This window comes from Myotis yumanensis, unplaced genomic scaffold (genome assembly GCF_028538775.1).
Source record: "Myotis yumanensis isolate MYYU_CA2020_CCGP unplaced genomic scaffold, mMyoYum1.0.hap1 SCAF_2, whole genome shotgun sequence".
Classification (NCBI taxonomy): domain Eukaryota; kingdom Metazoa; phylum Chordata; class Mammalia; order Chiroptera; family Vespertilionidae; genus Myotis; species Myotis yumanensis.
In genome coordinates, this window is record NW_027223753.1 from 68865560 (window position 1) to 68937648 (window position 72089).

Genomic DNA, 72089 nt, shown 5'->3' on the forward strand with positions numbered 1-72089 from the left:
GTTGGAGACCAGGTACCACATAATATGGCAAGAAAATCAGGAAACAGAATGGAAATCAGGAGAATTAATGGAAAGTTTGAATATGGAGTGTTTGGACTCCCAGGCTGATTGCCCAGTCCAGAACAGCGAGTTTACTCCTTGCCTCTACTTCCCACAAACCACTTCATAATGAATGTCTTCATTGCTATGGACATCCAAAACCAGCTAGTATGTCCCATGGGCATTCAGGTTTGTCTCAACTCCCCAAATGTGTGATTGCCTAAGCGCACCACACTTTGAGTAGCTTATTGCTTCCCATAAACATTACTAACATTATCTTCTTTAATCATCATGGCAACTAAGTGTCATATTCCTGTTCCACAGAGAGATTGTGACAGGCCTGGTGTTGCCCAGGTGGCCAATGGCAGAACTGAGACTTACACTCAAGTCTTCAAGGTCTGTTCTAGTTCCAAAACAACACTTCTGCCCTTGTTCTGAGATTTAAGTAGGCAAATCTCCTGCTTCCCTAATAGATTGTTAATACCTCGAGAATGAGAGCCATATATTATGCTTTAAGAATCCAATGATTGGTACAAATTCAATGCCTTGCACACCATAGGCACTTTAAAGGTGTTAGCTCATTTGATTGGGGTAATAATAACAGGGAATATTTATTGTGCCAGGTCTTTATCGGATTATCTCACTTAATCATGACAGGAAGTATATGAATTGGTACAATTGTCATTCTTATTTAAAAATTAATAACCAAGCTTGAAAAATAACGGGACATGCACAGGGTCCTACAGCCTGTCAGGGTGGAACTGTGTCTGAAACCAGAACTGTCAGAGTCCAGAGCTCAGAACTTTCTTGTCTCATCTCTTCTCCATATGAAATCACTAAGAACAACTCTCAGTATGAAGGTTTCTCAATCCAGATTTATGATCATCATTCTTTAGATTTCACTAAGACGCAGTTGAGAGGGAAGGCAGGAGAAAGTGTTACTAATCTGGTGGATGGTATTCACCACAGTGGGCTCAGAGGACTATCTGAACCAAGACCCACCCAAATTAACAAACCCATGGGTCAACTTTGTCTGGAAGTCCATTCCTGCTTCCTAAGAACAGCTCAAATTCAAGAAAAGCTAATGTATTTTTCAAGTGGAACTTTAAATCTCTTGAAAAGAAAGGAAATAATAGTCTGCAAACAACATTCCTACCTTGGCCACCAAGGTTTAGAAAATAACACACACACACACACACACACACACACACACACACACTTTTTGTCATGTGGCAGTGGCTGTGAAGTAAATATATCCCAGTGCACTGATCTTACATCTTGTCACATTAATGTTTCAGAGCACTCAATATAAATATTAAAACTAATAGCTTCACTCTTCAGCTATTACTCCTCCATCCCCTGAAATCATCATAAAACTTTCAAAGCCTTTTAGAACATTTACACACTTGAATCTGATGGTGGGGAAAGGAGATTCACACAACGCAGGCCATAAGCTTAAATAATAGTGGAGAGCTGTTTATAGAATACGCTTTATTTATTCATCATTTCAAGTAAAGTTTCCGTTTTGAAGGAGGGGGGAAATCAAAGTATACCTGTCAAGGGAGAAGGCTGAAGTATTGCTTATCTATACTGAGGACTGGCAAAAAACGAAGTCCATGAGAATCTCAGTCCAAGGTCAATCAATGCTAAGACTGTGGGTACGTAAACAGCTAATGGATTGTAAAGACACATACCAGTGTTATGAATTTTTAAAGAGCAGCTCTTCAGCACAGAACCCCATAAATCAATGATGACTTATTGGCTGGATCAATTATGCAAACTTTTAAAGCATTTAATGACAGGTAATGAACGGGCCTCTGGAGGACACCAGTCAACAATAGTGTTTTTGTGGTTGTAGTTACATCTGCTTAAGTGAATCGGGGAGAGGTCATCATTTCCAAGAAGTAATTAAACGTTAAATCTAGGAGTCTGCCTGAAGTGAAAGAAAAGAATTACTTTAGTCTTCATACAGATCTGAAATAGCTAGGGAAATGGGTTGCCCCCAATGTAGTCATAAGCAGTCCAGGTTGGTTTTAGACTGGAGGTGCTGTTCTTAGAGAGCTTCTATTTCTAAGCATTCGTTTGGAGGTTTTCTGGCAAAGCAATCTGAGCAGAAAGGAGAAAGATAATGTTTAAAGGAGGAAAAATTATAGCAATTATAGCATGGGTGATGCCATAGATAGGTTCTTATAATTATTTATTTTGAAATCAACTTTTAAAAATCCATTGGAAGAACAGACGGACAAGCAGAGATGGGATAATAGTGTGGGATTCCTCTTCATCTAGAAGCAAAGGAGAGAAAGCTACATGTGATTAATCCCATGGAAAGTCTCACATCATCACTCGTGGCATTACAGTGCTTTAATCACAAATTAAAACAGTGACCCGGTGAAAGACGAAGGACTTTGGGGGAAATAGTCCTTTAGAGTTTAAACATTGATTTTCCTTATTGTATAACTTCAGATAAGTCTTTAGCTTATGAGAAAGACAAAAGTTAAACATGTCATTCAATCCTAAGCATGGTTCTTTAAATCTAAGCCACCGACATTGATGCTGAATTTCTGTGTTAACATAGTTAAAGAATCACTCAGATCAGATAAAGCCTTTTGACTGAATCTGAAAATAAAAAAAATCCTGACATTCCTACATACCTTTTACTCATTTTATTGCTCAGCAGGAGGATCATAAAAATGAAAAGAATGAAGTAAGTTGGTTGTAAAGTGCCCGAGTTTAAGTAACTCTGGCCTGGGATTGTTTTCTTTTCCTGTGTCCTTAGAATTGTTGCTGGGTTTTCAAAAATGCTTTCAGTTAAGTGGGAAGAAAGGATATATCTTAAACACATTACTGATTTTTGGATATTTCATTTTCTCAAGAGGCTAACTACCAGACCCACGTAAGGAGTTTGAATACTTTGTGTGTGTTTGGTAGAGATAGACTTCCCTGGTAATGAAGATCACAGGAGAATTTGGCTCAATTTCTACCCCAAAACTGTGATATGTATTTGCTGTCATATTCATGGCTAAGTAAAATGAGTCGAATACTCTCATATCTGGAAATATGTACATCCTACTTTGTGTTGATAAAGAAACAAGAGCTCAGGGTTGAGATGTAAAGAGATTTGTGAGTTCAAGTTCTGGATATAACATTTACTGGCTGTACAACTTTTGGCAAGTTTCCTAACCTCTCTTATCTAAATACTAGACGCCTGGTGCATGAAATCTGTGCATGGGTAGGGTCCTTAGGCCTGGCCAGTGATCAGGGCCAATCAGGGCCTTCTGGCTGCTGGCTGGGGCCTTCCTTCATTCCATGCCGCCCCCTGGTGGTCAGCACATGTCATAGCGATCGATCGAACTCCCAGTCTCCTGGTCGAACTCCCAAGGGGACACTTTGAATATTAGCCTTTTATATATCTAGATATAAAAGCCAAGCAACCAGAACAACAGAATGACCGGAATGGCCAATCACTATGATGTGCACTGCAGTGGCTAACTGGCCCAATTGGCCCCCATTGTGGTGGGCAGCCAGACCTCACCTATGCACAAATTAGTGCACCAGGCATCTAGTTTTATATAATTATCTGTAAAATGGGTAGCATAATTTCTATCTTGACAAAAACCCCTAGCATGTAGGTACTCATTAATGGCAGTGGTTATATTTTGCCAGATCTGAAATATCTCTGCGAGCAATAATTATAGAATAACATCAGGGCAAAGGTTGTTGTTAAATTCAAGGAAATAAACATCTTTCCATCAAAGAAAGTTGCCTTTTGGAATAATAATAGCTGTTAACACCAAGGTATTTATTATGCATTAGGTGCTTTACCTGCACTAGCTCATCCAAGTCTGTCAACCCTTTGACACAGCACTATTATTACTATTTTACAGATGAGGTCATTGTATCTCAGAGAAATTAAACTTGCCCAAAGTCACTCAGGCATAAAATGATATTCAAAAGTAGATGAAACTGTGTTGGCCAGAGTCTACTGTGTCACAATGCTGAACTTGTAATCAGCTTTAGCGAAAACAAGGGGCTGAAAATACTATACCGAAATTTTTCTTATTGATATGCATGGCTCTTGTAGAAATAAAAAGGGACAAGTTTCACTATAGTGGATTTCTCCCACTTGTCTGGGAAAGCAAATAAGGCTAGAAAGAGTAGTAATGAGGTTGACATTTACCCTAGGTTTAAAGAAACAGGAGGCAAGGGTGGGCTGCTCAGTGCGCAGTCTAGTGTCCATGACTTATGGAGCTATTCTATCAGACAGCAGTCGCGTTGTGAGTAATAAGTGCTCTGTTTCTCTGACCCAGGAGTCTTGTGTCTCTGTCAGTTTATTTATATAAAACTATGGCAGGCTAACTTGTTAGCTCCCAAGTAGGGTCAAATTTCAGGCCCTTCAAAGTTTCAGACTGAACACTGTGGAGGAGTGGTCATAACTGTCATACCTCCACAAGGAAGAAAACATCAGAAGTGTCGCCTAGTACATAAGTTCTCAGGATTTTCCAACAGAGTGAGGCGTGGAGAGTGGGATGGGTGGAGACAAAACTTTCAGAATATCTTATGTTTTGGTGTATATTCTCATAAACATAAGAACTGGAGAGGTAGATACAAATAAAAACCCAGTCAAATGTTACTTCACATATATCAAAATGGCCAATGTGAAAATATTGTACATACTAAGTGATGACAGAAGGTAGGGCAGTTGGGACTATACACTACTGGTGGGACTGTGAATTGGGGCAATTTACACTTCAGAGAGTAACTTGGTAATACTAATAAAGTTGAAGATACCAACTCAGTGTTCTATAAATGCTACTCCTAGGTGTATACGCCAGAGAAACTTGCACAAGTCAGATGTATAAGAGTATTTACTGTAGCACTGTTTTTAACAGTGAAAATTAGAAAAAAATCTTAATATTCATAAAGAAGAGAATGAATAAATAGATTAAGGTAAATTCATAGTATCCAGTTGCTTAAGTGAGTAATATTAATATGAATCCATCTCAAACACATAATCCTATCTAATAATAATCAAAGATTGAAATTGACCGTACCTTCGCTACACCTCCCATTGGCTAATCAGCAAGATATGCAAATTAACCGCCAACAAAGATGGTGGTTAATTTGCATACGTAGGCGCCCAGTGGAGATCGGAGCCTGTAATCAGAGCTGAGAGGTCCCCTGCCCAGGCCTAAAACCTCGGTCAGAAGTGTTAGGTCTGGGCAGCAGTGAAGCCAGCAATGGTGGGGAGCAGGGTGGAGCCATGATGGCGGGGAGCAGGGGGTCCCCTTCCCAGGCCTACATCTCCATCAGAAGCATTAGGTCTTGGCAGGGGTGGAGCCGGTGATGGCAGGGAGCAGGGAGGGAGCCGGTGATGGCGGGGAGCAGGGGCAGAGCCAGCAAGCATGTGGAGCAGGGGCAGAGCTGGCGATGACACAGAGCTGGAGGTCCCCTGCCCTGGCCTAAGGACTCGGTCACACGCATTAGGCCTGGTCAGGGGCAGAGCCAATAATCGCTGGGAGCTGGCGGTCCCCTGCCCAGGCCTAATGACTCAGCCAGAGGCATTAGGCCTGTGCAGGGGCCGAGCAGGCAATTTGTGTGAACTACAGAGGAAATACCTTTTATGACTGCTCATTGGCTAAGCTCCCTGTATGCCACTGGTAATATTCTTAGTAACTTGGGTAATAGGAATCCAATAAGGTGATCTAGGGTTTTTACCACACTCCTGGAGAAAAAAAAGGAAAGTCCGCTGCTGGAGGGCTAAGAAATGTCATATCCTGCCCTAGCTGGTTTGGCTCAGTGGATAATGCCAGGGCCTGCCCACCGCAGGGTCTAGGTTCAATTCTGACTGAGGGCATGTACCTAGGTTGCAGGCTCCTCCCTGGCCCGGGCCCAGGTCAGGGCTCATGCAGGAGGCAACCAGTCAAAGTGTTCCTCTCACTTTGATGTTTCTCTCTGTCTTTCCCTTTCTCTTCTACATTCTCTAAAAATCAATGGAAACATATCCTCAGGTGAGGGTAAAAAAAGAAAGAAAGAAAGAAATGTCATATCCTATGAAAGACACATCTTGAAAATGCCTAAAGAAAGTTGTCATTTTTTCATGGTGAAGGGACTGGAGTCCCTGTTGATGAAAACACCTTGGTGGCTGCGGTGACTGGCAGTGGCTGCAACAGCGGGCTGATGGGGCTGGTGCCTTCCCCTGATCAGCCCGGTCGTCTCCCACAAAGGGAGGCCAGACTGTGGCTTAGGCCCGCTCCCCAAGGGGAGCAGGGAGCGGGTCTAAGCCGTCAGTAGGACATCCCTTGAGTGCTCCCAGTATTATGTGATAGGAGGCAGGCTGGGCTGAGGGACCCCCCCCCCCCCCCGCCCTCAGTGCACAAATTTTTGTGCACCGGGCCTCTAGTAAACTAATAAAAGTAAATTGGTGACACATACTTAGAGTATGATGTCATTTGCATAAAGTTGTAGAACACAGAAACAGCAGTATATATTTTGGGGATACATTCACATATCAGAAGGGTATAAACACATGCACAGATGAGCATTTGATGGTATGGGGAAGAAAAGAAATGAAATAAGAAAGGGTACACAGAGGTTCCTAAATTGTAGTTGTGATGTGTTATTTTATTTTAAGCCTAGTGGCAAGTGCTGAAGAATTTGTTACATTTCCTTCTTTATCTTTTGTGTCTGAAATATTTCATAAAAATAACTTTTAAAGATTATTTATCATTTATATTGAAAAAGGACAGATAAGTTTTTGGGGAACATACCAGAATAACTTAATTAATGGTACAGTGATTCCTACTTTAGAAGATTTAGAATTTTTGTAATGTCAAAATGGATTGATTTGATCATCCATCAGTTGGACAATGCATTTCTGAAATCATCAGTCATTTTTATAGTATTAAATGCAATTCTAGAAAGTTTCTCCCTAGGATCTGTTTCTTTTTTGAGTCATTTGTGAAGTTGTTCATTTTTCAGACATTACATTATTAATTTATAATAGTATATTAACAATGTAATTAATAATCAATTAACAAAACATACATTGATTAATAATTACTTAATGTACATGCTCTACAAAGAGAGGAGTGTCTAGACCAGTGATTCTCAACCTTGGCTGCACATTAGAATCACCTGGGAATCTTTTTAAAATCCTAATTTCTGGGCCTCATTCTCTGGAAATTCTGTTTCTTTGTTATGGGGCGAGGCCACATTAGTAACAAAGAAACAGAATTTCCAGAGGATGAGGCCCAGAAATCAGGATTTTAAAAAGATTCTCAGGTGATTCTAATGTGCAACCAAGGTTGAGAACCACTGGTCTAGACCAGTGGTCGGCAAACTCATTAGTCAACAGAGCCAAATATCAACAGTACAATGATTGACATTTCTTTTGAGAGCCAAATTTTTTAAACTTAAACTATATAGGTAGGTACATTGTTATTAACTTGATTAGGGACCTCCTAAGGCTTAGGAAGAGCCACACTCAAGGGGCCAAAGAGCCGAATGTGTCTCGCGAGCTGCAGTTTGCTGACCATGGGGTCTAGACTCTAGCCAGGGGTGGGCAAACTTTTTGACTTGAGGGCCACAATGGGTTCTTAAAATGGACCGGAGGGCCAGAACAAAAGCATGGATGGAGTGTTTGTGTGAACTAATATAAATTCAAAGTAAACATCATTACATAAAAGGGTACGGTCTTTTTTTTTTTTTTTTAGTTTTATTCATTTCAAACGGGCCGGATCCGGCCCATGGGTCGTAGTTTGCCCACGGCTGCTAGACCCTTCCAGGTCTCAAGCTTCTTTGATAGAACAGCACCAATTCAGAAGAACACCTGCTACTTAAAATTGAAGTGGCTAAGCCACCAACTTGCTGGAACTAATCTGACTTCCAAAACACTGATCACTTATAGGAAGACAGTCATTAGTGTTACTAGACAAACTAAGCACACCAATTAATACCTGGCAGACAATACAATTTACAAAATAAAATTAAAATGTCTGCCAAGACTCCTTTCTGACAATATTCACAGATTGGTAGAGTTGAGAAGTGCTCTATAAATCAACCCCCTTTCCTTCTATTTTACAATAGAGGAAAGGGAGGCTCAGAAAAAGTTGTGTTACCTGCCTAAAGCCACGAGAAGGAAGACTAAAACTAGAGTCTTTGGACAAGTGGTTCTTCTTCTACCATATTCAATTCTGAGGCTAATAATATAGTAATCTATATGGACTTTTTCCACAGAAAATTTAGCAAAAAATATTTTATTTGAATGTAAAGAACTTTTGAATAGTATTTTAAACACTGTTAAAGATTTTGACAAATATCTTGGTCTTAAAGGTTTTTGAAATAAAAGTGACAACAAATTCTCAGTTGTATGATCTAGTTAGGCCTATTTGGCTGTTTAATTTTGCTCTTCAACTTCAGAAATTCAAGACTTAATATTATTCTAATTTAAAGGGACACTGAGTGACTTTGCTAGAGAGAAAGAGTTCATATTAGAGTTCTTATTAGATGTAAAGAAAATCAGGTTTCTCCTGACCAGCCCGAACCTTTGCTATGTCTCCACTGTGTGAGGGGTTTGCGACTGATTCAACCAAGGCCTTCTTTAACTAACATAAACACAGATGACTGATACTGGATGGGATGGTCTCTGAGTCATGAATGGAATGGATTTTGTTAGGCGTTTTATGTTTTGTACACTTAAATTCAATAAACATTCATTGAAGGTCCCACCATGTGCCAAATGCAGAGCTAAAAGTGCCAGGAATGTGTTTCAAAAATTGCCAGGCAACTGGAAAACACACAACGGGTACTCAGAAGATTCAGGAAGAACCCTTTATTTGCAGATGCAGTAGTGTGGTGACTCAGGGGAGTCAGTCTCCAAAGTCTGAGTGTTGAATGTGGAGGAAGCTTTCCCATTTATCCCCTTTGTTTCTTTGTCTCCCAAGTATGGACCAGGCTTCTGGACTTTTCTCGGGCTTTGCAGCCCCCATGGGTTGGGATGGGGGTAGTGTGATTACACCCAAAGGCCTGGCCTGGCTGGTGCCAGCACTGCCAATCCCCTCTGGGGTTGTGTATGGTTCATGGTTTATGGCCTCTGTAAAATGGAAGTATTTCAGGAAACAGGTTCTGCAGGGCTGGACAAGCATCACAGATAAGAATGGGGCTTAATTATATACTAGCAAGAATGTGTGTCAGAATACTGGTTACTGGCACAGATGCAGAGTGCTAGCCCCCAGTTGTCTTATATTCCCCCTTAATCTGCTTTAAAATAAGATAGACAATCATCACCATCACAGAGCTTCAGTCTAGTGAAACAGACAGACATTAAGAAGATAATCTCAAATGTGATGAATATCATTAAAGGAGAACTAGATGCAGAGGAACCCCTAGGCAAAGTCACTGGGGCTTTCACCTTAGCCTGGGGAAGGCTATTCCTGTCTCATGGGATAAAGTAACATTGTAAGTCCATTGCTCCTTGGGAAATAACTATTCATTCACTTTATAGGTAAGTACTTAGGAAAACATATTTCATTGCCTTATTTCTTTGTATCCATCCATAGGAAGACTATACATCACTAACGGATAGTTAAAATTTGTGAAACGGTTAATTTTGTGCACTGAATTATAAAATCCGTTACCCATTTAGTGTATTTTATTAGGATGGGGACTAAGGCATTACATACCTTCATTTTACTTGTCATGATGATCAATCCGAAACCTAGTCAAAATACTCATGTAAAATAGGTATTATGGATGGTTTAGTCATATCATGGCTTGTGCTTTGCCCAAGTTTCCCCAAAGAGCAGGCCATGTGACGCAGGCTTCCGTGAGGGTAGTTTCTTCTGAGAAGTACCGTAGTGCCAGAGACAAAAGTGGGGAACCCAGGAGAGTGAAGCAGGGAAGGAAGACCAGTCTGGGGTATGTTATTCAGCTGCTACTACGTAGGAATCTAGAGCTCCTTCCTCTTGGGGGCAGCCTCTGAAACCTTGTGAGTGTGCCTTCCCATGCTCAGCGAGCTGCGTTCATTCACAGGTTCCCTGCACATCACTTACTGGTCAAGACTTGCCTGGGAGTATCAACTTCCTCAGCATGCCCCGAACAGCTGAGCTGCTGCAGCAAGTGTCCACATCTCTGGTGGCAGAGAAGTCCAGGACAGAAAGCAAGATTACATGTAACATCTGAGACAAGTTGCTGTCAGACAAGTTGCTACCTGATTGTGGCAATGTTCAGAACAAGGGGGAGGGATGGGACGTCAAGTATCCCTCACTAAGGACTATTAAAGATAGTTTCTTCCTTTCCATGGCTGAAGGGTGGGTGTCACAGCATCTATAACATAAGACCATTCGATTGGAAATGCAGAATTTTTCTCAGAGATCTCATCCGAAGCTGTCCTTGGACAGAATTATGTGAACTCAGGGTACAAGGATGTTGCTTAGGAATTTAATGAGTATTTGTCAGCCAGAGCTTTAGAGAATGAGGAAGGAATGCCTTCAAAATGCTGATATCTGTGGACTGACCTAACACCAATTTTTTTCACCTCCTACCAAACCAACGTTCTCAAGCCTTTTCTATGTGCCACGCTATGCTAGATGCTGGGAATAGAGGGTGAGTAAGGCATGGTTCCTTGCTTCAAAGAGGGCTCAGCCAATGGTGGAGAAAAGTAAACTGGTAAGTAACACCAACAATAAATTCCGAGTCATATCACAGATTTGAAGAGAGTGAGAAGAGCACAACCAACTCTTCCTGGGGTGTTGGGAAGAATTCACAGAGGAGAGGTTTGGGGGACCAGGATTACTGCCACCCTTTGCAGAATCTATATGCTTTTATTCCCCCCCTCTGCATACTTGTAACTTGTTGGATATACACAGAAACACAAGAATTAATAACCTAATGATTTGCATTATGATGTGGTGCTAATTTATGTGAAGTCAGCCCTGTCTTCAAACAGTTCACATTTCAATTTTCTTAACAGAATGGATAGATTCCATCAAGCGTCTTCTTAGTTGCTAAGAACTTCATAAATTCCTCTTTGTAATTGACTTGCTTTCAGACAATAATTGTTAACTGATAAATAGGAGCATTGTCAGGTGTGGAATCAGTGGTGAGAGAAGGTATTTTCTCTCTTGCACTTACAAAGAATCGCCGATAAGACCTCTGATCCCATTAAGGATATAAACTCTTCAGATGAAGTTGATGACAGCCCCATGGGCTGCCTGAGTCCTCACCAGCCTGGCTGTTCTCAGCACATGTTCAGCCAAAGGGGGATGAAATCAATGCGAGAATTTCATGGCCTCTAAGAAAATTACTGCAGAGAGACTACCCAGTTCTTTGATGGTGTCACCAGAAGACAGGCCTCCTTGAGAAATGAATGTAATGACACCCTCCAGCTGCTTAAATTCTTTTCTATGATATGCATTTGCTTGCAAATGGCCTTAGCATTTTAGCAAAAACGACCACTTGCTTTCCTCCCAGATTTGGGCTCTCAGCATTTTTAAAGCAGCAGGCAGAGGCAGGCCTGGCAAAAGCAGCATGCCCCTCTGCATCTCACAGGACGGATGAAGGCATTTTTGCTTGGATCCCAGAATGACTAACAGCTAAGAAAGCAGCGTGAGTGGATTAGTAATTCCAAACTGAATTGCCCCCTCTCCTTCGCTGCATCCTCATTCATGAGGATCAAAGTCAGTGGTGTGCGCTTGAATCCTGGGACCCTGAGCTCTGCATTGCTACCAGTCCTTCCCTGGCCCACACTAGTTCTTGTGTTTGTGTGTTCTGGCTTTACTCATTTTCATGTCTGTTTTGACTTCTGAAATCTCTTCAGAGGATCCTGTGTTGTCCTTATGGAAGATCTAGGTGTATGTGAAGAGAGAAAGTGGGTGATGGGAGTTAAAAGGTAAAACAGAAACCTAGATCAGAGGTTACAGAAACCTTTGCAAATGAATACAATTCCATGGGATTCTTTGTTATTCTGTCTCCAGTGTAATACCAGGAAGCCTTCTCCCTATTTCCCTCAACACCCCACACCATTATTTCTATCACCTCCTCACCTCCCCCTCACCAGGATATAGGAAAAGATGGTGGAGAAGATAGTGCAAAGATATAATAACAATAACAGCAACAGCAACTGTTTTCTGAGCACTTACTATGTGCCAAGCACTGTTCTAAGCACTTTTCACATATTAGCTCATTTAATACTGAAAACAGCCCAAGGCTCCCTTTTAGGTGAGGAACTGAGGCACAGAGAGCTAAAATAACTTGCATAAGGTTATATAACTAAGCATATCCCTTTCTTAGTCACCACTCTTCTGTTTGGGATAACTGTAAAGGATTAAATAAGAAACTTATATAAGGAATTAATATTCATTCCCATTATTTCTTTGCCAAATGGAAAAGCAGGTATTGAAAATGGTTGGAGGGGGAATATCTTATGCCCCTTCCAAGGGAAAGAAATTATGACCTTTAGACTCTTTGCCCTGAAAACATCCCTTCAGAACATGTGAGATCCTGATCCATCCCTGGGGAGCCCCATGTTCAGACAGGTCATACTAAATAGTTTGCCATCCCAACATAAATGCATGGCCATGTGAATACTATGAACAATGTCTTTAAGACAATTGTGAATAGCAAGCTCCTGCCACACACCTTCTTCCCAGGACCTACATCTGGCCATACTCATTCACGTGCACTGGTGTGTTACCAGTTGCTGCAGGCAGGAGGGTCAGATAGGGTGTAATTTGTAAATGGCACTGGGATCTCATTCTAATCCAAGGTATTTGGGACAGGGCAAGTTTGTGGCTTCCAGCATATCTTTGGCTCTGAGGACAAACTTTGGGAACTTAGCTATACTGGGTCCTTAACTTCCCACATGCCCACTTGCAGTTGTAGTCTCCATGGAAAGCCTGTGATATGGTGTCATCTGGAAGAGCTTCCTTGAAAGAGCACTTTGGCCTTTATCATTCTTGACAGGCAGTCCTGTAGACCAGTGAGCAGATGTGGGTACAGATAGAACATTTCCCATCACTCAATCTGACGCTGACTGTGGGCTTAGGTGGAGCTTGCCAAGTGGCTTACTTGTTTATAGTAGCCAACAGTGAGTGTAACATGGTAAAGAATGGGGTAACCTTCCTAAGAGGCACTCAATCAGTTTCCCCCTTCAGGTTTCTTTGGGGAACTTCATGGAGGGAATGACTAAGCTTAGTAAGCTTGTATTGGGTGGTTGGTGGTGAGGACTGGGCATTGGTGCCTGCTTACCAGCAGCATGAAGAGGAAATGGTGCGAGTTCAGGCCCTGTGCCTGTATGCCTCTGGTGTGTGCTTCTTGCATTTGGGGAGAGGCAGTTCTACACCATAAAAGCCCCCTGAAAGTCACTGAGGTACCTCTCTAAAACACATAATGGACTGCACTGAAAGCCTGGTTTTGACTGATGTGAGGTTTGGGACTCTACCCAAGTAAGAATCCATGCAGCAAGGAGTCCAGAGAAGCCAGATGACCTAGAGTAGGGCCAAACTGTTTACCAGCCGATGTGTTTTTGAAAATCTTCCTTAACGGGTCATGGCAGCGGAAAATATCCTGCTGTTAAACGCATCTGCAATCCGCTGCTCTCCCAGTCCACCTACAAAAATTTTGACCTTTAAAGAAATGATGGAGAAGCTGCTGATTTTTTCTCTGGCATGGGAGCTCAGTCTATTTTAGGCTTCAAGGCAATTGCAGCCCCCTTTGCTCCCTATTTCACATCACTTTTAAGTCTTGTCCTGGCCACTGTGAACCCTTCAGCTCTTCTCCCTGTTCAATCACTTGAGTCAAGATCTGTGATTTGCAGATGACATGTACATTTCTTGCCTGATGGTTGCTGAAGCAATTTACCAACCCAAGGCGTTAAGGGGAAGAGGGTGGTGGTAGGAGCGCAAATTACAATAGAAAAACTGTAATGCTACCCTAAGTTTCTATTTTCATGCAAATGTATAACTGCTTTCTCATTACATTGATTGAAAGGAAGGTAGCTCAGTATCCCCGTTGGTGTGAATTACCATATTCATGTTTTTGATGACCAAACAATTGGCTGATTTCCATTGTTTGTCACTCCTATGACTGCATAGTACTTTAGAAACCCAGGTAGGTGTTGTTAAAAATGCTATCTCCACCCTAAAATGTCCAAACACCAAGATAAAATCTTAGCTGCCTCTCATTATGACAATATGTTACAAGGATGCAACAAACCACAGCCAGCTTCCCGAGCTTTAGAACAATGATGGCTGCATTTTGGATCATCTTTCATTTGAATTATCTACAAAATATGTAAATTACTGAATCTATGAGAAAAGTTATTTCATTGTCACTTATTGAAATATTCACTCACTTTACAAATACCATTTTAATGAAAAACAAGCCTTATTTAATTGTTAAGCAGACACGATACATGTATAAATATAATGTGAACTGAAACAGAAGATAATGAGATTTCCATCAAAAGGATTACTGGGGTCCTGTGTTCAGACACCGAGAAAAGCCAAATGGGTATATCAAGCCCTCATTTCTAATCTTCAAAAGCAAATTTATTGAAGTGTCTCAATTTTGCTACACCCTCCAACATCTGCATATGGGCCAACATTCCTAATCCTGTCACACTGTGAGGCTGCAGATTAAGAGAATGTATAAACAATGGCTCTGTCGCTACAAATAAATATAGACTGCTAAATCAAGTGTGCATTTTATAGCACAGAGATTCCTTGTTGTAAGCAGATTTTGTACTAAACATTGTTCAAGTCCTCAAAAAACAAACAAACAAAAACAGTGATAGCATCTGATATTTTCTCCCTTTAGCTAATCTAAAAGGAAGTTCTCCATAAGTAGAACCTATCATATAAATGTTTTGATAACAGATATGACGCAAAGTAAAGGGAATAATAGCACACAAAGAACACCCCACCATGTGTCACACATTGTGTTAGATGCTTAACATACATTATTCCAGTTAATAGGAAATCAATAAAATAAATATTCATTGAGATGTCACAACATTTCAGTGTTCTGCACTGAAGTTATCTTATTTCTTTTCTATGTATTTGTCCCTTTACTGGTAACTTCACTACTTTTTTTTTTTAAAGCATTGTATTAGATAAGAGAATGTTTGTGAAAAAGTCCCTGAGACCTTTGAAAATCCCCAAATCCATAAATCTTCTTTAAGTAAACAAGTAGAGAATAAAGTCACAGTATCTAGTTAAAGGACTCACTCCTGCCTCCCAGGGCAGGTAGTTCAGATTCATGCCTCAGCAAAATTACAAATTACTACATGTTATGGGCTTTCAGGGTCATTTAAGACCATTCAAAACCATGAATGTTAAACCCACAATTGCCAAAGGCTCATTGTACTATCCGTGTCAGCATGGTACTCAATTGTTATTCTAGGTGACAATCATAATAGGTTCCCATTTAAATGATCCACCACAAGTTTTTATAGAATTTCAAATTTCTAACTACTTTATGCTTTGTTATGCCTTTTGAGTTCCATCTGCTTAAATTCAATACAAAGTAAAGTCTAGATGTTATGATGGCTCCTCAGAGAAATTGGAGGAAAATCATTAGAGACAACAACATTCACAAAGTATTGGGACAAGGTTGAGTTATGTCTCCCTGCAAGTTTCCAAACAAGAAAAATGTAGAACTGCAGGAAATAGGATTGCATTTCTGAAGTGTATAAATCAGTCATTTAAATTATGAAATCTAAGTCAGCTGTATTGATTTTGTTAATGGGTGAAAAATCACAAACTTCCCATCAACAGACAATAAAAGCAAAGAAAACTATGATGGCTTTGGGCTTCCTCTACCACTGATATCATATCTACCTGGGTCATGTTTGCTTTCCTGCAGGAACTTGTGTGTTTATGTCAATATTTGTTAAACTTAGAATCCCTTAGAGCACAGATTTTTAAAATTCTAAATTCTCTAAGTCTATAATTATGTTCTATTTTTGGTAATAATGGTAATTCAAACATCTTATCTAATAAAGAGGGGATATGCAAATTGACCATCACACCGTAACAGTCAAGATGGCTGCGCCCACAACAGAGGCAGGGATTCTGTAACACAAGATAGCTGTGCCCACAGCAAAGGCTGAGTTCCCATAATGAGCCTTAACGAGCAATCAGTAGGGACCTGAGGCTGCGCCCCCAACCAGGTGGGGCTTGATGGGGGACCTCAGGCTGTACCCCCCGCCCCAGCGCCAGGCTGAGGGACTTCAGGCCACTCCCCCTGCCCAGAGGGGCTTGACGGGGGACCTCAGGTGTGCCCCTCACCCCAGTACCGGGCTGTGGGACCTGAGGCCATGCCCCCTGCTTGTGGGGTGGGGCCAGCCAGGTCTGGATCTAGCCCAATGGGGGTGGAGCCAGCTGGGTTTGGGTCTCATGCGATTTTGAGGCACAGCAGTTGGGAAGGGACTTGACTCTGGGTCCTGCAGCACACCCCAGACTCTGACAGGAGGAAGATTTTCATATACATTTTACTAATTCTTTTTTAAAAAATATATATTTTTATTGATTTCAGAGAGGAAGGGAGAGGGAGAGAGAGATAGAAACATCAATGATGAGAGAGAATCATTGATTGGCTGCCTCTTGAACATCCCCCACTGGGGATAGAGCCCACAACCTGGGCATGTGCCCTGATCAGGAATCGACCCATACCTCCTGGCTCATAGGTCGATGCTCGACCATTGAGCCATGCCAACTGGGCTTTACTAATTCTTTCATCTCTGACACTTCTATTATAGAGAAAGGGCAAATAGCAATATTAAAATATTTCCTCTAATTAATCCCCTTTTACTGTGCATGAATTTCATGCACTGGGCCACTAGTGTCAATATAAAAGTCTTTCTTTTGGTATCTTTGGAGATCAATTTTTTAGAAATATCTCTTCAACAGCCCTGTCTATATTTCCTTCTCTATATTCAACCCAATTCCTTCCCCTCCCTTACCCATGGCTTCACCTTTTCCTTCCGGTGGTTCTGAATTCCTAGGAGAATCCTGGAAGCAGTCCCAAATGTCTCAGGCCTAGGGAAACCAATCAAGCTCAAAGCTTCAGGACCAATGACAGAAACTCATGGGCTCTCACCAAATGCTGATATGTCAGTTGCTATATCAATGCTCATTGTCTTTTTATCCTGAAATTCAATAACATATCCATAATAGAATGCAAAAAGAGTACACGTTTCTTGTTTATAATGTCCAAAGTGGGGAAGCTCTGATATACATCACTTCACCTGCTATTATAACTGAGACAGGATTGGCTGGATAGTGGGTTGAGATGACCTGGAATGGTAGGATTGGAGGTAGAATGGTTTAAAATAGTAGAAATGCCCTCTGGGACAGAAACACCAACATCAGCTCTGAACACAGAGCTGATCCTGGCAAGGTTCTCTTGGGTAGCAGTTACACCAATACAACAATTTACTTGTTCTCTAAGAAAGTTAAAATAAGCAGCTTCCAGTGGTGTTCAAAGTGCTCAACCAAGTGGCCTGGGCTTCCAGGAATTGGAGAGTTATCCTCTTCATGTACTCTTATGTATATACTAGAGACCCGGTGCATGAAATTCATGCATGGGTAGAGTCCCTAGGTCTGGCCGGTGATCAGGGCCAATCGGGGCCTTTTCTTCATTCTGCACCACCCCCTGGTGGTCAGCACCCATCATAGTGAGCGATTGAACTCCTGATCAAACTCCCAAGGGGACACTTTGCATATTAGCCTTTTATATATATAGATCATTTGCTATAAAACTCAGAGTTCAAACTGGTCACTTTTACATGAATGAGTTCATGTGCCTAATTCCTAAATCCCACACGTCCTTCATGTCCCTCCCCCCACCCCCCATGAGGGTAAACAGAACCTCAGAGAAATAAAGAGGCTAACCCCAAGTGCAAAGGAGATGAAAGCTTGCAACCCCCAGGTACCTTGGTTTCCAAGGCCAGAGAAATAAGAACAGTCTTGTAGACAGAATATATTTGGCCTTTAGAAAAATAACTCTAGCAGGAAAACATGTGGTTGGCCTCATCATAGGCAAGAAAAACTAAGTAAATTAACACCTGCTTATATCTTTGGTTGTCTAAATTCCTTTGAACATCAAGCTTGTGAGTATGGACTCATTTATATTACTCCTCTAACTAATTTATCTAGACTTAAGATCTACATACCAAAAATTAGATCAGAAACATTTCTGGTTTTAAACTACATTTTCCTCTGGAAATAACAAACCGCAGAAGAGTTTACACAAGTTAAATAAATGTAACCAAACATTCTTGAACTTCCTGGAACTGTAAATGATCTGGTGATACTGAAGAAGCAATTACAATCTTAATTGGCATCAAATAATAGGCAATTAGTTTTCTGGTAAATATGCATTCCCTCTGTTAAAAAATCTATTATTTGCATTAGAAATGTGACAGTTAGCCTTGTAGAAGAAACCCAATTTCATTTTTTTTTAAAAAAAGCATTTTAATTGAGGATTAAGGCTCAATTTTTCATGAAGATTATAGAGACGAATTTGGCTGTTTTGTTCAGATAACACCAAAACAAATGCTAAGCATCATCAATCTTTAATGTTACAGTTCCTTGAATAAAAATTAGTCTCAGTTATTTAAGTGTCATTTGAGTGAGATTTTTAAAAAGCAGGTTTAGTGAAAAACTTGGTGCACTCTATTAAAGTATTTAGTTATCAATTACTGCATAAGTAACACCCTAAAACTTAGTCTCTTAAAATTACTTACTAGATCTTAGTTCTCATACTTCTGTGAGTTGATTGGGTTCAGCTGGGTGGTTTTCACTTGGAATTTCTCACAGGTTTGCAGTTAGGGCTGAAGTCATCTGAAGATCTGACTGAGTTGGATATCTAAGATAGAGTCTTCACACCCACATGTCAGTTGGGATGGATTGAACAGCTAGAGGCTGGCTGGGTACCTCTCTCTCTCTCTCTCTCTCTCTCTCTCTCTCTCTCTCTCTCTCTCTCTCACTAACTTGATTTTCCTCACAGCATGGATGTTTCAGAGAAGCCAGAGTCTTACAAGGAAGTTGGCTTCTCTAAGAGAGTCAGGCAACAGTTGTGCTGTATCTTTTGACCTTGCCTAGAGGTCAATGCAGTGTCACTTCAGCTGTATCCTTCCAGTCAAAGCAGTCACTGCTAGCCCAGATTCAGCTAGGAGGAGGAACAAACTCCAACACCCGATGGGGGAGTGGCATGTACATTTACAGAGGGGAGAGATTGTTGGTGGTCATTTTGAAGACAAACTATCACAAAGAAGGTAAATAATATTCATATTTGTAATGTGCCTATCATCTTACTGTGGAGAATATTCCTACTTTGTTTCTCCATGTAGAACATGTGGCTATAGAAACATACAGATATATTAGTCAAGGCCAAGTGCTGGGGGAAACTTCAGTAGTCTGCAAGTTTCCACAGAGGACATGATATTTTTACACCTCTGTCCACGAGAGGAAAATAGGAAGGAACTCTTTCAGTCTCTCACCACAAACATATTCAGTCTTCCCCTTGGGAAGTGGAGTGACTTAACCTGAGGAGTGTGTTTGGGAGAAGTAGTTGAGCTGGTGAAACTCGGCCTCTGTTGGCTTTGCTTTCAGAGTACACTCTATCCAGGGTGCACAAGCTCATTCTCCCCATTAGAAGCAGCCTGCAGTTCTGCTCAGCCAAGGACTGACAGGCAAGTCTGCCTAATTCTGACTGGGGTGTTGGGAAGTCCTTTGGGTCTCCACTTCTATGGCATGTTCTTTAGTCCAGAGACCAGCTGACTCTGCTATCTACTTTCTTCACAGGTTCACTTCTTAGAGGTTATTTGTAGTCCTCAGCTCCAAAAACTGTAGGATACTCAAGCATTCACCCCTTCTTAGAACAATCTCAGAAGGTAAAATTTTGGCTGAAGAGAACACTTTTTTTCTTCCTGCTGACATTTATGGGGTGTTTATTTTGTGTTGGGCACTGTTCAGTATTTTGCCTTTCTTAGTTGGCTTAGTCTTCACTTCAACTCTGTGTAACGGATATTGTTTTCCCATTTTCCGGTTAGAAATCAGAGGCCCAGTGTCCCACAGTGGCCACGTGGTGACACCAGGTTTTGAGTGCAGTGGTTGACCTTCAAAACCTGTGCCCTTAATGACTATGCCACTTTGCATCATAAATCAGTTCCATACCTGCTTTCATTCATGTATATTTTTTAACTGATGATGTTCTCATGTGAATGATTTATCCCTGAAAGGTTTTCATAGCAAATAATGGTGATAATAATGATACATATTGAATGCTTACTGTGGGTCAGGCACTGCTGTACAGCTTTCCATGGATGAACTTATCTAATCATCACAATACTCCTGTGAGTTAGATACTATTACTTTGTTTTCACAAGTAAGGAAACTAGGCACTGCAGGTCCAAGGTCCTGCTGTAGGATGCTGGGTAGAATGGTTACTGAGACACTGAAAAGTTTTCCTGTACCCCAGTGTCTTCTCTACTTATTTATTGATGTTTGATATTCCTTCATCAGGCAACACAGCACTGAAGGAAAGTTTAATATTTTAATACACATTGAGAGGTAGAGCACTGACTTAACATCTCATGGCGGGTGTCAGGAATGCAGTCTCAAGAGCAGGTTCTGATGGGGTGATAGGCAAGGGCTTCTGGGGCAGGGGATACCCGGAGAAAGGGGACATCACAAAGAGAGGGGAGAAAGTAAGACATGAATGAAGAGATGCCGATTTCCTGCCACTCAAATCTTTCCAGGGAAGGCCCTTTTTCTATTGAATTTTTACCTCGTAACTCATTCTTTCCCTAGAGTTCTTAAAAGCAGGAACTATTGAGAAAGTAGCCCATCTGAAAGCATATTTCCTGCTGTTCCTCTCCTTCCAGAACTGGCTGAAGTTTACTTTTTTGTACCCTAGAGACCTAGCTTCTTCTTGCCTTCTTCCAATGTGGTCTATTTAATCTCCTGTCGTGTGGGAAATTATGTTCAAAATCTCCGTGATCCTCTGTCCATAGTAAGTTATGCATGTAGTGACAAGTACATGCCACAAGGTCTTGAGATTATATTTGCAATGTGTTGCTGCCGACTGTTGATCAAGATAGGCTGGAAGAAAAACATTATTTTCAGGTGTGAAAAACCGTTACCTTTATCAAATAATTTTTCTTGCATTTTCCCCAAGATGTTGTAGCCTATTTAAACTTGGGAGGTTAAGTTTGTAGCATTCATTATGACTGAAAATTTAGTTCACACTAAATCATGATGCTCTCTTTATTAGGTGTTACCATTAAACAATATTAAAATAAACACAATGTGGCTGGTCTTTTGTAAGATCCATGGCATGTTTACTTCACTGCCTGGTTTCTTAATTGCATTTATTCATCCTTCCAACTGCCAGTGCCATGGCCACCCGCAATATTTGCTATGTGGGGATATGTGGTTTACATTTTATATTGCCCAGTGACGGTACTTGATGAGGGGAATCTGACTTGAGTGATTTGAGGTGTGTTGTGGCTTGAATTCTTTTTTTTAAACAGCAATTATTTATTTTTTTCTTAGTTATTTTTTATTTCAAGAAAAATAATTTAAAATATAATAATGTTACATGCAGTAAACCTTAATATTTCAAAAAAATGATCTTATAAATATAATAATGTTACATGCAATAAACATTAACATCTTAAGAAAAACGATTTTAAATATGATAATATTATATGCAATAAACACCAATTGTTCAAGAAAAATGATCTTACATATAACAATATTACATGCAATAAACATTAATATTTCAAGAATAAAAGGATTTTAAGTATAATATTACCCAAACTGTACTAATATAGTATGATATCACAAAAGTTGTAGGAAATATTAAAAATCTGCCAATAACAGGATTGCTTCTATTATATTCTAGAATATTTTTTCCCTTTGGCTCTATTTTTGTTCATCAGTTTATGTTGTTTATTATATTCCACAAATGAGTGCGATCATATGATATTTTTCTTTCTCCGACTGGCTTATTTCACTTAGCATAATGCTCTCCAGGTCTATCTATGCTGTTGCAAATGGTAAGAGTTCCTTCTTTTTTACTGCAGTGTAGTATTCCACTGTGTGGCTTGAATTCTTGACTGAAAGTTTTCCATAATTCAAGCTCTTGTCTTTGTTAAAGGATGATGGTGGTTCTTAAAAAACTCAATAAAAAAAAATCCCATGACATGAAGGAACAATACTATGGAAACACCAAATCATATCCCTTAGCTTTTGTAAATAGTGCAGAGGATAATGAAAGAGTGAAAGCAACATGTCCAAAACAAAAAAACCAACCATGTGATGAAAGACCTATGCCTGGCTGTTGTACAACAATGGAAAAGGTAGCCTTCCTCACCCATCTTGTTCAAGACTTTAGAGCCGACTGAGTCATCCAGACCCAGTGTCAGGGGGATCACTAAACACTGATATAGGATAAATTGGTATCTTTAAGATTTTTTTTAAATATGAAAGCAATATTTTCTACAAATTTAATGTAGGAAAATTACACATAATCCCATCATCCTAACAATTTTTGCATGTATCAAATTCATCCCTCCATACATCTACAATTTTTTTCATAGTCACATTGTATAGTCTATTCTCTAAACTTTTATCCATTAAATTATAGGGGACCCTTTGTTCCATGTTTTTACATAACCATCTGTATGAAAAATTGGGTAAATAAGTTTCATCTTATTGTTTTTACAGGAAGAAGCATGGACATGTGCCTCCCTTGTTTTTTACTGTTGAATAATACCCTTAGAATATATTTTCACAGGTGAGCTTATTGCTTCAGAAAGGTATGAACATTTTAATGGTCCTTAATAACATGCCTTCCAAAGAGGTTGCCACTCCAACAGTGTCAAACTAGTCCTATAATTTCAGTCTAACAGCGGTGCCACCGTTGTTATTATATTTTTAAATGCAATGCAAACCTTTAAAAATTTAAACTAAACTAGATTGTCTTTCAGGAACTGCTGCTGAATCAGCACCTCGGTATCTTTGTTCTTGGGGGGAAATGAGCTAAGGAGGAAGAGCCAGCTAAAATCACCACTAGACAATTTGTGCTCACTGGATCCACTGGGGGAGAGACTTTGCAGAGCGGCTTATGACATTTCCTGGCAACGGGGACACCATGCCAGTGCTACCTCGGGCTTCAGGCCGGGAAGACAGGTACAGCCTTGTCTGTGTCCAGGAAGAACATGGGTAGCAGGAGACCTAAGAGTGAATGAAAATTGAATTATCTTTACTTCTAGGACTTGTCTATTGAGAAACAGCAGTGCTGGCAACCATTTACTACCAACAAGAGGCAGTTCCAAGAGAAGAATATAAAATACGCTCTGCTCAACCCCACGAAGCTCGGAGTGTCTCACAATGGCCAATTTATTATTTCTACCCTGTCCAGTGACATGGAAGGATGCATCAGGGAGCTGCTAGCCTCTGTGATGAATAACTTAAGTCAGGCTGCAACATGTGAAATAATTCAGCTGACCGGGATTTATAACACTAGCTGGGATTTTTTTTTTTTTTTTTTTTTTGCTTTCTTTGGGGTTCATGAAGCACAGTGTTGCGAGATACCACAGGAGTCCCGTGATGAAGTTACATGTCTATTTCTCTTCCTTATTTTTATTTTTTGGTATTTTCATATTATTTTATTGCCTAGTTCAGATGTCTTTCTAAGCAGTGTCCAGTCTCCGAGGGGACTCATCTCTTCTGACTTTGAAAATTAGAACCACTGGAAGATCAGACCCCTAAACACTGTGTTTTTATACTCCCTTCTTCACATACCCAGTCCCAGATGGTTTTGATTGCCTGATGCTGTGCGGACTGTGCTGGGCTGCAATTTATTTTGCTCAATTATTTATGTGCACTTGCCCAAATAAGAGGGGTGGCAGTGCAGCAGTGGGCTTACATCTCAACCCATCTCATTCCCCAGGTCATATGTCAGTTTGCAGGATGGCTGGCTAGATTTGCAAAAGGAGGTTCCATTGCTGCTGTTGGAAAACACAGCCTGCAGTAGCTACCTGTGGCAGGACACGTCTCTTTCCAGGTGAGCTACAGGCACAATTCCATGGCACTAAGGAAGGTCTGAATCTTTGAACTCCAGGTGCCTCTGAGGACCAGGACATTGGGCAACCACATGTCCTAATCGCTGTACACTACATAGATGCTAGAGCTGGAAGGGACCTCAGAGGTCAGCTGGTCACCTTCTCATCTTCGTTTTGTAAAAGGCCAATGATTTCCAAAAGCCACCCTTTCCCAGGCTACTCTGTGGCCCTTCCAATTCCTGTTTGAACTTGGAAATTTTAATGAGATCCTTCAAGCAATTAGAAAAGAAGAAAAAAAACTTGCCAAAGTGGAATTTGGAGGGTAGTTATTTTTCCCCCTGTTTGACTCTGTAATATCACTGAGTGCCTCAGTGCCTCAGTGCCTCAAGAGGTTACTGCCTGACCACAGGTTAAATATTTTAATATTCACTGATCGGGGAAAGTGCCATGAGCAATTAATGCAAGATCCTTGAGTGACTGAGGGCATTAGTAGCTCCATAAAATGTAAATGCATTCTTAATTATCTCAAGTCACTGCAGGCCCAAGTAGTTCTTTTACAAGAAAAACACAGCTTACTGATAATGAGCACAAAAATTACTAAGAGATTGGTGGGGCAAATCTCTTAAACCTCTTTTCCTGTTTTTTTTTTCCTTCTTCTCCAAATTTTGATGTGACTGCTAATTTGTCTGTGTTGCCCTTTATAGATTCTATAGATAAATGCATAGCATCACTAGGGATTTGGGGGATTGGAATTCTAGCAATTTCTATCCTAGGGGCTAGCTCTCAAGGTTATTATTATTATTAACATTATGACATATTTTATTGGATCCATGAAGCTTATGGGGTCTTAAGAAACCCTGGTTATACCAACAGTTGCAGAGTAATTTTGTTTTTAAATGTACATTTTGTCTGTACCCTCATTCTATGGCCACGGCATCCCCACGAAGCTGGTATTTTATCTTTCAATGGGAAAATGGCAGGACAAATGACTTACCTTTGGCCATTCAATAGTCCTTGCTCCCCTGGCCTTGAGCCCTGTGTTTTCTCTTTCACAAAGTCACCTGGTTTCTTTACGTGTAGCACTGGCAGTGACTTGAAAGCTGCATCCTCCGGCTATCGGAAAGTGGCTCACCAGAGGTGTTTCCTCGCCACTGTCATTCTTTACTGTCACCTGACACCAAAAACTCATTATGGGAAACATCGAATGTGGATTTGACTAGTCTGCTGACAACAACCTGCCATGTGTCAGAAAATTACTCAAGCTGATCCCTCTGATAGGGAGCACATGGTGGTGGCAAATGGGGCTTTCAAGGAGGTCCCTTCCACCCCCCAAGCACTGAGGCACGGCTGGTCAGTGATCCTCATTGGCACTTGGGGTGTGTACACGATTAAGAGCATTCTCGGTGAGTGCTGGGACTTGAGAAGATGAGCCAAGTGCCCAAGTGCAATGTTTCTGGTCATCAACAATGCAGTCTGTTCAAGGTTAGGTCACGCTGAGGTCATGCTGAGCCCAAGTGGCTGGGACTTCAGCAGAAGGGAACAGCAGTCCCCCACCTGTTTCTTGACCATCTTTAGCAGGGAGTGTGCTGAGCTTCCTGACACAAGCTGTTGTGCAATGTGACACCCCCAGACTTTGCTGGGGTTTCAGAAACCCAGGGCAGTCCCTTCATGACTGAGAGCTGGAGAGGAGATCGGGAAAGGGTCATCTTTGTATTGAGCCCCTCTGTCATCCTCTCCCTCACAGCTGCCACCAGCAGAACATGTGCTCTCTCCCTTTCCCCTGAGTGACACACCTGCTCCAGAGTGCGAAGCTGACACCTGGGCTGGCTTCCTAAGTGTGAGACCGGCGCAGTCAGAGAGGCCCTGAGCTCAAAAGGGCCTTGGCTTACTGCTGTTGCATCTTGAAATTCTCAGTAACTTTTGAATAAGGGGCCTCACATTTCCTTTTTGCATTAGGTAGCCTGTCCTGCCAACACCAGTGGGTTTCCTGGCTTCCGAGGTAGGACAGTTGGGAGGAAACTTAGAGGCCACTCTCTGGTTTGAGCATCAAAGTTTACAAAGGAGGACACGCAGAGTGGTCACTGGGGTGCCTGGCCTGAGGTTGCCCAGGAAGTTAGAGGCAGGCAGCAGCTGGGGCCCGCTCTCTTCACTGCTAGCTGGGTGCTCTTTAATATTTCAAAAGAGGAGATAGAAGTTGTCAAGAGCTCAGAGGCCAGCAGCTCTTTCTTCTTTTTCATTTTCTCTGTCCTGATTTTCTTAAAGATAGCAGAAAGGCTGAGGCACTGCCAGTGGGAGCTCCTTCTATCACCAGTGCTGGGCCAATGGGCTGTCATGCACTCTATCCTCCATCCTCCTCCTCACGAGAAGGGCTTCAGGCTCCCTGGCTCCCCTCTTCTCTTCTTCTCCAGGTCATGAAAGAGCTTTCCACAGCCTTGCCCCAGCCCCAGCAGCCAGAACAAGGGCTTGACTAGGCCTTTGACTAAAAGTAAGAGAAGACTCCAACTCATTTGAATTAAACCATAAGAAACATCTATGATGTCACAGAAGTTCCAAGGCAGGAACATCCGGAGTTGGTTATTTAGTAACCCAGTGGCATCATCAACACCATGGTTCTTCCACCTTTTAGTCCCTCCACCTTCTGTGTGTTTCCCCTTCCCCTTCAGACTATCTCCTCTGTGACCAGAGGTGGCTGCAGGATTTCCGGCATGGGACCCAGGCATTGAATCCAGGCATGATAATGTTCAGAGAAAGAGAAGGGGCAGTTTTCTTCTTCCTTCCTTCTTTCCTTCCTTCCTTCCTTCCTTCCTTCCTTCCTTCCTTCCTTCCTTCCTTCCTTCCTTCCTTCCTTTCTCTCTCTCTCTCTCTCTCTCTCTCTCTTTCTTTCTTTCTCTCTTTCTCTCTCTCTTTTTTTTCTGTGTGTGTGTGTTGTTGTTGTTTGTTTGTTTTTTATCAATCAGAGAGAAAAATGTTGACCAGCAATGCTCCCCTTAAGTCACAGGTTTATGCCAAACTGCCCATTGGTGAGAGAAACAAGACCGCAATGTTAGAAATGTGTGGAGATGTCTTTTTTATTGCTGTGATAATGATTGGAAAGGGTACTGGTCTTTACTGGGTGAGGTGCAGAGAGGCTAAACCAGTGTAAATATATGGAGTAGTCCCACACAACAAAGACTGTTCCCACCCAGATTTGGAATGTCTTAGACAAGTCATGATTCATCTTCTGGGGATAGGCATGGAGTAGGAACCTAATTCTCCTGAAGCATGTGGCCTTCTAGAGGAGGGTGACCTCCTTTACAAACTGGGGTATCTATTGTAAAGAAGGAGGGGAAATTAACCCTTCCTCTGAGACCCCAGCTGTACTCAGTGGGTACCTGCAGCCCTAGCAAGAAGTTAGAGCAGGGGTCCTCAAACTTTTTAAACAGGGAGCCAGTTCACTGTCCCTCAGACCGTTGGAGGGCCAGACTATAGTTTAAAAAAAAAACTATGAACAAATTCCTACGCACACTGCACATATCTTATTTTGAAGTAAAAAAACAAAACAGGAACAAATACAATATTTGTATTTGCATGTGGCCCGCGGGCCGTAGTTTGAGGACCCCTGAGTTAGAGGCTTGTAGAGAGAGTCACTAAGAGAGTGTGCACCTGGCTCCCCTATGTCCTATTCCTTAGACCGGAAAGAAGTGGACACCACCCAAACTCAGTCACATCCCCTTAACCTGAACTCAGGCAACCACAGTTGATATTTTGATATAATAAGAAATATATATTTTGGTCCTTGTCCTCAGTTCCTGGCCAGAACTACTAAAATCTTCATAATTTCCTAAGTGATAAAGGTGCTAAAAGCATTTTTTTTTTGTCCTAATATTTAGTGTTTGATCTTTTTTTTTTTGATCCTGCCGCAGGTTTATTTGTACAAACAGCACAGGAGGACACCAGCGCCACACAGACCGCAGCCCAGGGGGCCCACCAGTCCTTCTGTCCTCACGTCGGCAGACGGAGGCCTTTACTGTGGAGCCGTCGTGGGGGGCTGGGCACCTTTGGGAGCGGGAGCCTGAGCCCCTTTGGGGGCCTGAGCCGCAGCCGCACCCGCAGCCTGGGGCTTGGTTTCCACCTTGGCCTTGGCCTTTGGCCGGCAGAGCCTGAGCCCCTTGGCAATGCGGGCACGAGCACGTTTCCCAAGCTTGGGGTGAGCGATGTAGGCAAGTCGACTGGGTTTGCGGCTGCAGCCCTTTGGGATATTGGGCCTGGGCTCCTTGGGCTTGACCAGGGCCTTGATGGCCTCAGCACGTGCGCTTATGGCCTTGGCGTTGTTGGCCTGCATCTTCTTCAGGCCCTTCTTGTTGTGCTTCTTGGCAAAGCGCATGTTCCTTAGGAACTTGGGGTCTACCCCCTTAAGAGATTCGTATCTTTGTGACCGGGGTTTCTTGATGCCGTTTCTGTGCCATTTTCGCGACTGGTTGTGCGTGGTGTGGTTCTTGGACTTGGCCATCTCTGCACAGAAGCCCGCGGCTCCAGAAGCGCCAGGGACCGGAAGAGAGCTAGTGTTTGATCTTGGTTCCTGACACAGAGCCCCTAAATTTCTTGGAATTCCCTGGGTGACAGGAGTATCCTCTGTTCTAATGAGATGACTCTCAGTGTGATTTCTGATAGTTTCAGGATGGGTCCTGGTCACCAGAAAGACCAAACCTGATTAGAAGCTTGGAATTCAGTCTACTATCCCCAAACTGTGGGAGGGGGAGAGGGGCTGGAGATGGAGTTGATCAATTGATCATGACTGTGTGATGAAGCCTTCATAAAAATCTCTGAGCTATGGGGTTCATAAAGTTTCCAGATTGGTGACTGTTTCTTGGATACAATGTCTAGAAGGCTAAGCTAGACAAAGCGTTGTCCAAATGAAGCTTACATAAGGCCACACTGCAAGTTATTTTCATGGAGTTGGTGATTCTAAGAAAAGAAGCAAGACAGCTTTCCTAAAAGCTTTGAAACATCAAGAACTTCTTAGGATTCCTACTGCCATGTTAATGCTATTACTGAAGTTCTTTTTCCCCAAACATAGCTGAGTTTCTAAGCCATTTTTGAAAGTGACTGTAACTACATAAAACCATAGTTATAGAGAACTGCAATCTGTTGATCTCTTCATGGTGGAGTCTACATATCATTTACACTTCACTTCTCTGTGGGTGGAAAAGCTTTTTTCATGGTTTATTTAGCAGGAAGTCATTTTGATCAGCAAGATGAGTAGTATTTTACAGCTGTTTGCAATTACTACCCCTGCTCTGCCAGGAGTTTTAACTATTACACAAACTGAAATACCAAATGAGTCGAAGCAAGATGGGGAAAGGAGAAATGCATATTTCATAGGTTCATTTATGCCACAAGAAATTATCCATCACTTTTTAAAAAGTTCTATGTTCCTAAATTCAAAGTCACATCTCAGGGTAATTTCTAATTATCTTTGTAATATAAAGCTTTTTGTTTTTTATCAATTAAGGAAAGTACAACCTATAATATTAGGCTTCCTGTGACTATTGAGAGGTCACCATAGCTTAAATTCCATATGTACAAACCATTTAGGTTAGGAAAAGGAATACAGGCTTTAATCTGCATATCTGTCTCTTCAAAATGTCCATTGTGAAAGTACAATGATCAAACTATTTCAATTATGGAGAATAAAATGACAAATATTTCCTCCTTATCAACATAAACTTGATGTAAGAAATCCACATCGTGGGGAATTTAAGAGCCCTTTGTGAACTGTCAATTAGATTGATGCAACCCATTTCTGGAGAGTAAGGGTTAGGAGCTAGAGAAGGACAGACCTAGGTTCAAATCCTGTCTCTAGCAATTCCTATCTTGGTGACTTTAGATGGGTTGCCTAATGTGCAAAATGTGAGTAATAATAACACACTCTACCTCATGGAGTAATTATGAGAATTAAATGACATCATTCATATAAAGTGCTTAGCACAGTGCCTAGCACAAAGTGAAGTCCTCCATAAAAGAACAAAGATCTTTCTGGAACTAATTCTTCATGGCTTTAATGTCCAGGAATCATGCACTTAATGGAAAATATGCCTCCTTCTCAAATCTGTTAACCTGGACCCACATAAACTGTGTCCCACCTACTTCCCCTCTCTCTCTCCCCGCAAACACACATGCATTTTTACATGATAAAACAAGCCCAGAGGAAAAAGTCTTGGGATTCGTTCTAATTGATTCTGATTGGGTCACATGCCATCCCTGAACCAGAGGGTGCTGCTCTCTGATTGGCTAGGCCTGGGTCATATATCCTGGGGGTAGAGGAGGAATCAACTTACTTCATTCACATCAGTTGAGCTCAGGTAGATCTCCCAGCAAAATATGGTTGCTGTTTCCAGGAAAAAAAGAATGAACAAAAATATCAAATCGTCGCTACAGGCTTTTCTCTTCCCTGGAAATTGGCCAGAGGGTCCATGGGATAAACTGATCCAGATTACAATTATTTGTAGAAAAGTGCCATGCATATTCAAATCACCCTATTCAAACTGACTGCAATTTTTAAAACTTGACTATGGTTTTTGGATATAGCACTCCAGTGAAAAAGTAATGCAATATATTAGTAATACATGTTAATAATTAATAACTACTCTTAGGGACACCCTTCTCTTCGCTTAGCAGAAGATGTTAGATAATAGACAAGCAATTGATCAAAAGGTCAGAGGGTTGCATGCATTGTTGTGATGTAGCAAGCAGAGAACCGCTGTGAATATCCCAGAAATTTTCTGTAGGTATTGATAAAGCAAGATTTTGGTTCCCAAACATTGACCTGAGTTTTAGTTTGGTGAACTTTGTGTTTTCCATTCACATTTAGCTTCCAGTTTTTTCAAATGGAGGTTAATGGAAGGAGATGACCCAAAGGACTAGGATGGGAAAGATAATTCTTTTTTACCGCACACCTTGTGATATACATGTAATATAAACACAGGGATAAAAAGAATGCTGATAAATGTATTAACTTATGACACTAAAGGAAAAGCATGTAAAGAGATTGGGATATGATTTAAGATTTAACTTGCTCTTCATGGATATCCCAGGGAATTAAAAAAAATTCAGATTCAGACCTCAACAATATGAGTATCTGCTATATGCCAATGCTTTCCCATGCGTGGTCTCATTTCATCCTCACGGATTTCCTGGGATATGTGTAACATACCCTTCTTCTAAAGATGAGTAAATTGAGGTCAGAAAGGTCAAGATCACAGAACTTCTTAGTGGCAGAGTTGAGAAATGGATCCAGGTCTTCTAACTCCAACTCTCTCCGCTATATCCCTCTCTTTCCGAGACAAAATATACCTTTGATTCAGCTGGAATCTTTCTCAATTATTATAGATAAGAGTACCTTTTTAAATTCTTGAATAACACAAGGATGGCTTTACTTAACAGGAATAAAAATTCTGAGCACTGACCTTTCCCCTTCCCAAGAAGGTAGGCCACAAAGGCACAAAGATTTGAGAATCTGGAAAATGGAAACATCTCTAAAATTGAGGTAAATGCTTGCTGCTCATAACTCAAGTGTTTTAACCATTGTTCAGTTCTCTAGGAGAGTAAATTTAGGGGTCAAGCTAGAAGGAACTGGTAAATAACATGGATTTTGAGTCATAAGGACCTAGAGTTGAAGACAGGCATAAATAATTATAACTGATGTAAATTTGGATGTTACCCAAACTTATTGGGATTGGGCCTCATTTTCAGAATGAAAATAATAAAAATCATTCATACCACATAGGATTATTGTGAGAAGTAATTAAGATAATACACATAAAGCACTTAGCACAAGGCTTAGCCCATGATAAGAACATTATAAATAATAATAATTTTATTAGCAATACTAATGGTATTAAGACTATTGCTGTTCCTTCAGATTGATCAATGAGTGGTAAATCCCTGTTGTTGATGGGGAAAATGTATTAATTTAATTCCTGTAAATATGAAGTGCTAAGTGAATTAATGGGGAGCAGTGGGTACAAAAAGACAAGGAATGAGGAGTAGGCAGCAGGGTGTAGATCACTGGGACCACAAGAGTGAGGAAGGCAAAGAGCAGAACTGGTATCCAAAAAAGGAGCAGCCCCAGATACATGGAGTGATGGGAGTAATGATTCTCGTACATCTGTAAAGTCTTAATGAGAAAAGCCTTTCATAAAAACACTAAACAGAAATTAAGGATGCAGGGTTAAGTCCAATTTAGAGGAGAGACTGGAGAAGAATCTGGTTTGTGCAGTGAATAAAGAATAAAATGACAAGGAGGACAGTCTTGAATTATTATTTTTTTAAATATATTGTATTGATTTTTTACAGAGAGGAATGGAGAGAGATAGAGAGTTAGAAACATCGATGAGAGAGAAACATCGACCAGCTGCCTCCTGCACATCTCCTACTGGGGATGTGCCCGCAACCCAGGTACATGCCCTTGACCGGAATCAAACCCGGGACCTTTCAGTCCACAGGCCGATGCTCTATCCATTGAGCCAAACCGGTTTCAGCTTGAATTATTTTTAAAATTGGTATTTGCTCAGGCCGCCTCTGTATGGAGGAGCCTTGACTTGAGGTGGCTTTTGTTTATCAGTGGCCACTACTTCCCTCCTGCTCCTTGTGGTCACCAAGGAGGGCGAACCTCACCTAGAGGTTAGCGTAGGCAGAAGACCCACTATTTGCATGAGTGCCTGGGCACCCAGCGTGGGTTCATTGAGTAATGTTCAGGGAAGGAACACACTACCCTGCTGACCGGGGAAGAAGGTCCTACAAGATTAGGGAGAGGTTTCAAGGTCTTTTCAGAAAACACTCATGTGCCTTTGGAGGGTGCTGACCCAGGGAGACAGGGAATTCCATATCCTTAGAATGAGGGATGGTTCCTGGCATATCGCAGTACACGTTACAGGGTCAGGAGAAAGTAAAGAAGGAAGGGAGGGAGGGAGGGAAAGACAGAGAAGCAAAGTTAAATCTTTGGCTTTAAGCTTGATTATTTTTGCTGTGAAAAGAGCTGGTGTCACTGATCAAATTGGGGTGGGGTGGGGTGCATGTAGTTACCTGCTAAAGTTGAAGTGCCCTGGGTGTTTAGTAGGACACTGACCTAGGAGAAACAGACAGAGGGCAGCCTTCCAGGACAGTCTTTGCTCAGTGCAGGCAGGGACTGGGGCAACTTCATCACTGACCTTCAACAGTGCTCCCTGTGGAAGCTGAGGGACTGAGCGTGGTACCTGGGCTCCTTCACCTGCTGCAGCTCATCCCTTCACAATTCCTTCCCGTGATTCCTTTGTAATAACCTGGATTTGGAAGTCAGAAGACCTGGGTTTAGATGTGACATTATTACCGAGCCATGGCTTGCTGCCCGACACAACTAGAAGCCAATACCATACCAGCTTTTGAGAAAAGAAAGGACTTTTATTTGTGAGTTTGGCTGGCAAGGAGACAGGAAGCCGAGCTCAGTTCTATCTCCCAATCCAGGGTGGTGGGGTTTTAAGGAGTTTCAGCACTGGATCTTCCCAGAACATGGACCCTTCACTTCAGAAAGGGTTCTAGTTCTCAGGTTGCATCATGTCCTGCTCCTTTGGTTCCATTGTGGGGAGCAGGTAAGTGTTCACAGTGTTACTCCTGAGTGATGTATCCAAGGTTTAAACTTTGGTTCTGGGTCTTATTTAGAAACAGAGGAGGACCAGTTTGAGCTGGTTTGTGCTTACAACACTGCTCTGTACTTTAGGGGCTTTACTTAACCCTCTGAGCTTCTGTTTCCTCACCTATGAAAGGAAGATAAGGCAGTTTTTATAAGGCAGTTGTTACGATTTAATGAAAATTCACATATGACACAGCCGTTTGAAAAATCTTAGTTATTAGGAGGCAGGGCATTGAGCGACACAAGGAGCTGAGGTTTTGGAGTCCGAGGCACTGGTTTTGAATTTAGGTTATTCTAATTCTGGCTTGTTATTTTCAGCAAGTTATCTAAAATCCCTGACCCTATATCCCATCATTAAAATCATTTACTTTAAAATCAAAGTAATAATATGTTCCACTGTTGTAGTGTAAATTATTGAGATACTATAAGTAGTAGTGATTGTTATCATTGGTTCGGCAGACATTCATCAGGCTTCTAACATATGCCAAAGCACTTGAAATTCAAAAAGTAAAATATAGTTTCTGGCCTCAAGAAACTCACCATTTAATGGAAAAGACCAAGTTATATACAAAGAAATAGAACAAGGCTTGGAAGTGCTGGTAAAGGTAGGTACCAAGTGCCAGGAAGCATGGAAGATGCTACATTTGAGCATTGTTATGGGGACAAGTGGATGTCCCCCAGGCAGACAGATGGGGAGATCATTCTAAGCAGTGGAGGACCTGGTGTGGTGCAGCAGCATGTCTCACTGGGTGGCGGGAGTGGGGGTGGGGGCCGGGGGAGGGCCAGCTGAGACTCAGCGTGAGAAGGGAGGTGACGACGATCATGCCCCAGGGTCAGAGCACAGTCACCTGTTAGCTGGAAAGTAAAATTCAACTGAGTACATTTTAAAGATATTATTGGCTTCATGAGTCACACAGCATCCAATCCAACAGATAGAAAGGTGTTCTGAGGAGCTGTACAAAATGAAAGACATTTACAGGAGAAGGGAGCAGGAACAAGGAAGTTTACCAGACATTCCCCCGCCCCCCTCAGTGTGGATTGGTTTCTGCAGGAGATGGCAGGGCGTCAATCAGGCGGATTACCTCACTAACTGATGGAACTAGTGTAAGATTCCATTTCTGTAATTCAGTCTCAAATTGATGATGTGGAACTTAGCATAAGCAACTGTGGTTTTGTTTTTAACACCTGCTAAGAAGTTCACATTTTTATTTTTTTTTGCAATTTTCCTCTCAGTTTGATCTCTCCCTGATACACCAAGATCAATTGGTTTGCAACATGAGAACTTTGTGCTCCCCAACTGAATTTTCCTGGCAGAAAGACTTTCTAGATTTCTAAAGAATGGGAATTTGCTCATAGAGAAACTGGTCTCCCCTGTATTGTTAGCGTCCCTGACACAGAAACACATGAAGGCTAATGACATCTAGAATTTTCTGTGTAGGCTATTTATAGAACAAAGCCAGAGAGGATATAGGTGCCCTGTTAGTCACCCAGGATGACACCCCTATTCATTCATTCACTCATCCTGCAAAGGCTGCCTGGCCCTGCTTGGGCTGCTGAGGGCTGACATGTCCCCTTCCCCAGATGTCGAGCTGCTTCATAATCACCAAGCAATGGCACCTCACACTGTCCTATTAGAGAGGCGTGTGCAGCCTGCTTGTTGGGCATGTTGATGCAAGCTTGGGAAGGAAAACATAATTCACTTTTGCCAGTGACAGAAATGTTAACACTTACTTGAAATAGCTGATAATCTGACACTGGAGAGTTAAAGGATTACTGTATTTCATTTGGCTAATAAGAAAAGCTGTTTAAAAGCTACATTAAAAAGACTTAATGTATGGTGACTGAGCACTGCTTTAATGTATTCTGTGTCATCAACTATTAGAATGCCTTTCCCCTCTTATTATGCGACCACAGATTTCTGCCTTTTTTCTCCAGGAAGAGATAATAGGAAGCAACATCCATTCACAGAGATTGTCCGAAGAAACATTAGTCTAATAAATATGTTTTGAGCACCTACTGTGTGCTAGGCACCATGGCATGCAGTAAAGAATCAAGAACAAAAGAGACCCTGACTCTGATCAGTGGCATGTTTTTGGAAAGAATTGATTGGAGAAGACAATAGACAAAGGGTTAGGGTTTTTAAAAAATCATGTTGGAAATTTAGTTGATATATGAAATATTCATATTCAACTCTTATTGAACAGATGGGGACACCGAGACCTAGAAAGGTAAGTGACTTGCCGAGGGCACCTAAGCTAATTAGTGGGAAGTCTGGGTCTGGGTCCCTGATCGTTTGATTCTCATTTTGACTCCAGAGCACTGTTTTCTGCAGCCCCTTCCCCTGTCGGGGAGGATAAGTGCTCTGAGCTTATCACCCTCCCTCAGGATAGCATATCGGTCCCTCCCTAAGAACTTCATCTACATTAAGGGGAGAAAGATTGGCAATGATGACTAGGGCTGTGACCAGTGACCAGACATGACTTGTTTAACCATATTAAAAGAGCTACTGTATGCGATTGAACTTGTAACCCTAGAATTGTGGAGTGACTTCTGGCCTTGCTGACCAGGTCACCTGCGCCCTCTCAGCACAGGCCCTGAGCTGCAAAAGAACAGCCAGAACGTGGCCCCGGAGAGCCGCTCCCCACAGTGGTGCGGGACGCCTGAGCTCACCAGGCTTCTCTGCCTTCCTTTCCCCTCCCCACACACCCTCCTGTCTGGGAACCACACTGCACTCACTTTGGAAGTCAACTCTGGGTATTTTTGTGTGACACAACAAATGCTGACATTTAGAAAGTGTATTTGGACTCTCCGCTAAGAAGCTTCTAAAGCTGTGCAGCTCTTTAATGGTTACATCACTCTAAACTCGCTAGAGGTGAGACCATTTTTTAGGCGGGGATGTCAGGACAGGTGCCGATAAGGCACAGATTTAGCCAGAGGTAAGGGTTATGGTGCAATCCAGGCACCTGGACAGCCAGCCTGTACTTTCTCACTAGGTTCTCATCCCAGATCCCAGACTCCCTGTGGTTGCTGATTTACTATGGTGATAAACTTGGGTTTGCAGAAGGGGTTCAGGCACACGAATAAGAAGGCTTTGTGATGGAAAATAACAGGAAGCTAAACTGCACTAATTTAGACCCAATAGGAAAAATGCCTCCTGAGTTAGAGGACATTAAAATACCAAGCATAGACATATTTCAAGTAAGAAAAATAGACTGCAAGGTCCAGTGGGGTAGAGACCATGCCTACTTTGTTCATTACCATATTCCCAGCCCCTAGCACATTCTTCATACATAGCCAATGCCGAATGCTTGTCAAATGAATGGAACAGTAAGTCAGTGAAAAGTAATAAGACAACTATTTCTCCTCTCAGATGAATATAGTCAGGGCTGGCTACATAAACCCTGGGGCTCAGTGCAAAATTAAAATGTGGAGACCCTGTTCAGGAGGAAAAATGTTGTTAAAGATACTAAAATATAAAGCTCTTTTTTTCTTTCTTGTGCAGTCTTTCTTAGTTTGTTTTGGTGCTTCTTTATTTGCTTTTTAATGTCATTCTAAGTAAAAGCAAAATTAAAATTGTGAGCATGAATTTTTCCACTCATCATTATATTGCACAACATGTTTTTAAAATGCAAATATATGAACATTTAACATGTTTGCAGAATCACTGGAACTACTCAATTTATATTTCATAGCTCATGCATACATATGTATTTTGTTCTTATAGGAACAGTGGAAACAGTGCACAAAATTAACTTCTTTTTTTTTTCACTTTTTGGGGAAAAAATCAAAATTTTTATATGTGCACATTCTACCTTGGCTTACTGATGAGTAAGAAAGAATTGAAAGGAAAAGGAATTATGGGTTGCCATCTTTTCCTTTCCTTCTGCCATCATTTTCAGCATAAGTAGTTGGCTAATACAGGGAAGTAAGAAAGGATAGGATAAGATTTCTGGTCGTTTATATTTCTTAGAATGCTAGTACTTTCTTTATGTATTTGAAATAAGTTCTGTCAACTCAGTCATGGAGAGAACACATTTGCCTTGTACTCACTTTGAGTCTCCGTGAACTCCCATACATCATGTGTCCACTGGAATTCTGTGTGTATGGGGCTCATACACGCTAACTGCAAATGGGTGATGTGGGAAGGAAGACGTGCATATTGTACATGGCTCCTCTACTCCTGCTCATGCTCCATTGTTCCATTGTTCCATTGAACTGCTAAAACACAGAATCAAAGATAAAATTATTAAGAATTTTAATACAGGGGTAATAGGCACTGAAATATGCACAGTGCAACTGCATAGCACACACTCCTAGAAAGCCAACTCTTCAAGCTAATGGCCAGGGTCACCAGGGAGAGTTCTGATCCAGCTCATTCTAATATACCAGAGGCCCAGTGCACGAAATTCGTGCACAGGTAGGGTCCCTAGGCCTGGCCGGCAATCAGGTTCGATCAGGGCCTTCCTTCCCCTGGCTGCTGGCTGTCGGCTGCTGGCCAGGGCCTTCCTTCCTTCATTCTGCACCGCCCCCTGGTGGTCACTGCATATCATAGTGAGCGGTCATACTCCTGGTCAGTTGAACTCTCAAAGGGGACAATTTGCATATTAGCCTTTTATTATATAGGGTGGCAGAAGCCCATATGAAATTAGCAGTAGCCATTACCAAGTATCTAACAATAAAACAGGTGAAGCAACAATATTCATTTGATAAATATCTATTTATTGCCTCTGAAGGAACAGAATTGTGTCTTCTCCAGGCTTCTTTGTCATCCAAATTTATTTCCATTTTCTTAACTGCTTGGTTAGTATAAAAGTACATTTCGAAAAACCCATGTAATTATTATAAACTAGAGGCCCAGTGCAAGGATTCATGCACTGGTGGGGTCCTTGGGCCTGGCCTGAACCCTCTTGTAATCCAGGACCCCTTTGGGGATGTTGGAGAGCCAGTTTCTTCCCAATCCCCACAGGCCAGGCTGAGGGACCCCACCGGTGCACAAATCCATGCATCAGGCCTCTAGTATGCATATAAGATCTTTGGTTAATCTCTTCCCACCCTTCCCACTCCCCACTGCCTTCTGAGATTCATCAGTCTGTTCCATGCCTGTGCATTGAGCGTCTGCCCCTTGGTGGTCACTGAGCATCATAGTTACCGGTCTAATGGTCAAATGATCGAACGGTTGGCCAGTCACTTAGGCTTATATATATATATAGATTCCAAATGAGTAAAATCTGGATAAATGATATTTTCCCACTTATTAGAACTCCTTCAACTGTGGATCTTCAGATTTGGGAAACCCTGCTGGTGAGGGAATTCACTTTTGAGGAAATGAAGACCTTAAAGGAGAGTATAGAATAATGAACACAAAGGTCAGAAATATTCCTATGAAAGCTCTTATAAATGCCTGTGTATTAACAATAATTAAACCATTAAAAAACTGTAACTATGGTTAATCAATGACCCTTTCCACAAATTAGCAATAATGCATGGTATATTTATCTGCCTTTGTCATATTTTGCTTAACTAAAACTTTTCAGGAACTCTCTTCCCAACTATTTCAATAATTTGGCTGTAATTGGTTTTGCTTCATTAAAGGTGATATGCATGCTAACAAGCCTTTTTATGTGCTCCACATCCTCCAGCCAAATGTCTCAGGCCTTTCTCAACTTGTAGCTGGGAGTTCTCTTTTCTGACGTCCCCTCCAGTCCCTACAATGCAGTCGAAGTAACCCGGCCGCAGTAGGCAGAAAAGGCATTGAAGACCCTGATTGTGCTCTGCCGAAGAGATAGCCAGCACTCTTCCTCCTCTGAAAGGCCTTGGGATTCTATTGCTTAGGTCTGCGCATGTTAACATCTCTCCTAGGCTCAGCGCTGCTGGTCTCCCCTCCTCCTTCCTGAGAGAGAGGTATGATTTCCCTTCATCTTCCCTTATCTTTCCCAAGGCTGCAGTGCAAAATCTCCCCCTTTTTCTTTGCCATCTGTTTTACCTCTCTTTTCTATTCCCAAACCCCACTTCTCTCCTTTTAAAATTACTCCCAAAAGGACTGCCTTCTGATTCATGTGTACTGGAACTGAGTGGCTAAAAGGGTTTATAGAAGTAAATTTGTGTACAATTGAATTTTTGTTAAGGGGGATTTGCAATTACTAGGGATAATTCTCTGTTTCTTATTTGTGTGGAAAGTGTGTGTGCTCGGATTAGATAGATTAAGTTGAAAATGTTAGCTCTGCTCTCTTAGTAGCAAAATGACTGACCTTGGGAAAATGCACACAACCTCTCTGAGCCTTGGGTTTCTCAACTTCCCCAAAATGGAAATAATATTTGCCTTGCAGGCACCAGGATGTGTTGTTGAATTCAAGAGGCAGATTGCAAAATGCATAAGCAGTATGATGCCAGTAATGTAAATGTGTGTGTTTATAGAGAGGAGGGCAAGGAAGAATTTTCAACAAAATGTTGATGGTAGCTGGATTTGGGAGACATTTGATTATACCCCCTTTTCTTCCTGTAACACTTGAATTTTTTACTTATTGCTCTTTTGGCCAAGGAAATGGGAAAATGTTTCAACCTTTAATAGCAAGATGGTTGTTGCCTTAATATGTACATATATTATATATACACACATATATATGTATATATGCTTATATGCATATAATTGTGTGTATGTTTATATACACACATATAGATCACTCCTATAAATAGGTACAATTTATTAAATTTCTACTAAATGGCAGGCATTGTGCTTTCATGTTTGTGCCCATTGTTTAATTTGATCCTTACAACATCTTATAAGGTGATGTTACCCTTACTCTAGCATGATGCCTCATTCATAGCAGGTACCTGGGAAATGCTGGTTTTCCTTCTTTCTTCTATGCTATGTGATAGCTTGGATTTTTTGTTATTATATTCATATCATCAGAAACAGCAGCAATAGCTGATATGTTTTCAGGGCTTTGGGGCACTGAATACACATTAAACATTTGGGAGGATGATAAAGCATTCTAGGTAAATATTTCACATATAATTTTTTGTGGAAAAAGGCTTTTCCACTTTAACACACACTTTAATTCGATATCTCCCTATAATTATTTAGTTAGCTTTCTATTTTTTTTTAATGACTGCTCTAAGTAGATTTGTAAAGGACAAAAGAAGAGATTTGCTCAAAACTGACACACATTACTCTTTATCTTTTGATACATAAATATTAACTAGGGTGTTTTCTATTTAGAAGGAACACAGTGGCAAGTATTTATAATGTGACAGAATGGGTTGGAAACAAATAATTTACGTTCTTTATTTTATTTTTTTAAATTAAATCTTTATTGTTCAGATTAATACAGTTGTTCCTCTTTTTTCCCCCCATAGCTCCCTTCCATCCAGTTCCCACCCCACCCTCTGCCCTTATCCCCCCACCCACTGTCCTCATCCATAGGTGTATGATTTTTGTCCAGTCTCTTCCCTCACCCCCACACCCCTTTCCCCGCCGAGAATAGTCAGTCCACTCCCTTTCTATGCCCATGATTCTATTATATTCACCAGTTTATTCTGTTCATCAGATTATTTATTCACTTGAATTTTAGATTCACTTGTTGATAGATGTATTTTTGTTGTTCATAATTTGTATCTTTACCTTTTTCTTCTTCTTCCTCTTCTTAAAGGATACCTTTCAGCATTTCATATAATACTGGTTTGGTGGTGATGAACTCCTTTAGCTTTTTCTTATCTGTGAAGCTCTTTATTTGACCTTCAATTCTGAATGATAGCTTTGCTGGGTAAAGTAATCTTGGTTGCAGTTTCTTGCTATTCATCACTTTGAATATTTCTTGCCACTCCCTTGGCCTGCATGGTTTCTGTTGAGAAATCAGCTGACAGTCGTATGGGTACTCCCTTGTAGGTAACTAACTGTTTTTCTCTTGCTGCTTTTAAGATTCTCTCTTTGTCTTTTGCCCTGGGCATTTTAATTATGATGTGTCTTGGTGTGGTCCTCTTTGGATTCTTTTTGTTTGGAGTGCTCTGCACTTCCTGGACTTGTAAGTCTATTTGTTTCACCAGGTAGGGGAAGTTTTCTGTCATTATTTCTTCAAATAGGTTTTCAATATCTTGCTCTCTCTCTTCTGGCACCCCCATAATTTGGATGTTGGTACACTTGAAGTTGTCCCAGAGGCTCCTTACACTATCTTCATATTTTTGGATTCTTTTTGCTTTTCTGATTGGGTGTTTTTTTGCTTCTTTGTATTTCAAATCTTTGACTTGATTCTTGTGATCCTCTAGTCTGCTGTTGGATCTCTGTATATTATTTTTTATTTCAGTCAGTGTATGCTTAATTTCTAGTTGGTCCTTTTTCATATCCTCGAGAGTGTCACTAGATTTATCAAGGGTCTCACTAAATTTATCAGCGGTTTCTAGAAAATTCTTGAAAAACCTTATAACCATGGTTTTGAACTCTATATCCAGTAGTTTGTTTTCCTCCATTTCTGTCATTTGTGACCTGTTTCTTTGTCTCCACATTTTGGCTGCTTCCCTGTGTTGATAGAGTGGCTTTCTGTGCTAGGTGTCCTATAGGGCCCAGTGGCTCAGCCTCCCCAATTACCTGAGGTAGATACTCTTGGTGCACCCCTTTGTGGGCTTTGTGCACAGTCTTGTTGTAGTTAAGCCTTGATTGTTGTTAGTATCACTGGGAGGAATTTACCTCCAGGCAATTGGCTGTGAGAATCAGCTGTGTCTACAGTGGGAGAACTTCTGTGCTGGAGACACCCTTAGGGGCAAGACTTGCTTCAGTGGGGCTTTGGTGCTCACTGAGTCTGCCCCCTGAGTGTGTCCCTTATGGATCTGAGGAGTAGTAATCTGGATGGTCCCACTCTGACCACTGGGTACACTGGCACTTGGATCTCTAAGGAGGTGCTAATTTAGCCTCTACCTGAGGCTACCCAGCAGGAGCTATGGAGAGATCTGCAGATTCCTCTTCTTTGTTTGAGGTTTGGAGGTGCCTAGATGAGGCCCAGCTGTGAAGCAATGCAAGCTGCTGTGGGGCCTTGGGCCTTCTTTTGGAAGTTCTGGGTCTCTCTGACCCAGCTGCAGTTTGTTAGGTAATTTTCAGATTGCAAAGGGCCAGGCCTTTCATATGCAAAAGCCTCTGCGCACAGCTTGGGTGGGACGGGGTCTCAGGGAATCAACAGGGTGGAGCAAACACCTATGGCTGATCCTCAGTCCTGCCCTAAGAGGTCCCGGTTCTTACTGTTCCCCGGTAATCACTGCAAGCACCTCTGAGAGAAACCTGCTCATGAGTTTCAACCAATGCCAGACAGTCTAGTTTCTCTCTGTATGAGTCTGGGTTCCCAGAGACTCACCCGGATCTGGAGTTCAGAGCAGTTGGGAGCTTGAGACTCCCTTCAGATTGAAAAAGACAACCATATCCTCAGTTGCCAGCCTTTTCCATGTGTGCCTCTGTGCCTCTGCACTTTACTTCCGCACCTCCTCTGAGTCTCAGTGTGCTTTTCTCTTTCCTTCTAGTTGTAGAATTTCCACTCAGCCAGCCTTCCTGTGGTTCTGGATGATGTCCGTTTTGTCTTTTAGTTGTATTTTTGAAGTGGTTGTATGAGGCAGTAATTTCCGGTGTTTACCTATGCCGCCATCTTGTTTTCTCCATGTTCTTCTTTAAAATGTGTCTTTTGCACCCTTCCAAACATTAACCACCCAACTTTCAGACCCCACAGGTCAATAATTATTCATGACTTGGGACCCATCCACAGCTAGTACTGGTAAGTGCCTTGTGCAATTTTCAGGTCACTTTTGTAGTTGGAGATTTTCCATTCTGTCACAGAAATCCTTTCTGCAAAGTGCCAGCAAACACTTCGCTGTGCGCTATGGGGGACAGGCAATTCTGAGCAGGACAGAGAGAGAGTGAAAGGGGGTGTTTCAACCTTTACAGATGAGAATGTGAATTTATTCTTTCAAAAAAGTAAACCTCTGAAAGAAATATTTACAATGAAAGAAAGTGTGTCCAGTGGCTTCCAACAGCTTAGGGCTGCTGAAGTGTCCTGGGTGACCGGGGCAGATGTAATGGGAGGTAAGATGTCCATTGCCGCTGAAGGGCAGAGTGGACCCGAAAATGCCAATGCAACTTTTGCATTTCTCTGACAAGCCTAATTCCAACAATCCAAGCACTGAATTGCTCTAAACTTAATGGGACTTGCTTTAGAAGACAAGGCAAAGAACCCAAGGGATGATGTAGCAATTCTTATTGCTGTTGAGTTGTTCCGCATTGATTACACATAAAAGCTATTTGGCGGTTTTCTCTCTTCTCGGCCCATTCCCACCCTTTAGCCTCTCATCCTCAGATGACCCAGTGGCCAACCACACAGAAACTCTCCGTGTGTCTTCATTAAACTTTATTGTAATATTATGACCTTCAGTCAGGGGTGCCACTGAAAGGTTTTCTGACAAGGTAGGAAGATGACCTGAATGACCTCTATTGCTGAAGTCCCTTTCAACACTGTGGTCTCTGATTTTTTTTGTTGATTAAGTGTTAAAGATGCAGACTCATCCTTTCATATAGATGGTCTAACACATTATATTATATTATATTAACATTATATTAACACATGCTGACTAAATACACCTTTAGGGCAAGCTTCCTCCATAAAACAAGAGAAGACCAACCTATGCGTCTGCATGCACAGACAGGAACACAGGCACACTGCATCTGAAGATCTGGAAATTGGGGTTCGATAAATAATTTTCGATAAATATGAAGTCTAATCTCCAACAAATGCTGAATGTGAGGCCTGCTACTGTTTTGCAAACCAACAGACTGGGGCAATCTTCTATTGCCAGGCCCACAGTCAATTTTTCATATCAAATTGTGTATTTTCCCTTGGTCTCTGCCACTGGTGTCTGGAAGGAGCCAGCTCCATGTCAGGAGTGCAGTAGGAATGGGGAGCTTGAGAGAAGTCTGCTTAGTGGGATGCAATCCACAAAGTATGAAAAGCTTTTCATTTTTATTGAGGCATGACATAGATACACTGAAGCACCTAATCTTAAGCATCCAACTCAGTAACATTTCACGTGTGTACATTCTAGTGGCCCTCACCCAATTGAAGATATAAAATCTTTCAAACACCCCAAAAGGTTTCCTCTTACCCTTTCTCACTCGATACCACTTTCCCAGAGGGGACCACCATTCTGATGTCTATCTCCATAGATAATTTTGGCCTGCTGTTGAACTTCATATACTAGTAAGTAGAGTCATACAATACAAATTCTTATTTTTCTGACTTCTCTTGCTCATTACATCTGTGATATTTATCTGTTTTATTGCTTATGAGATGCAATTAAAGAAACTCCCAGAAATTACATATTCAAATTTGCATTTGTGTTTGAAATGGTCACATTGGGATGCTTCACCCTTTTGCTGAAGGTAAGTGGAAGTCAGAAGATGTGGCAATGCGTTGACATATCCTGCAAACCCACTCTGGAATCTTCTTCACAGAGGCAGTCAGTACATCTCTAGGAGTGTTTTAGAGCCACACTTGCCACACTTACTTTTGACTGCACCCTAAACTGGGTCATCCTCTTCATCATATTTGTTTCTAAGTACCTTCTACACAGTAAAATATGCTCTCAAACGATAATGATAACTAGTATGTGCCACACCACGCTTTACGTGGATAATCTTATTTAATCCTCACAAACACCTATCATTATCCCTAATATAAAAACATAATCTGAGGCTCAGAAAGAATAAATCACTTGCCCTAGATTATACAATCAGTAAGTCATGCAGCTGGGATTTTAACCCAAATTCATTGAGCTTATAGAGCTGGTGACCTCTGTGGATTCTGAGGAAAAGTCCCCAGGAATGTTCTGAGTAGTGGCAACAATTGGCTAAGATGGAGAGAAGTGAATGGAGTTCATAGGAGCTATTCATTTTACATAATGGTGGCACTCACTATGAGCCAAAACTCCATCATTGCTCTCTGCTCTCTGTGTCTGAGCTGAGCGTTAGCAGCCGGACTCCCCATGGCGGGAAGGGCAGGTTGGATGCTACAGGCTGAATAGGAAGGGGCTTATTGGACAAGGTGAAAGTTCTGGCTCTAACTCTTACTAGCCATTGCAATTTGGGGACAAGTATTTCTATTTTCTAAGGCTTTTGTCTTATCATCTGTAAAGTGGGAAATAAAAATAATTTGCAGCTCATAGGGTTTTGTCAATATTAAATAATTTGTGTAAAGCACAAGCACAATATCTTAGTTATTAGTGATTATTAACTCAGAGAGTCTCTTACATTTACTATAAGCATATGCCCCCTTTTTAGTAGAAAATTTATATCAGAACTTTATCAAACCAAGGGAGAGTGTTAAACTGGGTTGCTGGAAATATTTATGAAAGTGAAAAGAAAATTGCATTGGCAGACTAATATTGGCTACTCATTTAAATCAATTCATTTACTTCTCACAGCCAAAACACAGCCATTAAAAGGGTTTACTTGAATGCTTCTCTCTGTCTATATTGATTTCTTTTCAGTGAAAATATTGATAAGTTTCTATAGATCAGGACCTTAAAGTTACTTAGTTATTGATTAAAAACAGTTGCTCAGGCTGAGCAGGTGGGTTTTCACTTTGTTTAACAACTAGAAGAAACAAGCAGCGTGTCTGCGGGATAAAGCTGGCACCAAAGGCTCTCCTGAGTGGGCCACCCCTTGTCTAAGCCTCAGCCTTGTGAGCTGCAGCATCTGTGTCCCAAGATGACTGTCCACACGCTTGATGTCTATCAGCAACTGGGAGCAAATCAGAGAAAGCAATACTGCCTATTGGACCTGACTCTGGGCTAGGCTGATTATGGATTAGAAGTCATTGTTTGAGTGTGTTCGTTGAGCCATTCCTTACCTCTATCAGTGTAGAAGCAATCCAGCAATGCCTACCAGCACCTGAGGTGCTCTGGAGGACACAAAGATCAATAAAATATGTCCCCTGACCTCAAAAAATTTAAAAAGTAGGAGAATGAGGTGAGCTTTAAAGTCATTATAATAAAGGGTGAGGAGGGATTAAAATACTATTAAAATAGTGTTAGGGATGTTCAAAAGAGGAATATTTTTATTAAGTCATAGGAAAAAAACAGTCTTCCTAGAAAAGTTTCATTCATTCATTGAAAATGTGCAAAACATTAAATAAAATATCATGTGTAGTTTGTTCATCCCTTTTGCCACAAAGCTGTTGCTCCATGATTTTTCCCAGCACAAACCATTACACACGAATACTTCCTGCCTCATTGTTGTAGATTTTTGAGATTGCAAATGCTTGCTGGAATTCACTTCTTCAAAGAGGTATGGCCTAGTGTGTGGAGAAAGGAAGGGTGTGATAGTGAGAGACAGAACTCCCAAATTAATGGCTTAAACAGGAGGGAAGTTATTTTCTCTTAGGTAAAACAGTCAGGAGGTAATCAGTCCAGACCTGGACTTGTCTGGTGATTCTTTCTATCAAGTTACTTCACTCTTTTTAACACATGATTTTCTTGAAAGGATCTAATATGACTGCTTAATCCTCAACCTTCATAACTATATTCCAGAGAGAGGTGAAGGGAAGACAACTAACACAGGGCTTCCATTTGAGAATATTTTCTAGAGGATGCCTATGAAACCTGCTTATTCATATGAGCTGAACATAATCATGTGATCACATACCTAGCTAAAAGAGACTTGGAAATCTTGTCTTTATTCTAGCACCTATGTGCTCAGATAAATATCCTGGATTTTGCCAACAGAGAAGGGGGAGCAGAGAATAGATATGGGGAGAGATGTAGCAGTCTCTGTCACAGAGGGTGTAACACATAAACCTCACATTGTATTATCTGGCAGGATGCATTAGTGCCACAGCAGAGACATGACTGAGTGCTATGGGAGAACAGAGGAAACTGTGGGGCTTAGGAATGGGTTCATGGATGAGCTGGCATTTCAGTAGGGAGAAGTTGGGAGCAGGCCATTCTAAATAGAGGGAACTGCCTTAAATAGACAAAATCACAAAGGCATAGAATTTCATTGTCAGTTTAAGGAAAGACAAGTGGTGCATTGTTGCTGATCTCAAAATATATAGAGGGCCAGGGAAGTAGCTTGACATACCTATCTGTGGCGAGCTGGCACCCGGCACGGCCATGGCATACTTAGCCCCAGGGCGCCTTATGTGCCGTGTCAGCTCAGCCAGGTTTGGTGAGCTTGAGAAGGAGGTGGTGAAGGATTGAGAAAAGACAGACAAGAGAAAAAGCTGAGTCTGGGTGGGACACTGTCCTCTCTGATGAAGAGCTAGCAACAGCACCATGGACTACAAGCCATGTCTTTATTTTATAGCCAAAGTAAGGGCGTGGTCAAGATGTTTACAACATTCTTGTGGGTTTTGATTCTACTCAATTACATGCACCTGAGCTCTATCAAGCCCACATTACTCAGGCATGTGGGGCCACGTGTTCAGACCATAGGTTCAAGCTTACAACTATAGCTGTTGGCTATAATTGTGCTGGGAGGGCTCTGCCCTCCAAGCTGGGACTTGCACGTGGCCATGAGAGAACTGTGCCCTCTCATTAGTCCGAGGTTTGAACCTGTCCAAACACTGTAGCCGCTCTCCACACATACCATTGGAGCCAAATCTCATAGTCTTGATTATCAGTTTAAAGTTTAGCCTTATTTTGTAGGTAATGGCAAGCCATAGAATGTGTAGCAGAAACCTTTAATTGTCCTCTGTGTACTCACTCCTCATCCTTAAAACAACTGGATTATGGGAGACCCCAGTATAGTACTATCATTGCCCTGTCCTTTGGCCTTGGCCAACCCCACTGAGCTCTCATTACGTTCTTTAACTTGATTCTGAGCCTCGTTACTCAGTCTCATTCCAGGCAGTCAAAACCAACCATCTGAAATCAGAATAGGAGATAAAAACTTTCCACCTGAATTACATGATCTTCTTGGTTCTTTCCTGCTACAAAATATGAACAATATATAATATTAAAAGGAATTATTTCTGTTCAGTTTGAGCTGAAGACCCAGCAATAGAAGCTAAGTACAAAGCAATAGGTGCCTAAAACAAAAGGCTAGACTACACATGAAGCCTGCCATAAAACTAGTTTCACCAACTTTAGCCCATTGCACATCTTATGGTATAAAGGAGCTGACATGGAAGAGTCTAGGACAGTGGTTCTCAACCTTCTGGCCCTTTAAATACAGTTCCTCATTGTGACCCAACCATAAAATTATTTTTGTTGCTACTTCATAACCGTACTGTTGCTACTGTTATGAATCGTAATGTAAATATCTGATATGCAGGATAGTCTTAGGCGACCCCTGTGAAAGGGTCGTTCAACCACCAAAGGGGTCGCGACCCACAGGTTGAGAACCACTGGTCTAGGAGGAAAAAGTTGCCTGAAGAAAGCATTGAAATGCTGGGGTGTTGGAGGCCACTTGAGAGCTTGTTGTGTGTCCCTGGAGTTTGGGGACACGGTGAACTGCTCTATGGCAAACCAAACCTCTGAATATATTTAAAGAAGCTACAGGGATAAAACTAGTTTTCTGCTTTGATCTTAATGAGTCCTGCCTATTCAATGGAATGCTTCCAATTCTGTGAATGTTCTTTCATTCAACATTTATTTAAGTCTCCTCTCTGCTCCCAATATCCATGATAGCAGAGATTTTGTGTCTCATTCAATATGTGAAAATGTAGTAAGTGTACAGTAAATATTTGTTGAATGAATGCATTTCACAAGTAATCATAATTAAAATGTAATTCCATTTTCACAATCAAAGAACCTGGGGGGAGGTAGCAAATATAGATGTGTTGGGGAATAAAAAAGGCCTTTATAAATATACTAGAGGCCCGGTACACAAAATTTGTGCAGGGGGAGGGGTGTCCCTCAGCCCAGCCTGCACCCTCTCCAATCCAGGACCCCTTGGGGGATGTCTGACTGCTGGCATCCCTCTCGCAATCCAGAACCACTGGCTCCTAACCACTTACCTGCCTGCCTGCCTAATGCCCCCAATTGCCCTCCCCTGCTGGCCTGGTCACCCCCAACTCCCCTCCCCTGCCAGCCTGATCTCACCCCTAACTGCTCTCCCCTGCTGGGCTGATTGCCCTAACTGCCTCTGCCTCGGCCCCCACCACCATGTCTTTGTCCAGAAGGAAGTCAGATGTCTGGAAGATGGCCGGTCAACCCAGTTTAATTAGCATATTACCCTTTTATTAGTGTATATTTAAGTTGGAGATCCCTTTAAGGAGGCAGAGAGAGCCATAAAGAGTGGAAGCCCATACTAAAAGAAACTTCTTCACTCCACTTAGAGCACATGCATGAAATTAGAAGCCAAGAACAATCCGTATGGGCATTGTCAAGTGTAAAATAGCAAAATAGCTACACGTATAGCTTTGTGGAGTTATAAGTGATGTACAATAAACTCCACATATTTAAAGTGGGTAGTTTGATAAGTTTTGACATTTGTATATACCTGTGAAACCATCACTAGAATCAAGATAATGAATATGCTCATCACTCCCAAGTGCTCACTTGTTTCCTTTTGTGCTGCCTCCCTTTCCTCCTCACCCTACTCCAGTCCCCCAGGCAACCATTGACCTGCTTTCTGTCACTGCAGATTAGTTTGTGTTTCCTTGAATTTTATAGAAATGGAATCATACTGAATGTTCTCTATTTTATCTGGCTTCTTTCACTCAGTATAATTATGCAGCGTTTCATACATATTGTGTTCATTCATTACCTTTTGCCACCTGTTGATAGACATTTTAGTTGTATCCATTTTTTTTTTTTTTGCTGTTGCTTCCCCCCCCCCCCCCCCCAATACATTTGTGTATAAGTTTTGATGTGATTTTCTTTCTCATGGGCACATATCTAGATCATATGGTCAGTGTATGTTTAACATTTTAGGAAACTGCCAAACTGTTTTCCGAAGTGGTTGTTCTATTTTATATTCCTACCCACAATGTATAAAGGTTCCAGTTCCTCCACATTCCTCAACAACACTTGGTGTGGTCAGTCTTTTTATTTTTAGTCATCCTAATAGATGTGTAATAGTACCTCATGGTGTTTTAAGTTGTACTTCCCTAATGTCTAATGTTATTGAGCATCTTTTCACTAATTTGCATATCTTTGCATATCTTTGGGAAAATGAGGTTGCCTATTTAAATCTTTTGCCCACTAGTTTTTCTTACTATTGAATTGAGTTATTTATATATTCTAGATACAAGTCTTTTATTCAACATGATTGAGAGATATTTTCTACCAGTCTGTGGCTTGTTTTTTCCCATTCTCTTAGCAGGATCTTTTGAAAAGCAGAAGCTTGTAATTTTCACTTCCTATGTATCAATTTGTTCTTTTAGGGATCATGCTTTGATGATGTACTCTTTCCTTTGGGAACTCCTATTACATATATATTATGCTGCTTGAAGTTGTCCCACAGCTTACTAATTTTTTAAAATCTTTTTTTTCTGTATGTTTCATTTTAAATAGTTACTATTGGCATATCTTTAAGGTCACTGATTTTTAAAAATAATTTCAAATTTTTTATTAATTTTATCTAGTGTAATTTTCTCTTTAGACATGGCAGTTTTCATTTCTCAAAATTCAACTTTGGTTATAGAAAGCAAAAAGAGTTGGAATGGATGAGGCTCAAACTTGAGATGTTTAAGAACCATCTGGAGAAGCCATTAAACTGTAAACTTCTATGGACCACACACAGAGCTATCTTAATAGAGAGAGCTGGAGATGGCCCCGGAATCTGCATTTTAATAGCAATCTCAAATAATTCTGTTTCAAGAGGTCCTTCGTCTATTGTTGAATCACTGATGCTGACCTAACATTTGGTCAAGTACCATACAAATACTTATAAGAAAAACAGTTTATTATAACCCAAACTAACAATGAATATTTGACACAATTCTCAATTTGTACCTGAATAAGTTTCTGATCTATTTCTGCTAAATAAACAAATGAAAAAATGAAAACCAGGATCAATGAATGAATTAATAAAAATTCTGCTTTCTGTGTGTTCATAAGTTGATGAGACTTATTTATAATAACCAGAGTAATTATTGATAAAAATATAATTAATGCCATCATCCTTTATATTGGTTTTCTAAAAATACTAGAGGCCCAGTGCATGAAATTCGTGCATGGGTGTGGTCCCTAGGCCTGGCCGGTGATCAAAGTGTGAGTGTCTGGTGTGGAAGGGCAGGTCCCAGCTGACCTCTGGGCCCTGTGCAGCACCTAAGCCCCTGGGCCCCCACATGCTTCCCTCCACCTGAGTCATGGCACCCAAGTCCCCACGTGGAGATGTGGTGAGTGCAGCCAGACACCTCTAGCTGGGGTGCAGGTTGAGTCTCCGGGCTGCCCAGCGGCACCACATGGAAGCCAGGTGGGCAGTGTGCTCTCTCCCGCTGGCCTCACAGTCCAGCTCCTGTGTGAACCCACTGGGAGCCCGACCAGTGGCCGGCTTACCCAGAAAATGCCGCATGGGTGCCTCTTGGGTGCCTCACGGGCACCCAGCACCTGAGCATGGGGGCTTCCTGGTGTGTGAGCCCTGGCATCCCAGGGGAGGATAGTAGGGGGAGTGAGCTTGGTGGACACCCCACATTCTCACTGCACCTCTGTCCCCATCACCCCTGCCCCCAGGTAGCTGGCAAGAGGTCACAGCATGTCACCGACACCCGCCATGTTCCGCGCCACCGCCTGGTGGTCAGCACACATCATAGCGAGCAGTCAAACTCCTGGTCTCCCAGTTGAACGACTGCCCGAGGGGACAATTGGCATATTAGGCTTTTATTATATAGGATATTAACTTATGTCCCAATAACCTATTTATACTATGAAGCAACTTAGCAAATCCTTTTCAAAATAGTATAAATGCAAATTCTAGCCCAATACTGCACCATACTCATAGATTTGGGGTTAAGAATGTAGGGAATATTGAAGCTTCTCTGGGTTTGTGAATGTTTAACAAGAAAAAAAAATCACCAGTTAAAGGAAAGTTTAACACCTATGGTCAGTTGTAAACACTTACTCTTTATGATATGTCTTATTTCCTCAAGCACTTATTTTTGATGTGTAACAAATAATACAGACACAAGTGACAGAATAAAATATGGTAAAATGTTCAGTTTATATTGACCATTTGATGTATCACAGCAAATAAAATCTGAGTAGAGAAACATTTCTTGGTTACAGATAGATTTTCCTTTTTTCCACAGCTTGGAACAGTCAATAAATTAATAATTAATTTAGTCCAGTAAAATCCTTTCATTATCAAATCTCTTTTACCAAGAAACCATTCTGTGTTCTGACAGGTCATTTGAGCCTGTCAGTAAATGAGAGCATGGGCTTGAATTTCATAAATGAGTCTCATAAAAGAGTTGTGAATTAACTCAATACTATAAATAAAGTCAAAGGATTTTAATTTAACAAATGTTGGTGATTTTTTTTTTAGCATTGAGATGCCTAAACAGGACTCTCATTCAGAAATATGACTGTTTCTCTCAGAGAGTTAAAATAAGGACTTCTAAAAAATATGTTTTTATTGATTTTAGAGAAAAAAAATTTATGAGAATCATTGATTAGCTGCCTTCTGCATGCCCCCTACAGGAATCAAGTCAGCAACCCAGGCATGTGCCCTGACTGGGTATCAGCTACCTCTTGGTGGATGCTCAATCACTGGGCCACACTGGTTGGGATAACTTAAGGACTTTTTAATGTATAGCCATCTCACACACAGCCAGGCAAACACAATAGTGCAGTGTGTAATGGGCTAAGACATAGTGTTCCAAGCCAAAGCAGGAACACCTGGAATATTTGCCATATTTCTCTGGAAAAGCCTCTTCATTTACCATAAAGAGTATTCTTGCTTTTAATACTGTACTAATGAGTCATTTCCAAGACCCAGGGGAGGGGAGAGAGAGAGAAACTTATGTCCCAATGAGCGTTGATCACTTTTTCCCAGCAACATTCTTTTCTTGGGACACAGCTTTCCAGTTGGGTAACTGGACAACCCCTCTGTAAATATCTGCTGTTACAAATAAGGCTTCCTCAATTTTTAAGCTCTTCCCACTTTCTTCATTTAACAAACTTTTCATCCTTAAAGAATTATCTTCTTCTCCTCCTCCTCCTCACCGAAGCCTACTTTCTCTAGGCTTCCCAGGCAGATTATGGCTCCTCTTCTGTTATTATTGACTAGAGGCCCAGTGCACAAAATTTGTGCATGGGAGGGGGGTCCCTCAGCCCAGCCTGCACCCTCTCCAATCTGGGACCCCTCAGGGGATGTCCGACTGCCGGTTTAGGCCCAATCCTGCAGGACACACCTCTCACAATCCGGGACTGCTGGCTCCTAACCACTCACCTGCCTGCCTGCCTGATTGCTCCTAACCACTCTGCCTGTCAGCCTGATAGCTCCCTAACCACTCCCCATCTGGCCTGATTGACACCTAACTGCTCCCCTGCCGGCCTGATCGCCCCCAACTACCTTTCCCTGCAGGGCTGAAGGGACTGGGGGACTCCAGCTGGATGAGGCAGGGCTGAGGGAACTGGGGGAATGAGGCTGGATGAGGTGGGGCTGAGGGGACTGGGGGACCGAGGTTGGATGAGGCAGGGCTGAGGGGACTGGGGGAATGAGGCTGGATGAGGTGGGGCTGAGGGAACTGGGGGAATGAGGCTGGATGAGGTGGGGCTGAGAGGACTGGGGGAATGAGGCTGGATGAGGTGGGGCTGAGGGGACTGGGGGAATGAGACTGGATGAGGCAGGGCTGAGGGGACTGGGGGACTGAGGCTGGATGAGGCAGGGCTGAGGAGACTGGGGGACTGAGGCTGGATGAGGTGGGGCTGAGGGGACTGGGGGACTGAGGCTGGATGAGGCGGGGATGAGAGGACTAGACGCCGCCATCTTGTGGCTGTGGGTGCTGCCATCTTGTGAGGGCATGGCAGTCACTTAACATATTCCCTCTATTGGCTGTGGGTGCTACCATCTTGTGAGAGCTTAATAGTCAATTAGCATATTCCCTCTTTATTAGATAGGATGTTATGCTTGTATCCCTCCTAGTTGGGGTGCCCCTTATTGAAAGGATTTATTATTCTTCATCTCTGGACTCATAGCACCTCTCATAGGGCACACGCAAACACACGCACATTCAATAAATGATGCTAAGACGATGTATATTCACACACACACACACAATGTATACATGTATAATCATTAGTTCTCAACTGAGCAGGACTTAAAAATGAAACATACAACCTTACAATTTTTAGGAAAATATAGAAACACAAACATTCACACACAAACACATTCACCTCATAAAATGAGTTGGGAGTGGTTTCTTTTTTTTTCTATTCACTGAATAATTCATGTAAGATTAGAATCACCTGTTGTTGGGACATCTGGTAGAAATCACCTGAAAATCCTCTTGAGAATACAATTTTCTTTGTAGGGAAAATGTTTGGGTAATGATTTAATTTTTTTATAGGACCATTTGGATTTCCACTTTTTAAAAAACACAGTTATAGTAATTTGTATTTTCCTGGGAATTTGCACTTTTTACATAAGCTTTCATATGTGTTATTAAATTTGTTCATAGTATTCCTTATTAGCTTTTAAATCTTTGCTGTCTCTATATTTATGCCTCATTTTTATTCTTCTTATTTTAATTGTGCCTTTTTTCTTTTTTTTCAGTCTTCTTGGTAGTTTATTGAATTTATTATTCCTGTTAAAAGAAACAATTTTTGCTTTAATTAGTATTCTTAACTATTGCTTTGCCTTCTATTTAATTAATTTTTTTTTTATCTTTATTGCCACATTTTCAAAATTTTTCTTTGGTTTACTTTCTTGGTTGTTCCCCACCCCGGGCACTTTTGTAGGTGGCTTTGTTATTTTTTTCAATCATTAATTTAAGTATTCAGGATCATATATTCCCCCCAAGCATCATGTTAACTGCATATAACTATTTTAAATAACTATTTTAAAATGTAGCATTTTAAAAACTGTTAACTATAGTCAGATGTCCATTTTTGTTTCTTCTTTTACTCTTGAAGTAAATAGAAGTTTAGTTTTTAACTTTCAGGAATTTGTATTGTCTCTATAATAATATCTGATCTAATTGTGTTGTGTTTATGGGGCTGTATGATACTAGTTTTTAAACTTAATTTATGGAGATTCACATTAGGTTTGGCCAATTTTTAAAAATATTCCTTTTGCTCTTGAAAAGTATGCATTCTTTGCTGTTAGAAGCAGTATATGTGATTAAATTTATTGCTTTTGTTGTTCAAATACTCGTGATATTAATGATTTCTTTTACTGACTTATCAATGGTGACAACATTCAAATACTATGTATACACTATGTATATACAGCATATACTATACATATATATACATGTAGTATATTTTTTTCTGTACCATTACAGAACTGTGAATATATATGTATGTCTTCTTGGCATTGATTCAAGAAGAATCACCGCAGTATTGAAGGCAAAATATGGCCCAACGAAGTACTGATGGGGTGGTCATAATAATCTGTCCGGTCACAATAATCTGGCCACTCAGTATATATATACTGTATATATACATACATACATATACTACTATGTAAGAAATGGTGGACCTTGGAAATGACTTCAGGTTTTCTCACTGTGCAGAATATAGTTAAACACTGCTGCAGTTAAATATTTCACCCATTGTTCTCCCTGCATGATCCACAATAATAATCTGCTTTGTGTTGATATTTACTTCTGTGTTGCTGACAATTACCTGAAAGAGAAGTTGGGGGGCTTCACTGTGCTGGGAAAAGTTTACTAAATCAGAAAGCAGGTCTAATTAAGCAAGTTTATTCTATATCTATAAAAGGCTAAGTGGACTTGCACATGCGCGATACATATAAAGCTGGCGCCAATTGCACGTGTGTGTTTCCATCTGTCATTGTTGATCATGAATTTGGTTGACACTTCTATTATAGAAAAAGGGCAAATGGCGATATTAAAATATTTCTTCTAATTAATTAATTAATTTCCTTTCAATGTGCACAAATTCGTGCACCAGGCCATATACCTTAAGTGTTGTAAGTTAATTGTGAATTGAGAACTTGTACCCCTTTAAATGACAGTGACTCCCACTTTTCTCTAACTTTTTGTTGCCATGTAAGAACTTGAGCCCAGTGTTGCCAAATATTTTGATTTTTCAGGAAAGGCTACAAGATCGTTGTGTGTGTGTTTGTGTGCGTGTGAGAAATGTATCTGAAATGTTTCTACATTTAAGCATATATTTATGATTCATTAAAACACAGAGAAAGCCACATTTGTGGACCATGTGTGGGCAGTATACCTCCATATTGCAACCTCTCACTTCCACCAGACACAGAATTGTTGCTCAGTAAAGGTTGGTTCTCCACTGTATCTCCTGTGCTCTGGAGGCCCAAGGTCACTGGATTTGGGGCCCAGCAGCTTCCCTAGTTACCTCAGTGTTCCTGCAGGTGCTGAGGCACACTTAACTCAAGCAGTGATCCTGGATTCTACCTGCATTCCCATTGCCTCTCTCTGTATAGAGAAATAGTTTCTTTACTGAAGCTCAGTCAGTGTTTAATTGATCTTCAGATCACTCAATACACATACCCTTTAGGTACTGCCTAAGGAAAGATTAATTTTCAGCCCCAGGAAAGATTTAGAATGGGAAATTCCAGGTCATGCTAATGTGACTAAGGCTTTACCTTAGAAGTAGCAAATCTGGAGAATTAAAAATGAACCCTATTTTGGTAAAAGAAGCACAATGGTGCTGTTTCTAGGTGGTAGAAACATTTTTTTTAACAAAAAGGAAGAAACCCAAGTGTATTTTGTAAGATCGAACAATACAAATGGTAAGTCAGAGTAGAATGTTAGAAGTGGTAGTGAAGAAGAGTGTGGACAATAAAAAAGAAGTAGGACTCCAGCCTGCAAAAGGAAAGCATATAGTTATGTAGGTTTGACTGGGATTAACAAAAACATATGGGAAGGGGAAGAAAACAGGCATTTAGCGAATAAGTGACTGTTAATACGAACGGGTACAGTGCTAGGTGCTTTACTTACATTAGCTCTTAATGCTAATGCTTACACCAACTACAAGTACATGTCATTATTCCTGTTTCCAAAGGGGCTCAGAAAAGTTAGGCAGCTAGCAATAGGTCTAGAAGAGAAAGATCCCCCTCTGGTTCTTAACCTGGGAACAGCCTCCTATGCTCCCTCCCACTGCCCTTAAATGTTAGGCAAATTTTTATAGTTATGACTCTATCATTTTTCTGGGAAAGATTAAAAAAACAAAACCAAAAGATTGAGAACTCCTGCCCTAAAGCAGTGACGGCGAACCTTTTGAGCTCGGCGTGCCAGCATTTTGAAAAACCCTAACTTAACTCTGGTGCTGTGTCACATATAGAAATTTTTTGATCTTTCCAACCATAGTAAAACAAAGACTTATATGTTTGATATTTATTTTATATATTTAAATGCCATTTAACAAAGAAAAATCAACCAAAAAAATGAGTTCGTGTGTCACCTCTGAGACGTGTGTCATAGGTTCACCATCACTGCCCTAAAGCAACGTGGAATTTTAGTCCAGAAGACTGTCTTGACAGTTCAGCAATGGTACAGGAAAATATATTATAGATTTACTTGGAAATTCAAAAAATAATTTCTGTTCACTCACAAGTACTTTCCAAAGCCTAAGTAAGGACAAGTTGATAGCAAGTCCTTTTCTTTCCTTTAACCAAATACAGAACATGAGAAGCCACAAAGAAACTGGGCTGGATAGGAGTGAAGAGACTTAGGCTCTTGTGTGGTCTGTGAATTCCTAGAGTTATGATCGTGGATAATACAATTTTTCTCTATTACCTTATCTTTTAATTACCCAATGTGAATGCTAACTACCGGTTTACCTCACTCAGGGCAAAGCAGAGTAATAGAATTTCAGAGTCAGAGTGCCTTTACTGAGTATCTGGCCAAACCCCTTAGTTTAAAAGGGTTGGGTCACTTCCTGGTGGGTGTGGCTCAGTGGTTGAGCATGGACCTATGAACCAGGAGGTCATAGTTCAATTCCAGATTAGGGCACATGCCCCAGTTTTGGGCTTGATTCCCAGGGTGGGGTGTGCAGGAGGCAGCCAATCAATGATTCTCTCTCATTATTGATGTTTCTATCTTTCTATCACTTTCCCTTCTTTTCTGAAATCAATATATATAGGGTTGGGTCACTTCCTAGAACCACTGAGCCCAAAATCCAAGTCTGCTAACCTGTGTGCAAAGCTTTTTCCTGACACCATGCTGTGTCCCATGTCAACATTGGAAAGATGCTTAAGTGAAATTGATTCAGCTTCATTGATTCATGCCTTCAGTCATAAGGCCTCCATTATTGAAGTGACTTGAGCTTCTTTGTCCCAGGTAAACTGAAATATGTTAATGCACATCTACCATGTGTCAAAACTGTTCTAATTAAAATGTAGAACTCAGCTTCACAGAAACTGTTTTGCTCAAGTGGATCACTATTCTGTATGTCCCAAGAGGCTTCTATTATTATTTATGGAGTACCTACTGAATGCAGACACACAAAGGAGTGGGAAGAAAGTTTACAAAAAACATGCAAGACATGGTCTCTGCCCACATAAAATATAAAATTAACTATGGAAAGAACTACATGTAGAAAGATATATTGCACAACGATATATTCATGACCTAGCCAAAATGGGGGTTAGACCACACACCACATCACATCAAGACTTCTCTACAAGTCAATTCCAAAAAAAGAATTCCATGAAACTCTAGTCTGTGTTAGAGATCATCCATGAAGTCAACTGCAAAATTCTGAAAAAGACGAACTCTAAGAACAGTCTGCTTGCATGTCCCAGGATGGTGTTTAAAAATCATTGCTTCTTTTATTCCATTCTGCATGCCCAGAATATGATAGGCAACTTTGACCTTGTTACTTGCACAAGGTTTCAAAACATCTTACTCTGCACAGAATGAACCAGGAGGTTGCTTTTTGGTCATACTCAGCCTCTGTCCCCTCAGACTCTTCCACACCCTTTATTTGGATCCTTCACTAGACAGCAAGCTCCCCCTGAGGGCAGGGACTCTGTCTTACCTGTTCTTGGTACCTACAGTTTCCGTGCCTGGAATATTCAGAAGACCCCACTCCTCTTTAACAAACTGAACCAAATTGTATATGCTAAAGGAACAAGCAGAGTATGGAAGAAAAAATCCAGAAGAGCTATATAATTTTTAAGTAGAGAAACTGAGATGTAGAGAGATAAAATACTAGTCCAAATTTGCCTGGTATTAGAATAGATAAAATGCCCAAGTCAATAAAACTAACTGTACTTTTAGATTGCAATGTTTGTGGTCTACACAAGAAACCATCCTTCTGATTTTAGGGTAAGAAGTTTGCCTGTAAGTTTTTAAATAGACACTAACTATAAATACACAATTCTTGATGAGAAAGAGCATGATACAAAATAATTGATGAAAACAGCATAAACTAGAGTAATAATCAACTATGTGTCAATTTCAGCTCTCCCAATGACAGCCCAATCAATGAATCTGTCTTGACAGATAATTATTTGCTGTATCCTTAGTCCATAAAGTGATCAATAAAGTCAAATGTCTAGTTTAATATTTTACATTTAATGATTACATACAATAACAAGCATCAGAATATATGTTGAGAGAGATTAATGGAAGGATTAGACATGGTGCTAATACGTTTTTCCTTTTAATTCATGAATCCCTAATGCAAAAGTCAAAATATACTGAATTGAAGCCTTTCTTTTTTAGCACTTTGCTAAGCAGCTAAAATTATGTTCAGAGATTTGGTTATTGAGTTTCTAATTATCTAGCAATTCAAGTACTTCATGAAATGCTTTAAGAGTCTCACTCATCCTTTTGGCTAGCAGTGGTCGGCAAACCGCGGCTCGCAAGCCACATGCAGCTCTTTGGCCCCTTGAGTGTGGCTCTTCCACAAAATACCACTTGCGGGCGTGCACATACAGTGCAATTGAAACTTCGTGGCCCTTGCACAGAAGTCGGTATTTTGTGGAAGAGCCGGTATTTTGTGGAAGAGCCACACTCAAGGGGCCAAAGACCCGCATGTGGCTCACGAGCCACGGTTTGCCAAGCCGCGGTTTGCCGACCACTGGTCTCTAGGGAACTGGTTTGGTGGGCCCAGGTGGCTGTATTATTCAGTGGGAGACAATATTAATAGCCCCCCCAAATCATCAGAAGAAAAGGAGTCTTGGCGGGGCCTCTGGCCGGGCTGTGCTGTTGGCCAGGTGCTGAAGTTCCCAGGAGAACTGTAGGCCGATGGTTCTGTGGTCAAGTTCCTCTGAGCCCTGTCTGCCCTTGCTCACTTGCCATGAACTTGGCTTCACTAAAAATTCACCGCAAATCAATTTTGTCAGTTTCCATTATTTCATTGTTCACCAAGGAGTAGCCCAGGCAGGTGTTGAATAATACATGATGGCAATGATGTTGATCCTCTTTTCTGGGTAAAAAAATTCTGGAGACCCAGAAGGCCTCAGTCTGTGAGTGAGTCCCCAGGCGTTGGAGTACCTGCTTAGCCCATGTGACTGGGCAGGGTCGGTTTACTTGCCTGTGCCACAAGGAAACCCACCTCTTTCACTGGTCCCTGTGTGAACCACTTATATATCAGTAGGGGTCAAGGAGGAGTGTTAGCACAAACTTAATGTAACATATATAGGCCTGGGGAGATAAGAATTATATGGTAAGAGCCTTAATTGGTAAATGCTGAGCAGAATCAAATTCTGAGTCTCTCTATGTGTCAGGTCAAAGGTTAACAGGTCAAAGGTTAAATTATTTCACAAATAAGGAAATATATTATATTGTTATATATGCATGTGTCTATGTTAGACATAATGTTGACTGCCAGGCAACCAGAATAGAAAAGAATTGTAACTATGGCAAAGAATTTATAAATCATCAACAGGCAAGCCATGAGTTACTGTTGCAAAAGCAGATTTCTCTTTTTTAGGATAAAAGATGTAGGCTGCAAGGCTCCCCCAGAGCCAATATTTTACATTATTGTCTTGGTTAAGGCCAAAGAGCCAGGATGGAAAAGCAAAAAGCAAGCACAGCTGGCTGCACAGGGAGAACGTGAGGGCAGCAGCACCGGTTTAAGGTGCTGTGGTCCAAGCCCTGGCCATAAACCAGCAGCTCCAGACCCCATCTCTCAGGACACTCAGAGGGGGTGGGCACAGTGGGATTGAAACTCTACACCCAAGAGGCTGGTACATAATTAATGTGCCAGGATGTTCACTCACAGAGAGACTCATAACTGCCAGGGTCCTGGGCCACTCAGGTCTGTGGGCACATTCCTCTCCCTGTGGGAAGCCCACCTGAGGGGCCAACTGAAATCAGGAAGTGTGTGGTGAAAATCAACAAGTGGGACTGCGGCAGCGAAAAAGCTTCTGCACAGCAAAGGAAATCATCAATGAAGTGGAACCTATGGATTGAGAAAAAATATTTGCAAACCATGTAATCGATCAGGGGTTAATATCGAAAGTATGAAGAAACTCATACAACTGAGTAGCAAAAAAGACAATCTGATTGAAAAATGGGCTAAGGACCTAAATAGACATTTTTCCAAAGAAGACAAACAAATGCCTGTGAGGTACACGAAAAGGTGCTCAACATCAGTAATCATCAGGAAAATACAAATCAAATCCACAAGATAGCACCTCACACCTGTTAGGATGGATACTAACAAAAATTAAAAGGTAACAAGTGTTGGTGAGGGTGTGGATTAAAGGAAACCCTTGCACACTGTTGTTGGGAATGCAAAGTGGCACAGCCATTACAGAAAACAATATAAAGTTTTCTAAAATACTGAAATAGAACTACATGTGATCCAGCAATCCCTCTTTTGAGTATATACCTAAAAGGAATGAAATCAGTATCTCAGAGAGATATTTGGACTCTCTTGCTCATCTCAGCATTATTCACAATAGCCAAGATGTGGAAACAACTTTAGTGTTTGTTGACAGAAGAAGGACCAAAAAAAGTGCATTGGAATACTATTCAGTCTTAGAAAACAAAGAGATCCTGCCATTTGTGACAACATGGATAATATGCTAAGTGAAGTCAACCAGACACAGAAAGAAAAAAAAAACCTGATCTACTTATATGAAGAATCTAAACAAGTTCAAGTCATAGAAGAAGAGTAGAACTGTGGTTACCAGGGGCAGGGAGGTGAAGGAAATGGGCAGTTGTCAAAGGGTCAAAGTTGCAGTTATGAATAGCATGAAAACGTCTAGAGATCGAATGTACAGCATGCTGACTATAGTTAATCATACTATGTTGAATACCAGAAATTTGCTATGAGAATAGATTTTAGGTGGTCTTATCACACACAAAAAATGGTAACAATGTGAAGAGATAATGTTAATCTTCTTGACTATAGCAATCATTTTACTGAATGATTGCTATATACAATTTTTACTAAAGTATATACAATTTTTACTAAAATAATAAAGGAAGAAAGGAAAGTGTGTGTGTGTGTGTGTGTGTGTGTGTGTGTGTGTTTGTGTGTGTGTGGTGGGGGACAGGAGTGGGGGAAGCTGGTGGTGAGCTTAGACTGAGAGCAAAGGGAGAGATATGGTTTTGAGGGGCAGTTCACCAAGGCTCTGGAAAAGCCTGAAAATGAATCTCAGTTTTAACCAAGGGAATCCAAGTACACTTTCCTCTATGTTGGCTAGCTCTGAATACACACTAATAAAACCTGCGACTTTCCTCCTTTTTTCTTAGTTGTTTATCATGGTAAAATAACATAAAATGTATCAGCTTAATCATTTTTAAGTGTACCGTTCAGTAGTGTTTAGTATATTTATATTGTTGCACAACCATCACCACCCTCTTTAAAACTCATCTTACGAAACTGAAACTGTTCTCATCACACAATAACACCCCATTCCACCATCAGTATTTTGTAGCTATCAGCATACAAATCCTGTTTGATTTACACCTAAGTCTTAATTGTTTGAGTGATTGTAAATGGTATTTAGGTTTAATATTGTTGTCTACATGTTCATTGTTAGTACATAGAAGCATGCTTGATTTCCCCCCTTTATTTAATAAGATATTACAAATGTGTCCTTATCCCCCCAATGTCTCCTCATCCCCCCAAGCACGCTTGATTTTTGTAAGCTCACTTTGTATCCTAAAACTGATCAGCTTATTAGTTCTAGTAGATTAATTTTTAGAATTGCTTGGAATTTTCGGTAAAGACCATCATCTCAACTTCAAAAAAGGACAGTTTTAGTTCCTCCTTTCTGGTATACATGCCTATTATTTCCTTTTCTCGCCTTATTGCACTAAAGAACTTCCAGCTCTATGTTGAGCTAAAGCTGTGAGATAGACATCCTTTCCTTGTTCCTGATCTTAGGGAGAAAGAATGCAGTCTTTCACCATGATGTGCAATATTAGCTGTAGGTTTTTTGTAGATACTCTTTCTTTCAAGTTGAGAAAGTTATCCTGTATTCCTCCCCCCCCCCCCAAATGCTTTTTTTTTTTTTTTGCATCAGTTGATATAAACCTGTGACTTTAAAAAAAATGGCTGTTAATATAGTAAATTACATTGATTGATTTTTAAATATTACCCTAGCCTTGCATTCCTGAAATAAGTTCCATTGGTCGTGGTTTATAGTTATTTATATATTTCTGAATTTTATTTACCAATTTTTTTTTTTTTTGCTAAGAATTTTTAGTCTATATTCATGAGGAATATTGATCTCTTATTTTATACTATATTTGTCTGTTTTCAGTTTGAGGGTAATTCTAACTTCATGAAATGATTTGGGAAGTGTTTCCTCATCTTTTACTTTATTTTTAAAATTTATTTATTGATTTTAGAGAGAGAAGAAGGGAGGGATGGAGGGGAAGAAAGAGAGACAGAGACAAAGAGAGAGAGAGAGAGAGAGAGAGAGAGAGAGAGAAACATCAATATGTTGTTCTACTTATTTATGCATTCATTGGTTGATTCTTGTAGGTGCCCTGACCAGGTATCAAACCCATAACCTTGGTGTATCAGGATGATACCCTAAGCAACTGAGCTACCTGGACAGCGCCAGACTCCTCTTTTATTTTCTGGAAAATATTATGTGGAATTGGTGTTAATACTCTGTAAAATATTTGGTAGAATTATCCAGTGAAACTATCTGGACTTGGAGATTCCTTTTGGGAAGTTTTAAAATTATGAATTCAATTTCCTTAATAGCAACAAGGCTATTCAAAGATCCGTTTTATATTGGATGAGCTGTGTTTGTTTTTGTTTTAGAAGAAATTGGTCCATTTCATCAAATTTGTCAAATTTATATCTACAGAATTATTCCTTGTATTGCTTTATTATCTTTTTGAAGTCTGCAGGGTTTATAGTGTATCTCCTGTTGCATTCCTGATATTGGTAATTGGTGCCTTCAATCTCCTTTCTTCCTAGAGGTATGTCAAAACATTGATGCTTTTCTAGAACCAGCTACTTATTGTTTTGTTTCCCACTTCACTGGTTTCTGTCTTATCTATATTATATCCTTCCTTCTACTTGTTTGAATGTATTTTGTTCTTTTTCTAAATACTTGAGATGAGAGCTTAGATTATACATTTGAAACTTCTCCTCTTTTCTCATGTATTCATTTTAATGCTATAAATTTCCCTCTCACTACTGCTTTAGCAGCGCCCCTTAAATATTAACATGTTGTATTTTCATATAGTTCAGTTCAATGTATTGCTATTTCCATTGAAAGCAGCAACCTTGTTTCATGGATTATTTGGAAGTGGTTGTTTCATTTAAAATTTTTGAAAATTTCCTACTATCTCTGTTATTTTCTTTTTAAAACACAGCATATTCTATATCTTGGTATATGTTCAAGGGACACTTGAAAAAAAAAACATTTTGTGCTGTTGTTGGGTACAGTGTTTTAAAATGTAGATTAGATCCTACTGATACATGACAGTATTAATTTATTCTATATCCTTACTCATTTTCTCTCTAGTTGTTAAATCAATTTTTGGGAATAGAAGGTTTCTTTTTGTGTGTGTGTGTGTGTGTGTTTTAATCCTCACCTGAGGATATTTTTGGGGGGGGCATCCATTGATTTTTTTTTAGAGAGTGGAAGAGAGGAGGAGATACACAGAGAGAGAAACGTCCATGTGAGAGAGAGACACATTGATTGGTTGCTTCCAGCATGTGCTCTGACCAGGGCCGGGGATCAAGCCTGCAACCAAGGTATGTGCCCTGGACCAGAGTCAAACTGGGACTCTCAGTCTGTGGCTGATGCTCTATCCACTGAGCAAGACCTGCTAGGACTGGGAGAAGTTTTGAAGTCTCCAACTGTAAATTTAGATTTGTCTATATATCCTTTTAGTTCCATTAGTTTTTTCTTTATTTTATAGCTCTGTACATAAACATTTAGGATTTCTTTGTCTTGTTGGTGGATTGGCCATTTTTCATGATGTAGTATTTCTGTTTCTGGTAATTTTATTTGCTCCAAAGTCTACTTTTTAAATATATTACTATAATCACTCCTGCTTTTTTTAAAATTAACATTTGCATAATATCTCTTTTCCATCATTTGACTTTCAACTTGTGCATACTATTATACCTGATGTGTATTTCTTGTTGACAGCAAAGTTAGGTCAGGTTTTTGTCAATTTTTGTCTTTTAACTGGTATGTTTAGATAATTTACATGTAACATAATTATTGATGTATTAGGGCTTAAATCTGGCATTTTATTTTGTGTTTTCTGTTTGTTCTCTGATTTTTGTTTCTCTGTTTTCTTTTTCCTACCTTTTGGTGAATTTCTTGAACATTATTTTAGAATTTCACTTTGATTTATTATAGTATTTTTGAGTGCATCTCTTTGCATAGCTTTTCTAGTTGGTGCTGTAGATATTACATTATGTGTACACAACTTATCATAGTATAATGATTTCATCCTTTTACCAGTTCAAATAAAGTTTTTCTCCCTATCTTCCTTTACCTCTCCCCCATTTATAATATAATTATCTCAAATATTTTCTCTATTTAAAACCACATCAAATCATATTATAACTTTTGCTGTTTTAAAGCTCAGTTAATATTTGTGTACATTGACTGCCAACAATCACAACCTTAGGGAGAATGGGTCAGGGAAAATAGTGAGGGTATAATGTTGAAATGTACAGTTGTTATTATTTGTTAATTTCGTCTGTACTTTATTCACTCATTCTTCTACCAAGTATTAATGGAATACCTACTAGACATTGTGCTAGGGTCTTAAGTGTCTTAATTTGACTCCTTAGTGACAGACTCTGAAATGAAGACTTGGGTGCAGACAGTTTGTTGAGGACAGTTCTCAGGAACATCTATGGGGGAGTGTGGGAAGCAGGGCTGGGCAGAAGAGAGAGTGAGCTGTGGTGCAGTTGCAAATGAGCACTTGGCCAATAGCACAGAGATTGGAGGGTAGGGAGTCTTCAGAGTTATCCTGAGTTGAAGCAATGAGGCCAGAACTTCATATGTTCACACTGACCAGTTATTGGATGAGGGCAAATGCTATCAGCTGTGTGAAATTCCAAAAAAGAGACCAGCTGCAGGCTGACAGCAGGCAGCAATTCTAGCAGCTGGGGAAATGGGATCCTTGTCCTGAGAGGGAACTTGGTGGCATGCCATAGCATCCATAATGAGAAGTTACAAGGAGATGGATAGGACAGAATTTCTGTTTTCTTGGAGTTGGCAGTTGGACTAGGTGAGACAGACATGTAAATAAGTAATTATGATCAGCCATGGTAAGTTTGGGAGCAATAAACTAAAAGTGTCATAGGAACAACCAACTCCTCTAAGTGGGCCAGTAAGACCTTTCTTTACCAGTACAGTTGCTTTGCTCATTTGAGTTTTGAAGAGAAAGCTCCATGCTATCACATCTTACAGAGTATGTAATGAATTACAAAAGCTTGAATTTGCTTTGAAAGATGGGGTCTGCACTTTGCCAAGCAAAGAGAAGTAAATCATGCATTAATGGAGACGATATTTTTACTGAGTTAGCGCCACAGGCACCCTGAGCTTAGATCCAGCAAAAAGATAGGAAAGGTGAGCATGCGGTTATGTGTAATGTGGAAAATAACCTTTTAAACTTTTATGCCCCTCTCTAGGGCAAGAATGGTAATCTTTAAAAGGTTAGTCTACTACAAAAAAAAAAACTCCAAAAATCCAAAAAGACTACTTCATGTTTCATTCCAGAATCAATTTTTCTATTAAAAATAAATTGTACTTTAAGTAACCTGTGATATGTTCAGCGAGAGCTAGTGGCTAGAAGAAACTTTTATGTCCGCAGTCCTGGTGATTTGGAAGGACTATTGAACTACTCAGAACAGAATGTAAATGTCTCTGGTATTTTGAAACTTGGCTTGTCCCATCTAACCTTAATCCTAGTGGAATTTCACTGCTGTTTGATGGGTCGTAGGCTGCCACTGGTGGCTTTGTACCCAATGTTTGTGATCATTAGAAAAACCTGGAGCTTGTCTCTTTTTTATCTCCATTGGCAGCGGTTCACTGCCCTTTAGGAGTTTAAAGTTCAGTTGGAGAAACACAGAAAGATGAAAATTGAGAATGATTCCCAGACAAGATGTAAGCAAGTGTGGGTGTACTACAGAGAGTCCTCGAGGAGCCTAGAAGAATATAAGAAACCAGGAAGCTCTCTTAGAGGAAGCCAGCATGAGGCCAGAGTTTGAAGAAGGTAATAGATTGGTAGAGAGAAGACGATGGGCACTCAAAAGAGCAGGGGTAGTTAAATACAAGCCCAAAGGAGGAGATGACTAAGATGTCTGCAGGATCTAGAGAAGCCAGGTCATGCCTCCTGTTGGGAAGCAATTTTGTTTGAGAAAGAACCAAATCATATAATGAGAGAAGTCAGACCCAGGGAAGCTTGCTACTCAAAATAGCAAAGAAACCTACATCTGTGACCTTGGATTCTTCTATTCGCTCACTTCCTTGAGAAATTATAAAGAGATCAAATGTATGTTCTGATAAGAAGATTCTTGGTCCTAATGTGCTGGGCTGCATATCTGGCGCTTTGGTCAGACGGGTCATGCTGTGCTGTCTGTTCCTAAAACACATAGATAAGAAGATACAGACATCAGGCCAGGCCTTGAGATATGGTCTCATGGCCCCTTCCCAGCACGCAGGCCTTCTTTCTCAGAAGGCCCAGAAGTCTCATTCCAAATTTGGGAGACAAAGGACTGGAAAAAGTATAAATAAAGAGAGTTTCCTCCATATTGGGGGCCCAGAATTTGAAAGACACATTTTTCTCTGGGCCTCCACAAAATTTAATAATAAAATGTAACTCTTGCAGTCAGTGCTGCAGTTCAGCCTCCGCCTCGGCAGGGTACTGTAACTGTAGTCAGCTGGCCAGCTTAATAAAGGCTCTTAAATTTAAATTCTGAGTTGGTGGTCTATCTCACTGAGTGAACCCATAACACTAAGAGATGGCAAATTGCCAGGAGGATGAGGGGGACTTTAAAGGTCTCTGCTCCAAATATCTATCTGATACTTGAGTGTCCTAATTAATGAATGCCCAACCAAGCCTTCATTTAGCTGGTCTTTGAGCAACCCTAATGTTATGGACTCACTAACTTCTTTGATTCTTGAAATAAGAATAAAAGGCTAAAATCTGTCACCTTGTGCCAGATCTGGTGGTCTGCCTGATCAAGCAACACTGAATGGACCATGCCCCTCATCCGAAGCTACTGATCATGCATCTATATATTATGCAAATTTACATCCTTTTTTTTTTTGTAGAAATACCATAGTATAAACTAAAATGAGTTTAGTTCCATATAAAAAGTGACCCAGGGACTTCTTAGTGTCTATGTCTCCTTATGTGGTCCTTTGATTTACTATGTAGAGAAAAAAATTCTTGATTGGATATGGGCAACACCTATAGAACAGTGCAATAAAGAGTGGTCAACCTCATATCACTTTCACAATACACATGTCCTTTCCCCTCCTCACTCTTTCATCTCAGCATTCCACCCTAGAACTTCCTACCAGAGTTTGACACATTGAAAAGATAAGAAAACTTAGGTTTAAATTCTGCTTCCATACTTATTGATTGTGTGATCTTGAAGACATTATTTAATCTCTCTGAGCCTGTCTCTTGATCTGTTAAAAAAAATGATATCTAGTTCTATGAATGTGTGAAACCAAATGAGATTAAGGTGAATTATATAAGAGAAAAGAGTGAGTGGGATTGTGAAATCAGCTGACTATTCAAAGCAGGTCACTTTAGTTGTGGAGAAGAAAAAATGCTGCTGCTGCTGCTGATCATGATGGAGATGCTGGGGATGATAATGATAATAATGATAGCTGACAGTTACTGACTGTAAAACTATGTGCCAGGCATTGGGCTAAGTGCTTTGCTTATACTGTCTTATTTAACCTTCACAACAGTCATCTGAGATGAATATTAATTTTATACCTATTTGGTAGATGAGGAAATGAAAGTTTTAAAGACATTTAATAACTTTGACCAGGATCAATGAGCTATTAAATTGCTAAGACAGAAACCAATTTGAGTCCTGGCTTTTGTTCATTCCAAGGGAATTCTTGTCTCTTCCTCATGTGAAATTCATCAGTGAACATTGGAAATTTCACCCCAATAGCCAGTGGCTGTCCTCTGACCTAGAGAAGGGAGTCTGTATCATTTATCACAACTTTTATACTTTATTCTTTTATCTTGAGAACATTGTTCACATTTCTAAAAATATTTGATACACTGAAAATGTATAATATACATGCTCAGCTTCTTCATTGACTAGCTGTGTGGCCCTAGGCAAGTCAACCTCTTTGAGCCTCAGTTTCTCCTTTGCAAAATGACATCCATATAGACTCTAGTGAGGAGGAAACTGGTCTTGCAAGGCATGTCAGGCCATAAAAATTGTGAACAATGTACTGCCCTGGGGGGGCGGGGAGGTCGTTATCTCTGGCTCCAGGACAGATCACCGGATATGGCCTGGGGACCCCCAACACCTGGGGGCCTTCCTGTAAGCCCAGGAAAGGGGGCGGAACCATATCTGCAAGACAAGGTTATAAAAAGTGAAGACCTCTGTGTGTCTCTTCACTCTGATTTGGAAAATATTCCAGGAGTCCACTAGTGTTAATAAACGGGGTCCCTCCCTTTCTCTAGGAAACATGCTTGGTATTCCTTTGGTCTTCTGTAACACTAGGATCCCTTCCCAGGATAAATTCTCAGATTCTTCCCCTGCTGTTAGGAACACTTAGCCTTAATATGTGAAATGACATAGAAATATTTGAACCAAAGAATACCATCCAAGGAACAAATGTTAATTTTTATTTACAAATGTAATGACTGTTGCCTTACCATTATTGTTTTGGACATTCTATACCCTATGTGGGTGACCACATTCACATAGTGTACAAATCAGGACGCTTTGGGGAGTAAAAGCAGATGCTGTTAATAATTGCACCAGGACAACAGGCATAAACAAGACCTTCACTTTTTCCATAAGCAACCTTGCCTTTGCTTCCTTTGTGGCTGCTCCTCCTCCTCCTCCTCCTCTCTCCTCCCCTTCTCTTCAACAAGAGTGAAAGGCACCACAAAACAGAGGTGTGAGCTCCCAGAGCCCTTTAATGGAGTGTTAAGTTCAAAGTCAAGGTGTGACCATTTAAATGCTAACACTTTTAAGCAAGTTCATCTGCAACAGAAACACCCTGTTTAAGGCTTATTCCACCCCTCCAGTTTTGAAAACCATTTTGCCTTGTTAATTTCCACTCCATTCAATCAGTAACTTGCTTATTATTCCTTTCTGCATTGCTTCATTTTAAACAATTTTCTGTTCAGCTTGGAGAATACCCAAAAGACCCTTGAGTCCTTTTCCTGCATCCTGCCTTGGTGTTTCTGTTGCTCTGGAAGATACGTGGTGTCAGCAAATGGGTTTCATGTAGTCAGTGAGCAATACAGTTTACGTGGACATTGTATTTTTAGAAGAAACGTCACTGAGCTCTGTGTCATGTACCTGCACTCTGTTTATTGACAATCAAATTGGCCCTCTTTTGGAGGCCACCAGACTCCACATACCCAAATTACTTTTAAAAATAGAAGTTGGAGCCAGTTAAATATTTTTTTTAAAAAAAAATATTTTTTATTGATTTCTGAGAGGGGAAGGGAAAAGAAGAGAGTGATAGAAACATCAATGATGAGAGAAAATCATGGATTAGCTGCCTCCTGCACGGCCCCTACTGAGGATCGAGGCCACAACCCAGGCATGTGCCCTGACCGGAATCAAACCTTGACCTCTTGTTTCATG

General features: G+C 40.8%; 1 pseudogene; it reads right to left on the reverse strand.

The window, feature by feature from the left end:
• Window positions 1-28048: 28048 nt before the first annotated feature.
• LOC139001892 (large ribosomal subunit protein eL29 pseudogene) lies at window positions 28049-28643 on the reverse strand (annotated as a pseudogene).
• Between the last annotated feature and the right edge of the window lie 43446 nt (window positions 28644-72089).